The 68,274-nt window shown below is 37.4% G+C and overlaps 2 protein-coding genes and 1 non-coding gene across 4 annotated transcripts; 2 read left to right on the top strand and 1 right to left on the bottom strand.

Moving 5' to 3' along the window:
• The first annotated feature begins 33,304 nt into the window (after positions 1 to 33,304).
• LOC133286564 (uncharacterized) lies at positions 33,305 to 60,944 on the top strand. 2 transcript variants are annotated; one of them, XM_061483989.1, is made up of 9 exons: positions 33,305 to 33,468; positions 33,548 to 33,899; positions 34,742 to 35,056; positions 35,204 to 35,252; positions 39,089 to 39,368; positions 39,671 to 39,749; positions 55,211 to 55,387; positions 60,373 to 60,437; positions 60,902 to 60,944. In XM_061483989.1, exons 2-8 carry the CDS (start codon positions 33,552 to 33,554, stop codon positions 60,427 to 60,429), a joined length of 1,305 nt encoding a protein of 434 aa, XP_061339973.1. In that variant the 5' UTR covers positions 33,305 to 33,468; positions 33,548 to 33,551; the 3' UTR covers positions 60,430 to 60,437; positions 60,902 to 60,944. The 2 variants fall into 2 exon arrangements, with proteins under 2 accessions (XP_061339973.1, XP_061339972.1); XM_061483988.1 differs by having other exon boundaries at positions 33,305 to 33,899.
• A 3,866-nt stretch (positions 60,945 to 64,810) lies between these two features.
• Positions 64,811 to 66,181, top strand: LOC133286563 (uncharacterized). The gene has a single exon (XM_061483987.1). The coding sequence runs from the start codon at positions 64,811 to 64,813 to the stop codon at positions 66,179 to 66,181; it is 1,371 nt and encodes a 456-aa protein (XP_061339971.1).
• On the bottom strand, positions 65,342 to 65,448 carry LOC133286566 (small nucleolar RNA R71). Its single transcript, XR_009748149.1, has one exon. It is a non-coding gene; the product is annotated as a small nucleolar RNA R71 (small nucleolar RNA).
• Positions 66,182 to 68,274: the final 2,093 nt, after the last annotated feature.

The following is a 68,274-nucleotide window of genomic DNA, read 5'->3' as shown; positions in this document are numbered from 1 at the left end:
AACCCAGCAGCCTCTTGGATCTATCTCTATAGATCTTTATACTATGTATAAAGGCCGTTTCTCCCAAATCTTTCATAGTGAAGCTTTTTGAAAGCCAGTCTTTCGTTGTTTGTAATGTGGGGATGTTATTTCCTATAAGTAATATGTCATCTACATAAAGTACCAAGAAAACGACATTACTCCCACTAACCTTCTTGTAAACACAAGGTTCATCCTCGTTCTTGATGAAATCGTTACTCCTAACGACTTCATCAAAACTAATATTCCAACTCCTTGATGCTTGTTTTAGCCCATATATTGACCTTTGAAGTTTGTATACCATATGATGTTGGCCTTTGGCTTCAAAACCTTCAGGTTGTGTCATGTACAGTTCCTCCTTTAAGAATCCATTCAGGAAGGCAGTCTTGACATCCATTTGCTAAATTTCATAGTTGTGATATGTTGTTATGGCAAGCATGATCCTAATAGATTTGATCATGGAAACTGGTGAGAAAGTCTCATCATAGTCAACTCCTTGTCTTTTACGATATCATTTCGCAACCAACCTATCTTTGTAGGTTTGAACGTTGCCATTTGCATCAGTCTTTCTTTTAAAGACCCATTTATTACCGATAGGAACTATTCCTTGCGATTTAGGAACCAAGGTCCATACCTTGTTTTGATGCATCGAAACTATTTCAGATTCCATGGCTTCAAGCCATTTAGAGGAGTCAACATCCTTGACCGCCTCCTCATATTTATTAGGTTCATCATCCTCAACAGTTTGTTGATTCTCAATCACAAGCCCATACCTCTCAGGTGGATAGATGACCCTAGTAGACCTACGGAGTTGTGTCTTTACTTCTCCATTGGAGAATGTCGCCTGCGGAGCAGACTCGGGTTCCTCAATATGTTCTTGTGGTCCTTGAACTTCTTCAATATCAATCTTACTCCCACTGGCTCCTTGAGAGATCAAATCCTTCTCAAGGAACTCAGCTTTCTTGGACACAAACATCTTGTGTTCATCCATGGAGTAAAAGTAGTATCCCTTAGTACCTTTGGGATACCCCACAAATAGAAATTTAGTACTCTTAGCACTAAGCTTGTCTGATGCCAACGCTTTGACATATGTTGGCGATCCCCATACCCTGAGGTAACTCAGGTTGGGTCTTTTACTATTCCATATCTCATATGGTGTGGTCTAACCAGATTTAGACGGTACCCTATTTAGAAGGTTTGCCGTTGTGTTTAAGGCATATCCCCAAAACGATTTTGGAAGTAGAGTCTCACTCATCATACACCTGACCATGTCTAACAAGGTCTTGTTTCTCCTTTCGGACACACCATTTTGGTGTGGTGTGTAAGGTGCAGTAAACTGCGAGAGAATTCCATTTTCTCTCAGATAATCCTGAAACTCATGGCTCAGATATTCACCACCACGATTTGATCGCAATGTCTTAATCATCTTGCCACGATGTTTCTCTACTTCATTCCTAAACTTTTTGAATTTTTCAAAAGCTTATGATTTATATCTCATTAGGTATACGTACCCAAATCTCGATTTATCATCAGTAAAGGTAATGAAATAGGAGTATCCTCCTCTAGCCTCTATAGACATTGGGCTACAAACATCAGAGTGAATGAGTTCTAATAACTCACTAGCCCTGTGACTCTCAAACCCTTTGGGCTTGTGACGAGTCATTTTTCCAACTAAACAAGATTCACATTGTCCATAGGATTCCAAATCCATGGAATCTAGGTATCCATTTGCATGCATCCTAGACAATCTTGTTTTGTTTATGTGCCCTAGTCTACATTGCCAAAGATAAGATTGATTATCTGTCCTAGGTCGTTTCACATCTACATTGAGCACTTCAGTTCCTATTTCCAAAACATATAAGCCATTTATTAAAGAAGCAGTACCAAAAAAAATATTATTGGAAATGATAGAAAATGTACCATCCCTAATAGTGAAAGCAAAACCATCTTGTTCTAAACAAGAAATAGAAATAATGTTTCTAGAAATGCTAGGAACATAAAGACAATTATTCAAATGCAATAAAAGGCCCGTAGGAAAAATGAGGTCGGTATCTCCAACAGCATAAGCAGCAACTCTTGCTCCATTACCAACGCGGAGGTCCACCTCGTTCTTCTCCAATCTTCTAGGGCTCCTAAGCACCTGCAACACATTACAGATATGAGAACCACAACCGGTATCCAATACCCATGAAGTCGGATTAGCACTAGAATAATTTATCTCAATCATGTAAATACCTGAGGTAGAAGCATCACCATGCTTCTTGTCCTTCACACTCTTCAGGTAGTCTGCACAATTCCTCTTCCAATGGCCATTCTTGCCACAATGGAAGCACACAACATCGCTTTTGTCCTTGGGTGCACTCTTTCCTTTCTTTTTGCCTTTCTTCTTATTGGGTTTTCCTTTGGGCTTAAGGGAGTTGCCTTTTGCAGGCTCCTTATCCTTACCCTTGGCCTTTTTAGGCCCACCAATCAGAGGAGCTTGTGTCTTATCCTTCTTGATAGACACTTCAACAGTTGTTAACATACTTAACAACTCTGGCAAGCTCACAAGCATCCCATGCATGTTGTAATTCATAATGAATTCACTGAAAGAATGAGGAAGTGATGATAGAACTAAGTCATTAATTAATTCAGCATCCATTATGAAGCCTAGACCCTCTAGCTTCTCAATGAGCGCTATCATCTTCAGGACATGGCGGTTAAAAGACATGCCTTCAGTCATCTTGCATAGGAACAATTCCCTAAAGGTCTCATAACTCTCATGCTTATCCTTCTTATCATACAACTCCTTGAGATGAAGGACAATGGAGGGGGCATCCATATGCTCGTGCTGTTTCTGCAGCTTGTGTGACATGGATGCCAGCATGATGCAACAAGCCAACACATTATCATCCATGTGTTGCTTGTGGGCCTCGAATTCAAATTTCGTGAACCCATCTTCCCCTTCTTTAGGCGCAATAGGTAAAGTAGTGTCAAGGACATAAGCAGCTTTTTCGGCCCGCAAAACATTTCTGACGTTCCGATACCAGTCCATAAAATTAGGATCGGTTAATTTGTTCGTATCGAGTATTGAGCGCAGTGACAGTGGATTAGTCATACTAAAAACTGAAAAAATGTAAAGATAGATTAATTAATATATATTGTCGTGTAATAAGAGCGAACTATTAAATAATATACCCCTCCTACTATTTTATCTATGTCAACGACCCTAAACTTTGACTTAGGGTTGTTCTACTTTTAGATTTTACCTTAGCGGGATTTTAAGAGTGCGATTAATTATTTTAACCCTCGTCTGAGACCGCAAGATTAAATTAAATAATGGGTTGATTTTTATCAACAGTATCTCATACCCTCTCTTAACATTAGGTTGACAACTCCTTGTCACTTAGTGGTGCATCTCATGCAACCAACCTAGCACTATTACCCTAAGCACATGAGCTCGGCTGACCCTGCAACTCATGTTCTCAGTTAAGCACTAACCAGCACCCTAAGTGTCTAACACTTTTAATACTACTCTTACTCAAGTGGATCCCAACTGAGTTGTGGAGCATCACTATTTAGAGGAGGTTTGAGTAATATTGGTGGTGGGAGGTAATCATGCACTTAATAATTAATTCCTTTAAGGGTTCCTTTTATTTAGGGTTTACTAAGTCTCATCATACGCATATGTATTATTATCATGCTAGTCGTAACCTATGTCAAACATCTATCGGATTACACTAGTCATAATTGGACGTGCACGATAATACATACAAACGCGATTTGTCCAATTCAGGAATACTAGTCGTTTAAAAACATAAAAGCATACATTTGTGATACACTATCTCATGCATACTAGTCGTTTAAAAACATACAAGCATATAAATTTTTTTTATTTCAGACGGTCATGGTGCTCGTGCATTCGTCCATCTTGCTTCTTAAGCCATGGCTCCTTGTCGTCTAAACGACACTAGCCTAATTCTCTAATTACAAAATAATTAAAGAAACTCCAAAAACATCTTTGGAGGGACAAATGAATATACACAATTTAAAATTCAAATTTACACCTTTAATTTAAAATTAAAAAAAATTGAAATTCAAATCCGGGTACCATGACTATCCCCTTCCAATTTGCACCTGAAAAGTCAGACAACTTGCAAGCACAAAATATCAAATATTACAAAACATGTTCATCCATACGTCTTAACATTTTAACAATTAAAATATCATTACAAGAATCATGATTCAAATTTTCTTAATTTTTTTCTTAATGGCCGAATTATATAACAATTAATATAATTCAAATTTTGATGACTCTTTCTCAAAGAACACAAAATTAAACCACGCATGCTGACATCACACCTTGTATGGCCAAATCATATATGCATATATATGATAAATTTTATCACAAAAATTTCATGCTATTCTCATGGAACAATTCATAGAGAAAAATAAGAAAACAATCAAGGTACTCGACGTACCTCTCATGGCCGAATCATCCCTTTCAAAAAGGTGTTTCTTTTCAAAATATTCACAAAGAAAAAGAAACAAAACTATGAACACGGATAGATATATGAACATAGCAATCACATTAACATGTTCATAAAATAAAACTTTAACAATTTAAAGCATTGTAATTCAAAATCTATATGCTAAGATTCAAGCTTTAATTCTTTAAAGAACTTTTGACCGTAAAGAACAAGTTTTTACAAACAAAGTACGATCACCCGTCGATGGTAAAGCAACCGGGCTCTGATACCACTTGAAAGAAAATGGCCTTGAAGGTCGATGGCATGTGAGGATGAAAACTAAAAAAAATTCAAAGCGGAATCACACATGCTAATCAAGATACATGCTTTAAGACAGTATGATGTACCTTGTTCGTGATTCAAAACTCTAAGATGATCAGTGTTAGGTTTGAAGGTTCAAACCCTCTAACGTTGATCCTCACCACCCTACGTCAAGATGCAAGAACCCTTCTTGAAAAGCCACCAAACGAACACCACAAGGAAGGCACTTTAGGCGTCTCAATAAGAGAAGAAGGAGGCAAGGTTAATGTATTTAGATGAGTGAATTTTTCAGCATGAAAAACTCACAAAGTGGCGCATGGATTCTATGAGAAAAGGATAGGTAATTTTCAAAAAACTCTACAGAGAACCTCACAAAAGGAATCACACTTGGAGATGAGAGAATGATTGAATTGAATCAGATTTTTCTCCCAAAATCCGACCTATATATCGCCCAATGGTGGAGGAATAAGTGGAGTTGTTGCAATTCAAATCTAGCCAACAACCTCCTATCATATCCTCATGAGACTAAGTCTATACCTAGTCAAAAATCTGACTTAATAACCATCATATGGCCAGCCATATGGTGCGCCCTTATTTTGCCCAAAAAGAGTCCAAATACATTGAGTAGTTGCATTCAAATTTGAACCAACTCACTCACTTATTCTCTCAACCAACCAAATCTGATTGGAGCTTATTTGGTTGATCATATGACCATCATAAGACCCCAAAATCAGCGCCCCAAATAAGCCTTGGATGATGCCCAAAGATCTCTTCTTTATACTTGGGATTTGTTACAACAAGATCTTATCTTATCCTTTTGTTATGAAACAACTTTTCATAGCCAATTCAAATTGGAATTCATACATTTAAATTCAAACGTTCAAACATTCAAATTCTAAATTCAAATTCTAAATTCAAATTCTAAATTTAAATTCTAAATTTAAATATTTGATATTTAATTTAACTAATTAAATTAATTAATAATGTCTTGGACCGTCCAAGCCCATTACATGTACCATGCGTCCTTTCCCTCTTAGGTGGGCTTCCAAACTTCTTCTTGGGCTAACAAATTTTATTAGGCCCAATACCTTTTATGCTATATTCATCAAGACAATAAGGTATGATCATGTCATTAACCTAATAAGCTCTGGGGCAACAAAGCATTGCTAGTGCTCTGTGTTGTCATTAAATGGGTTGTAGGCTTGTTGGGCCCAAGTCCATTTATGTCAGTGGCTATGTTGGGACTAATGGGTCACACACTAACATATATTCACAAGATGTATATCTACTTTTCGGTAGCCCGGAACGGAAGAACTCCATAACTAAGCGTGCTTGACTTGGAGCAATTCGGGGATTTGTGACCTCCTGGGAAGTTTTCCCGGTAAGTGTGCGAGTGAGGACAAAGCATGCTGAAAAGTCTCGTGTTAGTATGTGGGGATAGTCGTTGATTCTTGAAGCGGCCAGGCGTTACAAGTGGTATCAAAGCAGGGCCTCTCTCCCAGTACGGTGTGGTTCGAGGACGAACCAGGCGGAAGCTGGTGGGCATGTAACATCTCGAGCGCTGACGAGGGGGGGAGTGATCGCCGGTGCAAAGAGGCACGGACAAGGAGCGGCTCCTGACAGGCTTCCAGCGGAGGGTTACATGCATGGATGAATCGAATCGACACCCGAAAGAGAGGGATTCCAAATACTGTGCAGATGTGAGACTGCATAGTTTGGGATAGCTTATAAGAATTAATTGGTACTACCTATACTAACAAGATGCATCTAATTTTCAGTAGCCCAGAACAGAAGAACTCCATAGTTAAGTGTGCTTGACTTGGAACAATTCTGGGATGGGTGACTGTAAGAACCCGCACCGTTAATTAAGGTATTTAATTAATTAATTATGCAAAAATAGGAAATGATTCCATAATTGACCCTAATAATTATTTATGAGGCTTAATAATCATAATAAGTGATTAAGAATGCTGAAAGTCGCTTTTCGGAAGAAAAGTGCAGATACCGGTTCTGCTAGTCGGTATAAATGCGTACCGAAAAAGTATCCCGGAAAACTAAAGTAAGTGCATGATAATTACTAGAATAATATGTAGGACTTGTAAAACGAGTTTCAAGTCCAAATAATGAGAACTGGTGCTAGAAACCGGTACTGGCTTTGAAAAGCGTGTATGTTGTACCAACCTTTAACTTGAGTTTTAAGGCTTAGAAATGGTACCTTGATGCATCTAATGACTAAAAAATGATAACTTGTTGGTTAATGTTGAACACGCCTAGAAATGCATGATTAGGTGTTTAAAATCAGTAAAAAAGGAACCTTTTAGGGATATCTTCACGAAAATGCAGAAACTGCATTCTGTCGTGAAATATCCGGATATTTGTCGAACAGATATCCGGATATTGGATATCCGGATATGTGGTTTTGGGATATCCGGATATTGGATATCCGGATATGTGAATCTGTATATCCAGATATTGCATATCCGGATATGGACAGTGAGATATCCGGATATTGCATATCCGGATATGGTCCCGTGGAATATCCGGATATTCTGGGATTTCGAAGAACAGTAGCTGTGCTGTGTGTACAGTAGGCTATTGGGGGTTTGTGGACCCTAGTTTGATGAAGTTGAACTTCTGTATTTAATGGACTAAGCCAGAATCATGGGATTAAGGGTTTGTGGCTTTGTTAGAAGCTTTAAGACTTGAAAACATAATGAAAAGGCGTTGTCTTTAATTTGTATGCATGTGGTACATGTTATTGATTTATATTTGGTCCATATCAGATTGTGATCTGCTGTGATTGGACTTTGAGCTTGTGGCATTGGATAGCTAGCTTAGAGGTAAGCTTTCGTGTCCTCGGTTTAGCCATGTTGTGGTTCCACCATGTCCCATGGGGATATGGTATATGCATGATGTGTTACATGCTTTTGATGTTTTGAAAATGTTGTTGAGCTGTTATATGTTAGTGCCTTGTTGATATGCATGGAGGTGTTCCACCTATACGGTAAGCCTGAGTATGTAGAACATACAATAGGGTGAGACTGTGGGTGAGGTGCAAGCGGTGTTCCTTGTACTACATGTAGGGAATAGACGTATTCCTACATTTCTCTGGCCAGTAGATAGTGATTACACACATGCCATAGATATCTGTTGCACTACATAGTTTTGGAACTGATAATGATATAAATGCTTTTAGAACTTATATTGCACATGTAAGTGAGCTTGGGGTGGAAGATCCTTGAGGACCCCTTGTTTTACTGAGATTTCTAGTTTAGAGATCTCACCCCACGTTTGGGGAATGCTTATTTCAGGGTCAGGTAATGTTGAGACCTCAGGCGGCAGGAGGCTGGAGCTGAGTTAGATTACTGTTATATTATGCTGCCATGATTGGATGCTGGATTTGCATGTTGTGTATATGCTTATAGCTTCAGTTATGATTTTGGAGTTTTATGTTAAGACTTGTTTTTTACTATGTTTATTTGGTGAGCATGGGGATTGTCCATGACACATAGTATTGTTATGTCTTGATTATGTCTTGAGTCTTTTGAAGTTGTAATAATGTATTAGGATATTGTTCGGATTACTTGATGTAATGTCGTGATTTAGATACACACTTTATCTATATATTGAGGTATTTCAGTAGATGTCTTATTGCAATTTACATACAGGCGTTATTTTATGAAATTGATTAAGTAATCAAGTTGGTAATTGATAATGACGTCATAATTGAAAAGAAAAAGAATATTTCGCATTTTTAATTAAGCACCGCTTAATACGATGTAATGTTAATATTCCGAGTATACACAGGGTGTTACATTTTATGGTATCAGAGCAACGGTTCAAGGGAAAAGCCTGTATGTATTGCAATGATTAGGATGTTTGGTTGTGTCTGTTTTGTGTGTTTGCTCCGTCGAGTATTATTATGATAATGCATATGTGACCACATTGCGTGGGCCTAATCAACTCATAATTTGTGTAACTTGTGCAGAGTCATGGTAAGACCCGGGAGAAACCGCGAGACTTCGGAGGATCGGCCCGATCCTGTCCTGGCTACATTGGCTGAGATGCAGGCGGTCCGACTAGCCGACCAGGAGGCCATGGGAATGGCAAACCAGGCCATGTTGGACGCCGTCAGAGAAGCGAACAGGAAGGCCACTGAGGACGTGTTGGAGGCCAACCGTCTGGCGAACATGACGATGTTTAGAGTCATGTTGGAGGAGATGAGGAATGGCCCTGATGTTGGTCATGCTCCACTGCCACCACCTCCACCCAGTCTGCAGGATGACTCTCAGAGTCAGATGGGAGATGGCAGTCATCTTACGGGGGCCATGCAGGCCGTCCCTGTTTTTGTTGAGGATCGAGATGAGATCGATCGCCGGCTGAATGCTTTCCGTATGCATAAGCCACCTGCCTTTGATGGATCCTTTGATCCTGTTGCTGCGGCGCGTTGGCTATAGGCGTTGGACAAGATATTCTGGGTCATGCAGTGCACAGATCCGCAGAAGTTGATGTTCGCTACTTACATGCTGGAGGGCGATGCCCATGAGTGGTGGACAAACCTTTCTCATGTCTACGAGATGCAGGGTCATGTGAAGACTTGGCCTATGTTCGAGGATTTCTTCTTGGGTCAGTACTTTCCATATGATGCTCAGGAGAGGCAGCAGGGAGAGTTTGACAGATTGGTTCAGGGCTCGTTGTATGTGGACGAGTACCTGGCCAAGTTCAACTAGTTGGTGAAGTTTGCACACTTCAGAATGGCGAGGCCTACTCCTACATTTCTGGCTGCTAAGTTCCGCAGGGGACTTAGTGACGATATTGCTGGTTACCTAGCTGCTTCTGCTTCTAGAGACTTTGGGACACTGGTTCAGCAGTGTCGTGATATTGAAGATTACTACAGCTCGAGTAAGGCCAAGAAGGCCAAGGTTGCTGAGGCGACGAAGGTTGTAGCTGGTAGTTCCACTTCTTGGCGAGACAAGAAGTTTGGGAACAAGGGCAAGGGTAAACAGTTGGCAGCTCGGCAAGCGCCGAGCAGTTCAAGAGGACTTCTGCTCAGGGGAGTGCAGCGAGACCTCCTGCTCCCAGGTGTTCGGAATGCGGGAAGACTCATTTTGGGCCGTGTTCTACCGGCCAGTTGATTTGCTTTCAGTGTGGCAAGGAGGTCCACTTCTCCAGAGATTGTCCGTCGGCGACGGCGAGGGCTACTGCAGTGCAGGCAGTGCCACTTCAGATGGTTCCCCTTCCACCTACTTCGGTACCGGCAGTGCCACCATCTTCTGGGAGAGTTTATACTCTGGATCGTCAGCAGTCGGATCGAGCTCCGAACCTTGTCAGAGGTACTGTTACGATTGGTACATCAGCTGTTGATGTGTTGTTTGACTCTGGGGCTACGCATTCTTTTGTTGCTACCCCGATTGCTGTGGGGCTTGAGTTGCCCAGTGATGTGCTTTCTCCATCGATGCGGGTGACTACCGCCACCGGAGAAAGATGTGATGTTACCACTGTTCATCGCGATGTGGCGTTTCAGTGGGATGGCCGTGAGTTCTCGGTAGATCTGATAGGATTGCCGATGGCCAACTTGGAAGTTATTCTGGATTGGCTGCCCAGAAATTGTGTGATGATTGACTGTTGTGCCAAGCGTGTAGTGTTGTCTCCGTGTGATTCCACAGCCAGTTCCTCGCCGTACATTTCGTTGCTGCAGGCTATGAGGGCCTTGAGAGCAGGGGCATTTGGTTATGTCATGTTGGGAGGTTTGGTGAGTGGTACACAGGAGGATATCACTGGCATTCCTGTGGTGATGGAGTTCCTCGAGGTGTTTCCTGAGGAGATTCCTGAGTTTCCGCCACATAGGGAGATAGAGTTCTCCATAGATCTGTTGCCTGGTGTGGGGCCGATTTCTTTAGCTCCATACCGGATGTCGCCACCGGAGTTGGCAGAGCTGAAGAAGCGTATTGAGGATCTTTTAGCGAAAGATTTCATTAGACCGAGTGTGTCTCCTTGGGGAGCACCGGTTATCTTTGTGAAGAAGAAGGACGGGACAATGCGATTGTGCACCGACTATAGGCAGCTGAACAAGGTGACAATCAGGAACAAGTATCCCCTTCCTCGGATTGATGATCTGTTGGATCAGCTCAGGGGTGCTTGTGTATATTCCAAGATTGATCTGCGGTCCGGATACCATCAGATTCGGGTGAAGTCGGAGGATGTCCCGAAGACCGCATTTCGCTCGAGATATGGTCATTTTGAGTACTTGGTGATTCCGTTTGGTCTCACCAATGCACCTGCTGTGTTCATGGATTACATGAACAGAATTTTCCAGCCGTACCTGGATCAGTTTGTGATCGTCTTCATTGACGACATTTTGATTTACTCCAAGACGGAGGAAGAGCATGTGGGGCATTTGAGAACTGTTCTTCAAGTGCTGAAGGAGAAGAAGCTGTATGCGAAGCCTTCCAAATGTGAGTTCTGGCTCAAGTCTGTGAAGTTTCTTGGGCATGTTATTTCTGCTGAGGGAGTTGCAGTGGATCCGAACAAGATTGAGACCGTACCGGATTGGGAGAGACCCAAGACAGTTACGGAAGTGAGGAGCTTTATGGGTTTGGCAGGTTACTATCGGAGGTTCATCAAGGGATTCTCCACCATGGTTTTGCCATTGACTCGCCTTACTCAGAAGGAAACTCCATTTGTGTGGACTCACGAGTGTGAGGTCTGTTTTCAGGAGTTAAAGGAGAGACTAACTACTGCTCCTGTGTTGGTTCTTTCTGATCCTGCGCTTGAGATTGAGCTTTACACCGACGCCTCCGGGAAGGGGCTAGGTTGTGTGTTGATGCAGTTGGGCAAAGTGATCGCCTATGCTTCGAGGCAGTTGAAACCTCATGAGGAGAACTACCCTACTCATGACTTGGAGTTGGTTGCTATTGTGTTTGCTTTCAAGATTTGGAGGCATTATCTTTTTGGTTTGAGGTTTGTGGTGTTCAGTGACGACAAGAGTTTGAAGTACCTGTTCGACCAGAAGGAGTTGAACATGAGGCAGAGGAGATGGATGGAGTTCATAAAGGACTACGACTTTGAGCTAAGGTATCATCCTGGCAAGGTCAATGTGGTAGCTGATGCTTTGAGTCGGAAATCCAGTAGTTCATCCAGTTTGTTACTTGGTAACTTTGATGTGGTTGAGAAGTTCCGCAACTTGGCAGTGACCGCTCCGTGTGAGAGTGTACTTCTCGGGTTGGAAGCATCAGATGTTATGAACGAGCTGCTAGAAAAGATTAAAGAGGCACAAGTTCAGAGAGAGTGTCTGGATTATGTGAAGAACCAAGACGGTGTATCTTGGAATGATGATGGATTGCTTTTGTTTCAGCAGAGGATTGTAGTTCCCCGAGGTCCGTTGACAGAGGAGGTTATGGCAGAAGGCCATAAGGGTCAGTTTTCTATCCACCCTGGTGCTACTAAGATGTATCAAGATTTGAAGAAGAACTTCTGGTGGCCGGGCATGAAGAAAGATGTTGCTATCTTTGTGTCCAAGTGTTTGGTTTGCTAGAAGGTGAAGATTGAACATCAGAGACCGTCTGGTGAACTTCAACCTCTTGAAGTACCACAGTGGAAGTGGGAAGGTATTTCCATGGACTTCGTGGTGGGATTGCCGAAGACTCAAGCGGGTTGTGACTCTATTTGGGTCATTGTGGACAGACTGACGAAGTCTGCCCATTTTCTTCCAGTGAAGGTGAGCTTCACTTGAGAGCAGTTGGCCAAGCTTTATGTCCGCGAGATTGTGAGGCTTCACGGGGTGCCCGAGAGTATCATTAGTGATAGGGACCCGAAGTTCACATCTCGGTTCTGGGAGGCGCTGCAGGAGGCTTTTGGTACGCAGTTGAGATTGAGTACCGCCTATCACCCTCAGACTGATGGACAGACTGAGAGGACCATCCAGACCTTGGAGGACATGTTGCGAGCTTGCACGTTGGAGCAGGGCTCGGCATGGGATAGGTACCTTCCGTTGGTTGAGTTTTCTTACAACAACAGCTTTCATGCTAGCCTGGGCATGGCGCCCTACGAAGCACTGTATGGAAGAAGGTGTCGGACTCCTACTTGTTGGTCTGAGGTTGGGGACAAGGAGCTTTTTGGCTTGGACTTTGTCCAAGATACCACCTTGCAGATCCAGATGATCCGTGAAAAGTTGAAGCAGGCGCAGAATCGCCAGAAGAGCTACTATGATGTCAAGCATCGTCCGCTGGAGTTCAGTGAGGGTGAGCACGTGTTTGTGAGACTTTCACATGTCACCAGTGTTGGTCAGACACTCGGAGTGAGGAAGCTGAGCCTGCGATATATTGGGCTATACCAGATCCTTGGTAGAGTAGGACCTGTTGCCTACCGGCTTGCCTTGCCTCCGAACCTGGCTAACATCCACGACATGTTTCACGTGTCTCAGCTTCGGAAGTACATAGCAGATCCATCGCACGTGGTGCAACCGGATGATGTGGAGGTCCGGGAGAACCTGAAGACTCCTGTCGGACCACTCAGAATTCTCGATAGTGGCGAGAAGCAGCTGAGGAGCAAGATCATTCCAATGGTCAAGATGCAGTGGACCGGAAGAACTCCTGAGGAGTGTACTTGGGAGCGTGAGGACGAGCTTCTCCGGCAGTACCCCGAGTTTCGACCAGACATGTTTCTGATTTTGAGGTCAAAATCCTAAAAAGGTGGGGTGAATGTAAGAACCCGCACCGTTAATTAAGGTATTTAATTAATTAATTATGCAAAAATAGGAAATAATTCCATAATTGACCCTGATAATTATTTATGAGGCTTAATAATCATAATAAGTGATTAAGAATGCTGAAAGTCGCTTTTCGGAAGAAAAGTGCAGATACCGGTTCTGCTAGTCGGTATAAATGCGTACCGAAAAAGTATCCCGGAAAACTAAAGTAAGTACATGATAATTACTAGAATAATATTTAGGACTTGTAAAACGAGTTTCAAGTCCAAATAATGAGAACTGGTGCTAGAAATCGGTACTGGCTTTGAAAAGCGCGTACCGAAAAGGTGCTCAGAAAATTATAAGAAAAATATGATAATTCTTAGAAAATTATGTAGTTTCATAATCCAAAGTTTGGGATTAAAATGCTAAGCGTAGCAATTAAAATTAATACTGTGTGTTTAAGTGTGTTTGGGCTATAAATACTCTCATTATGGGCACAAAACCCTAGGATCAGATTTCTATACGTGAGTTGGGGCTGACCATTTGCTGGTTACTGTTCCATTGGCTTTCCCTTCCATTTCTTGAGCCAAGTTGTGATCTTTCTTGAGTTTCTTCACATTTCCACCTTGTAAACACTTGGGAGCATCCTTGTGGGAGTGAAATGAGGGTCTTTTCTGAGTCTTAGCCACTGTTTGAGTCAGTCTTGAGGGCTGAGTTTGGAGGTTGAGTAGTGGAAGCCTTGGTCTTGCCATTTGTGAACTCCAAGTGTCTATCTTTTGTGGAGAAATGAGCCATCTTGTTGTGCATTTTCGTGCACCTTCTTAGTCAGAATTGTGAGGAGCTGTGTTGAGCTCCAAGAGCATCTTCATTCTGAGTTTTGAGCCTTGGTATGTTGTACCAACCTTTAACTTGAGTTTTAAGGCTTAGAAATGGTACCTTGATGCATCTAATGACTAAAAAATGATAACTTGTTGGGTAATGTTGAACACGCCTAGAAATGCATGATTAGGTGTTTAAAATCGGTAAAAAGGGAACCTTTTAGGGATATCTTCACGAAAATGCAGAAACTGCATTCTTTCGTGAAATATCTGAATATTTGTCGAACAGATATCCGGATATTGGATATCCGGATATATGGTTTTGGGATATCCGGATAGGTGAATCTGTATATCCGGATATTGCATATCTGAATATGGACAGTGAGATATCCGGATATTGCATATCCGGATATGGTCCCGTGGAATATCCGGATATTCTGGGATTTCGCAGAACAGTAGCTGTGCTATGTGTACAGTAGGCTATTGGGGGTTTGTGGACCCTAGTTTGATGAAGTTGAACTTCTGTATTTAATGGACTAAGCCAGAATCATGGGATTAAGGGCTTGTGGCTTTGTTAGAAGCTTTAAGACTTGAAAACGTAATGAAAAGGCTTTGTCTTTAATTTGTATGCATGTGGTACATGTTATTGATTTATATTTGGTCCATATCAGATTGTGATCTGCTGTGATTGGACTTTGAGCTTGTGGCATTGGATAGCTAGCTTAGAGGTAAGCTTTCGTGTCCTCGGTTTAGCCATGTTGTGGTTCCACCATGTCCCATGGGGATATGGTATATGCATGATGTGTTACATGCTTTTGATGTTTTGAAAATGTTGTTGAGCTGTTATATGTTAGTGCCTTGTTGATATGCATGGAGGTGTTCCACCTATACGGTAAGCCTGAGTATGTAGAACATACAATAGGGTGAGACTGTGGGTGAGGTGCAAGCGGTGTTCCTTGTACTACATGTAGGGAATAGACGTATTCCTACATTTCTCTGGCCAGTAGATAATGATTACACACATGCCATAGATATCTGTTGCACTACATAGTTTTGGAACTAATAATGATATAAATGCTTTTAGAACTTATATTGCACATGTAAGTGAGCTTGGGGTGGAAGATCCTTGAGGACCCCTTGTCTTACTGAGATTTCTAGTTTAGAGATCTCACCCCACGTTTGGAGAATGCTTATTTCAGGGTCAGGTAATGTTGAGACCTCAGGCGGCAGGAGGCCGGAGCTGAGTTAGATTGCTGTTATATTATGCTGCCATGATTGGATGCTGGATTTGCTTGCTGTGTATATGCTTATAGCTTCAGTTATGATTTTGGAGTTCTATGTTGAGACTTGTTGTTTACTATGTTTATTTGGTGAGCATGGGGATTGTCCATGACACATAGTATTGTTATGTCTTGATTATGTCTTGAGTCTTTTGAAGTTGTAATAATGTATCAGGATATTGTCCGGATTACTTGATATAATGTCGTGATTTAGATACACACTTTATCTATATATTGAGGTATTTCAGTAGATGTCTTATTGCAATTTACATACAGGCGTTATTTTATGAAATTGATTAAGTAATCAAGTTGGTAATTGATAACGACGTCATAGTTGAAAAGAAAAACAATATTCCGCATTTTTAATTAAGCACCGCTTAATACGATGTAATGTTAATATTCCGAGTATACACGGGGTGTTACAGTGACCTCTTGGGAAGTTTTCCCAGGAAGTGTACGAGTGAGGAAAAAACACACTGAAAAGTCTCGTGTTAGTATGTAGGGATAGTCATTGATTCTTGAAGCGGCCGGGCGTTACATCACTCCTCAAATATGAGGGATCTTCTTCACCACCCCTACGCTTGTGTTAGGTTATATGTTGAATTATCTCTTGTATACAAAGAGTTACACCATATCATTCACCTCCCCTTATTATTAGTCATTGCTTGAGACATGAAACCATGATCCTCCGTTTAAACTTTAGTATATAATATTACTTCATTTAAATCACTTTTACATCGTGGTACATTACCTTTAGAGGGAAACTTATGAAAACTCATGTCTCCCAAACAGATTAGGTTTATTAATGTTAAAAAAAAAATAGTTTGACAAAAGTTGTCCAAACTAGCATAGTTAGAAAGACCTCTTTATTATTTAGTTAATGATTAGTTCACTTGCATAGATTTAAAAAAAAATCACAATTCAGTTGCATAGATGAACAAATCATTAAGTGGTCAACTTAGTACCAAAGTGTTAGGGTCATCACAATTCTTGAGATATCACTTAGTATCAAAGTACCTTTTTGTAGTCACCTCCTCTGCTCTCAAAGAAATAAGCTTAGCAATCCATCTTGGGCAGTGACAGGTATGGTTCATCTAGGACAAAATGTTGGCACCATCAATGGAAATATGAAAAATTATATTTCCAAGAACAAGAATGTTACTCCCTGCCTTAAGGACCAGCGAACAAGTCCTAGTGGATTTGTAATTGTAATGCTTGGCCGCTTCAAGAATCAATGACTATCCCCCCATACTGACACGAGACTTTTCAGTGTGCTTTTTCCTCACTCGCACAATTCTCGGGAAAACTTCTCAGGAGGTCACCCATCCCAGAATTGCCCCAAGTCAAGCACGCTTAACTATGGAGTTCTTCCGTTCCGGGCTACCGAAAAGTAGATGCATCTTGTTAGTATAGGTAGTACCAATTAATTCTTATAAGCTATTCCCAACTGTACCGTCCCATACCAGCACAATCTCTGGAATCCCTATCTTTCGGGTGTTGATTCGATTCATTCATGTACCCCCGTCCCTAGAAGCCTGCCAATAACCGCTCCTTGTTTGTGCTCTTTCGTACCATGCCCTTTCGCACCGGCGATCACTCCCCGCCCTCGTCAGCGCCCGGGATGTTACATGCCCACCAGCTTCCGCCTGGTTCATCCTCGAACCACACCGTACTGGAAGAGAGGCCATGCTCTGATACCATTTGTAACGCCTGGCCGCTTCAAGAATCAATGTCTATCCCCACATACTAACACGAGACTTTTCAGTGTACTTTTTCCTCACTCGCACACTTCTCGGAAAAACTTCCCAGAAGGTCACCCATCCCTGAATTGCCCCAAGTCAAGCACGCTTAACTATGAAGTTCTTCCGTTCCGAGCTACCAAAAAGTAGTTGCATCTTGTTAGTATAGGTAGTACCAATTAATTCTTATAAGTTATTCCCAATTGTACCGTCCCATACCAGCACAGTCACTGGAATCCCTCTTTTTCGGGTGTTGATTCGATTCATTCATGTACCCCCGTCTCTAGAAGCCTCTCAGGAGCCGCTCCTTGTTTGTGCCCTTTCGCACCGGCGATCACTCCCCGCCCTCGTCAGCGCTCGAGATGTTACATGCCACAAGCTTCCGCCTGGTTCATCCTCGAACCACACCGTACTGGAAGAGAGGCCCTGCTCTGATACCACTTGTAACGCCTGGCCGCTTCAAGAATCAATGACTATCCCCACATACAAACACGAGACTTTTCAGTGTGCTTTTTCCTCACTCGCACACTTCCCGGAAAAACTTCCCAAGAGGTCACCCATCCCAGAATTGCCCCAAGTCAAGCACGCTTAACTATGGAGTTCTTCCATTCTGGGCTACCGAAAAGTAGATGCATCTTGTTAGTATAGGTAGTACCAATTAATTCTTATAAGTTATTCACAACTGTACCATCTCATACTAGCACAGTCTCTGAAATCTCTCTCTTTCGGGTGTTGACTCGATTCATTCATGTACTCCTGTCCCTAGAAGCCTGCCAGGAGTTGCTCCTTTTTTATGGCCTTTCGCACCATGCCCTTTCGTACCAGCGATCACTTTCCGCCCTCGTCAGCGCCCGAAATGTTATAATAATGGCAGGGCAACAAGTCTAGCATGTCCCTGAATAGTGCAACTAGTAATCGCAATAGAACAAGCACCACTGCATATACTAATATGATAAAGAATCTAAGGCAAAACAAATCTCATGAATTCATTATCATGATATTGCTAGTACTTTCCGCATTCAACACAAGAATTATCAATATTGTGTTAATGTTCCTCCTAAAAATATACAACTAATTCAATGCACAACCAAGGACCTATTAAAAAAAGTGCATATGCATACGAGCCATTTATAATTTTTTAATAGTAAATAGACAATTTTTTTTTAATATTCTACTTAGTTTATTTGATCATTATTTTTTTCTTGTCTTGACATGTGGTGTTAGGAGTCCCACATTGATTGTATAGGCAGCTAGTTTAGGATGTATAAGATCTTGAGTACTCTCATCCTTTGAGTTAGTTTTTGTGGTGATGATCCCATTAATCTCTATCATTTGATGTTTTCATTGAGAGTCGGACCGCGGAAAGGACTACCTCATAGGTGGGTGAAAGCCTATGTTCTTGGATACTCCCATCCTTAAAGCTAGCTTTTGAGATAGTAATTTCATGTGTCCCTATCATGTGGCTGCATCAATAGATTATTAACAAATCAAATTCAAACTAAGAAAATAATATTTATAACTGTTGGAGACATATTCATGTATTTAGAAGCAAGCAGTTAAAACTAATTTAAAGTCATGCAGTCATATAATGACATGAGTGTTTTATCTTTTTGGTAAAATTTTGAAGAACATAATAACATTATTTTACTTGAATGTGGTTAATTTTTTGTAGTTTTCAAAAAATTGCTCAACCTTGGTTGGGAGAATATATTTTACTAGTCACTGGTCTCATTTGATGAAACTAGTGTTATTAATAATGGCCTAAACCGATTGGATGGGTTGAATCGAAAATCAGACCTCTAATTGATCTGATTCAGTCAATAATCGATTATGCATTTAACTCAGTCAAGAACTGATAAATCAATCAAAAATCAAGTTCAACCGGTACTAATCTGCAACCGATTTTTCGGTTGAACTAATTTTTTAAAATTGTAACAAAATATTCCACAACAGTTATACTTTTGGCATTTGAACTAGGTACCTCAAGGAAGGGGAATAATATACTAATCAATAATTCAAATTATTTTGATTGTCATATTACTTATATTGATATATTTATTATATATTTTTATATAAATTTAATTTAAGAGATTCAATCAATAACTCATTAGTTGAATCATTAATCCATTAATCTAATATCCTAATCGAATCAACGAACGATTTAGATTTAATATCATATGAGGAAACCAATATAGATTTCATGCAGGTATTTCATAAGTGAGTAGATTTAAAAAGATAATATGAGAAGAATGCCTAGGATTAGGTTCCAGAGGAATTTTATACCAGGCTTCTTTCTTAGTAATTGTAATAAGAGGAAGAGTAACGGGGATTTTGATTCCGATCTCGTAAAGTTAAGTCCTTATTTATTTTAGGATAGATTATTTTATCTATCATTTATTTTTAACTTCAAATAATTAACTTTATATGGATCAGTAGGGCCCACCTCTGGGATTATTTAAGTTGATTTAGTATTTATTAGGATGAACTTTTGGAATCCAACTCCACCCTTTTGGAGCTAAATTGGTAATTAATTGATGAGGATTTAATTCGGATTCAACGGTGATGATCTCTTTACAGCCTTCTTCGATACGGTAATCAAGAGGGTGTTCAGAGATTTTTACTGGGATATTTCCAAAGGGTGTCAAAGCATATATTGTTTCCGAATGATTATATCTAGAACAGATTTTGAGCTAATCGAGGCAAAAGTATGATTGCAGATTTAAAAGGGACAAAGTCATCTGGAAGTGGATCCTCTTTAAAATTTAAAATGACTTTAGTGATGTGAATTTTATATATATATATCTCTCTCTTTACGTATATTAAATAAGTGAAATTTAATTATTATTAATGAAAAAAATATATATATAAAAATTTAACATAAATAAATCATAACATAAGACAATTCATTCCCTTTGTTAATGGTGTTTTTTATGGGAGAAGTGGACCTCAATATGTATACAGGTTCTTTATCTCTCCGAAAAAAAGTCTTTACTAGGAATAGAGTTATTCTCTTTTTTTTAATTAACGTAATATGTGATTTTAATTGTAGGCAAGGAAGGGCTTTAAGGAGTAACCATTGACCTAAACTTGATTAGTTGATTACTATGTGGGCCATTTCTAGGCTTTTTGACTCTTATAATTCTTTATTAATAATTAATTATCAAATTGACCTTCATTATAAACTATTTCAAAAATTTAACCCCCTCAAAAAATATAACACCAATCTGCCCATGTTTGACCGTTGACTATCAAGCCTACCCGGGTACACCCCTCCCTTCCCGGGTAATTTTTGAAATTTTTTGCATACCCGTGTAGGGAGGGATGTACTCGGGTATTTTTCTTGGCACCTGAGAAATTGCTTGAATTATTTACCCAGGTAAAGAAAGGTGTATCCGGGTAAATAGTCCTGATTGAAGAACAAGCAGAGATGGTGCCAGATAGAAGCTCTTTGGATTTTTACACTGGAATTTTTTCTGAGGGGAGGGGGGACTCAAGCAAAAGACGAACATTCTCCAAGAAAAAATAATGGGGAAAATGGTGAAATTTATTTATGACTTTCGTTTTAGCCATTATCTCTTATTGATGGTTTTAAACGTTGATATCTTGATTAATGGTGATTATAAAAAAAAAAAAAAAAAAACAATCAATGGCCCAGTTTTTAATTTCAACATTAATTGACTTGGGTCTATAATTTTGTTTGAAGAATGAGTGGTAGTGGTTAATCAAATTAGGCTGTTTAGAGATTACCAAAAAAAAAAATTAGGCTGTTTAGTTTCCAATGCATTATTGATATTGATGGATCATAAATATTTTTCACTAATTTCGAAATGTTTAATGTGCTCTTCCTTGACTCGACTTGTATACCCAAATGGCACGTTGAAAATTGAAATTCGTAGAGATACTTTTAAAGAGACCCTTTCCCGGGAACTGAAAGGAGGCATTGGGGTTCTAGCTGCATTAATTGTTAATTTCTTAATTGAAATTCGTAGCCATTAATTGACTAGACTTTGTTCAATACACAATTAATCATCTTTCAGGTTACATAAAACAAAACTTGTTTAGTTATATTTGTAAAAGCAAGAAGTCAAGGTTGCTGGTGTTGCTATAAATTGTATTCTCGAAATAGACTACTACATCATATTATCTGGACTCAAATTCAAATTTTTTTCTTTCAAAAACGACATTTACCCGGGTACACCCCTCCTTACCCGGGTAAATAATTCAAGCAATTTCTCAGGTGCCAAGAAAAATACCCAGGTACATCCCTCCCTACCCGGGTATGCAAAAAATTTCAAAACTTACCCCGGTAGGGAGGGGTGTACCCGGGTAGGCTTGGTAGTCAACTGTCAAACAGGGGCAGATTGACGTTATGTTTTTTGAGGGGTTAAATTTTTGAAATAGTTTATAATGAAGGTCAATTTGGTAATTAATTATTAATAAAAGGGTTATAAGGGTCAAAAAGCCCCATTTCTACATCCCAGTGTTTATGATTTTTCTTGAGTATTCTAAACAAGGGTTTACACAAGGTTTTAAGATTGGGAATGAAATCATAATTGAGACATCCCAAGAATCTTTGTAATTGATTTTTATTTTTTAATTCATAATGAAATTTTATAAGCAATAACAATACTTCTACTGATTAGGGTGATTGTTTCGTGATATATTTTGTGGTCATTTTTCATTCTTATTCGTTTTTCATATTGAAAAACGAATAAGAATGAGAGGTGTTAAGCTTTTTTTTTATCATCCTGGCGCCAAGCTATTTTTTCACAGGACCCTGAAAATCCTACTTTATTTTGAAATAGTTTCTTTCTACTTCTTTTTTTGGTAAACAAATAGTTTCTTGTTTTTAGTTGAGTTATCCATTCCATAGTCTTTAATTACATTTTTGAAAGTGTTTAAATACTTGAAATGTTGATCTATTGGTTTTAGAATAAATCAACACATCGTCAATGTTTACTATAGCAAAACTCCATACAAGGATTTAGTATGGTATTCATGATGTTGTAAAATTCTGAGAGTGCATTTTTCAATCTCATAAGCATTACATTCCATTCGTTATGTCCAAATGGTACAATAAATGTTGTTTTATATTTATTCTTTTTGTCTATGTTTATATTGTTAGACAAGTGACTTCACTATTCAAGAGAGGGTGGATTGAGTTTTATATTGTTGGACAAGTGACTTCAACTTTCTGTTTAGCCATCTTTTCTATGCTCTTTTGGCATCATTTGGTATCAGAGTACTAAGTTGCCTTCAACCAATGGCTGAACAAAATCATAGAGGTCATCCTGAAGTCGTGAAGATAAGGGACGTGGATTCGTTCCTAAAGGAGATAGACAACCGCGTCAGATAGACTCGCGTGACATAAAAAATGACGAGCTCAGAAGGCGGATCCGAGATTTGAAGCAACAACTTGAGCAAGCGTTGGACAAGAAAATCCAAGTTTTGGAGTGACTACTTGTGCGGGCGCAGAGAAAGAGAAATCAAGATTTGGAGCGACGACTCGTGCGGGTATGCATAAAAATCCAAATTTTGAAGTGAACTCTTGTGGAGGCACAGAGCATAGAAATCCAATATTTGGAGCGACAACTTGCGTTGACAAAGTTGGGGATTCAATCCGAAGAAGAAATGGAATTAGAGTACGCATCTGATAATGAAGAGGAGGACGTCAATCCCTTGGGGATTCTAAACCAGGGACAAAATTGGAAAGTACGACTTGGAAATCAGTCCACTTTTCAAGATATCGAGATGCAAATCAATACTTCTGACTTTGATATCCACGATCATAAATTTATGATGATTATCCAATTTATGATGATTATCCCATTTATGATGATTATCCATCTTATAATGAAGATTCAGTATATGATGATTATCTGATTGATGATAATTATCCCATTTATGATGATTATCCATTTTGTGATAAAGATTCAGTTTATGATGATAATCCAGTCTATGATAAATCTGATGGAGAATCGTATTATAGAGATCTAATAGAGGAAGATTTATCATTTGAGTTTTTGTTTAAATAAATTGATATCAATGAATATGAAGTAGATTCGAGGACGAATATTTTCCAAGCAGGGGAGAATGATGCATTTACAGTTGGCCCATAGCACATTGCCCAACCATCGATTCAAGAAGCCCGAAATCAATCAGAATTGTGGCCCAATAAGTATGGCTCATGTAACAGCCTGTTGTACACCGGTATTGTTAACATTAATTATGATATTAAGCGCAGTTACAATCACAACAGTTCATTTATAAAAATGCGAGTAAACTTTTTCCGTTTATTACGCGAGCGTTTAAAACAATAAAAGGCGTAACAAATAAAAGCTGTGACCGTAACTGTAAACTCTTTGCGGAATAATTATTTGAACTACTTTTATAACTTATTTTACATCTCTCAAGTCACCAAGGGGTTCCCATAAACCCACTTAGCTAAAATCTCACTTTTACGTTTTCTACCTATCCGAACATGGTTCGGTCTTTAATTTTTTGCGGGCAAACCGCATATAAAAAGTCTCCCATCTTTTAGTATGTTATTCTAGACTCAATTACCTTTCTAGGAAGCTATCACACGAGTCATAAAGTTCTCTTTTACTCCGGATACCGTCGTTTGAAGTTGGACAAGCAATTCTGCCAGCCAACACCAAAACATCTCCAAACTTCCTTCACTCAATCAATTATTCTGGAAAATTCACTCAACCAATTGCTCTCAAATTTTTATAAAACAAACTACACACCTCAAACTTCAATTTTATATATCATACACCTAATTTGACTAAGAAACGAAGTGAGAATAATTTTCCCAAACACGGTCCAGAACTGCCCAGTGTGCAGTAGCCCACTGAATGGTACGGGTTCACTTCCTTCTACAGGCCGACATACAACCCATAAAATTCCCAAATTTTGACACGAGATAGAAGACATCTCAATCTTCAAAAAGGTGTATGGAACGTCCCTATCGGACCTCTGTGAAGGGAGATATGCTCTCCCAAAGTTCGCCTAAATTATGCCAATTTCTAGAGAATTCGCCAGAGTTTTCTTTATTTTTCCAATAATCCCCAAGTTTGCAAAAGTGTTCTATGACCTCAAATTGTACCTAACAATCATTGGGTGGAACACATAAGGACCAACAATGCCTTGGGGCTCTTACAACCCATCACAGTTTATATTAAATTACTCAATTCATATCACATTGCTTACTTTGTTAACACTTAACATATTTCAATCATCAAGGTCCATTTGCATGCATTTTCTAAACATACACATAGTCATAATCCTAAAATAGGTCTATTGCCCTTTTATCATATTACATATGCTTCATGGTTACATCAATTCATGTACAAATTACAAGGCTTCCAATGACATATTACAATTACAAACCTTAACCTTCAAATAATACATAACACATACTCCAAAATAAACATGATAAATAAACCTCAAAATGACATAATCCAAATGTAACTAGACTTAGGCAAAAATGACATTAACAAATATGACAACATATCTCCTCCTAAATCCATATGCAATGTTCATGCCCTAAGTCTAGCCTAGGCCCAATGGCCACCAAAATGCAAGGTAAAGAATCCTATGTCTCAGTCATCCCATGGGCTTCTTGCCCACCGCTCCTGCACCACTGCTACCTCATGAAATAATGCCCCCAAGACGGAGTGAGATATACGAATATATCTCAGTAACCCAGAGGTTCTGGAGAATACTTCGCCCAATGGCTCACTTCGATGCATATAAATAACATAACATAACATATTAAAACGAGATAAAGCAAGAGATTTAGTGAAATAGGGGAGCATAGGGATACAAAATACGACGAAGGTGTAATGGTCGATGCCAAAATGACGCAACGTCCAGCCTAATGGCCTCGGCATATAAGCCTACGGGTCTCAACCAAGGCGTGTTCCTAGAACATCAAACCAAGGCACCCTTCATCCAATACCACCCGAGACTTCCTAGTGTGCTCATATCCAGATCACACACCACGACCCCAGGTCAACTGGAACTCCCTCTCGGAGACCTATCCAGTGGAAGTCTGTAACGCCCAAAGGCAACACGTCTACTGGCCAGAGACACGGTACATCCTATGTACCAACACACATACTATATGCATGAACATATTATCCTATATTACTTACATACACTTCTTACCATCACCCTCAACGGGCATGGTGGAACACACAAGGGGATCAAGCCCCAGTACCAAGAGGTTACCTGTATAATCCTCTCCACGTAGCTCCAATGCAATATATATTCCGAGCTCGTTACACAATAGAAATGCCTACACATAGGACATTCCCAATCAACTCCCATTCAACAATTTCATGCCAATTCTCAAGCATAAATGCATGATTTAAAATACTCACCACAATCCCTTTGGTCTGGGACCAAGGGCAACCCTCCGAGCTCACGGTTCAGGGTTCAAATCCACGTACAGCAACCTACATGGATCATATATGCACCATTAATATACGGTGAATCTATCAAAATCCAAAAACGTCAAATTCCTCCCCTACACCATGGTAGGTTCGGCCAAATGAGTGTTATTTTGCAAAATATTTTTCTTTATTTTCTTTCTAATTTTCTTAAGCACTCTTAGGTTACAAAAATATCATTTTAGGTGCCAATTTGCAACCTACATCATTCAAACATCATTTTGCCTAATAGTTTGCTCTAGGTCCAATTCCACAATTTCACACTATCCAATATTTTTCCATTGATTTTCCAACCTTCCAACCATCACACAACCCTACTAATTACCATTTAATAAACAACACATCATCCAAATAATTTTCACAACATTCAATCCTCATTCTTTCCATAATGGCCAAATAGTACCAAGGCCCTCACCAAGGGTGATTCACTTCAAATCAACTATTCCTCACCTCATACAATCCTATTATTACATCATACATTATCTAGCTTGGCATTCATACTGGCTAGCTGTTGAGAGATCATCTTCTGCTCAGCTAATGACGCATCATTGTTCCCCAGTTGTATAAGTCCTTTCTTTGGCTGAACAGATTGGGCTGCCATAGACGCATTCTCATTCCTTGCCATAAAATCAATCAGCTCTAAGGTTTCAGCTGTTGTCTTCTTTCCTATGGTTCCACCAGCTGCACCATTGACAATCATTCTGGAGTCTGGTGTCATCCCATTATAGAAGACTCTGACCTTCTTTGTGTTTGGCAAGTCATATTGGGGGCACTTCCGGATCAGTTCCTGGAATCTGGTCCAGGCTGCACACAAGTTCTCTCTTGGTTGTTGAGTGAAGTTGGTAATTTCATTTACCAACTTGTTGTACTTTTCTATAGAAAAGTGCTCAGCAAAGAATTTAGCTGCCAACTCCTCCCACGTTCTGATGCTGTTGGGAGCTTGTCGATCCAACCATCTGAGAGTTTTCCCGGTCACAGCAAACGGGAACAACCGGAGTCTGATTGCATCATCTGATACTCCGTGGTGCTTGGTTGTATCACATATTCTTAAAAATCTGTCTATGAAGTCGTCAGGATCTTCATAGTCTTCCCCACCAAACTGAGTTTTCTCCACCAATGTGATCAGCGACAGATGGATGTCATAGTTGTTGGCATCTATCGGTGGCCTAACAATGCTGGAATTTGGCCTTGTAAACAATGGAGCCAAGATTGACTCCATCAACTCTTCTTCCGGTGGTGGATTGGCTTCTGCCATCTCTGATTCTACCTTAGAAGGTGAAGTATAAATTTCTGCTTGCTTCCTCTGCTTGGTAAGTTGCCTTATCCTTCTTGCAGTTCTTTCTATCTCTGGATCGTAGATCAAAGTTTCAGGATCAACTGTACCACGCATAAACTAAAGCAAACAGATTAGTAGCACAAAATCCAATCAAGAAAATTAAAAGTTATAAATAAACTTGGCATAGTCAATCCCCGGCAACGGCGCCAAAAACTTGTTGCGTAAAATCGGCAAGTGTACCGATCGTACCAAGTAATAAAATGATGAGTAGAGTATCATCTCCACGAGGATTGAGGCACCCAAGTTATTATTACTATTCCTCTCTTGTTGGATTAATTAAAATAGTTTGAGAACAATTGTGGTTTGTGAAATAATGAGAACAATTAAAAATAAATGTAAATGGTTAACAAGTTCTTTTAGAATTAAAGAACAAAAGATTAAAGGTTGAGAAAATATTTGAGAAAATATTGCGGTAAAGAGAAACAAACATCTTTACAATCCCCACCTTGTAACTTGGATTACATTTACGTTCACTTATTCAATTGATCAAACGATTCATCATCTTTTATATGATTAGTTAAGCCATAATCCCTTAGTGACTTTAACCTTATTAACTCTATTAGAACCCTAATCCCTTAGAAATCTCTTTTCAAGTTAACCTTTATAATCAATGAATCTTTAACGTTTGCGGTTCATGTAGCCTATCCCTAGTGTATACATGAACAATTGTCTTACCCTTTGTCAGGAATTAGAATTCTAATATCCCTATTGAAAACCCTAACCCTCGCAATCCTAATAGATTGATCAGTTCCAAAAGAATTATGTAATGAAGAACAAGGAAAGATAAATTCAGTTTAAATAAATAAACATAAACTTCAACCAAACTACAAGGGGTTCACATCAAGGGTTGTGACCCTTACCACAATAATAGAACTAGCCAGACATATTCGTGTCTGACAAAATAATTCTAAAAGAAAATAAAATTAAGAACCTAAAGGAGAGAAAGAAGATGAAGATCTTCCGTCTTGATAGATCGAATCTTTGAAACTCCAAGAAGCTCTCAAGGATTCTCCTTCTCTTTGTTGTTTTTCTCTTCCTTGTTGTTAAAAAGTCCTTCCTTCCTCTATTTCTGATCCATTTATTAGGTTTTGGGAAAACCTATTTTTAATTGCTCTCCAATTGGGCCTCCTTTTTGAGTAATTCGCATAAGATTAAAATTGAAAAGTATCGCCCACGCACTTTGCGCCAAGTCTGGCGCACTTTGCATGAGAAAACAGGGGGAAGTATGTCAAATGGCGCACCGTGCGCCAGGTCCCGCGCACCGTGCGCCAGGTCCCGCGCATCGTGGCGGACCGTGCGCCACATCCAGCGCACCGTGCGCCAGCTGGAAAATTTGACTTCTCTCTTTTGCTTCCTTTTGTGACGTTTCCTGCTATTAAAACACATAAATTGAGTGAGAGAATGATTGAGAAGGAATAATCAATATTTCTTGCATTTATGACTTATTTTCACACATTTATGATTAATTCCTTGCTTCTTTTAAGTTAGAAAGCATCATATGCTAGATGCACATCAATACAACCCTACAACAATCCAATTACACAATCCTAAAAACAATCCAAAACACAAAGTCATGACATCATTCAAATTTTCCTAAGTTATGATCACATTTTCACCAATAATTTTTATTCCATTTATAGCTCTAACACATCATTCTAAGACATAATCATCTAATGCACAATTTTCATTTGAGCTCTCTAACAACACAAATAAACCAAAACAAGCTTAGGGTTCATGAAACTAAATCCATGAATCAAACCATTAAAATGTGAGGAAACTTACTCAAAAGGTTGGTAGAGGGCTCCTCCACATCATATTAAATCATTGGAGCTCCAAACAACTCTATGAACACAAATCTACACAAAAGGGCCGCGACTTTTGGGGAGGATTTTCTCAAAATCTAATGGTTTTCAAGGCTCAAGGATACCACCAATGGGTTTAGGAGATGATTTCCAACAAATTTCAAGTTAAACTTTCCTTGATTTGGTTAAGATTTGGTGGAGTTAGAGAGGAAAGAAAAATCAAAAGTGTATGGCCATTGGGGGGGGGGGGCTGTCCGCGGGTTTCACCAAGGGAGGGGAGAGAGAGATGATGAATAATGTCCTTTTGGCAAGTTGTCATCTTATCACTTAAGTGGGGTGGGCCCCACCGCCACCTCACGCGTTTCAAATTAATTTAAAACCCCCGCTTAATCCACTAAACGTCCGTAAATTCACAACCTATTTAGAAACTCTAATTTTTAACATTAACCATTTATAACTTGTATTCAAAACCTAGAGCTCAAAACTCAATCGGCATGTTTTACGGTGCAATCGTACAACAGTATTTTTATCCGGTAAAAACACTATTCACTGAATTTTCTGAAACTTGCCTATCCACTCAATTTTTCGTTCTGAATCCATTTCCAGGGTTATTTTTATCATTCGAGATCTTCTACTCAATTTTACCTTCCTAGGGTTGTGTGTTTGGCTATTTACCGTTTTACCATTTCTTTGTCTTTTAGCCTAATTTCCAGGATTTTCACTAATCCTTCCCTTTAATCCTCGTTTAATATATTAACATGTGATTTATAAATGTGAGGTGTTATAGCTCAATTGTTAAAAGAAGCAGCAATTTGAAATATAACAAATTGCGATCAAATCCCAGTTCAAATGAAGCAGCGAATATGATTGTTATTTGTTTGGCAAGAAAAAGAAAACAACACATTTGACATAATTTGAGATTAAAGATTAGGGACGTGTTTTGAGTGATTTAACTGTAATTATTTATTTATTTTTAGAGGTTAATTATTGTTATATTTGTTTTAAGAAGTTTTATTATTTTTAAAATTTTAGATTTCGAATTTCGAATTTTGGATCAATTTATAATTAGTCTATAAAAGGGTGCTTAAGACCTTTATTCTCGGAGTTGAATTTTGTTATTTTGTTAATAGAAATTGAGAATCAGAGAATTACTCTATTGTGAAATCTTAACTTTCTATTTAGTCATTTTTTCTATGCGTTTTCGACATCAGTATAATTGTAATATTTTCACATAACCACCTCATATTTTTTTTAACATATATATTTTCAATATTACCCTCGTATGATAATGTTACCGTATGAGTTATTCTTCCCCAAAAGATATTGGGAATCTCTTCAAACTTCTTCTCTAATTTTTTCTTCTAGATTCTTAATTTTTCCTTATACTTTATAATTCTTAATCATTCTTCAATTCATTTGTATTCTATCTCCTTTTGAAGAAACATTATTTGATTTTTTTTGTTTAGTATGGATATAAAGCTTTCTTCATTAAATTCTTGAGTATTATAAATTTCTTTAATCTTTAAAGGTTTTCGAAAGTCAAATATTAATTCTCTTTCTTTATTTTAGTAAGTATTCTATTTGTTTTAAAAAGGGGTTCCTAACACCATATCTTTAATAAATCCTTCAGTTAATATAAATGAATTTCTTAAGCATACTCCTTTTATTATAATTATTGGCTTTTGATATTCTAAAATCCAATTTTAGTTTCTGATTATTTTCTACAAATAATATTTGTATTACTTTTTCATAATATGTGATCCTACAGGATCAAAGGTTGATGTTGAATCTTAGGTTGAGACGATATCTACATAGAAAACAACCACAAGTAGCAATAGTTATGCACCATGGTGTGGCAGGGAGCCAGAGGAGATCAAGTGTATACACAGTAATAACAAATAGGCTAAGGTTTTCAGATTCATACCTGTGAGATGAAACTCGCCTTTTATAAAAATTCCTTACCTAGAGATGATTTGACTGGATCGTGCGCCCAGCTGCGAGAACCCCATTATATCTGCTCATATAACACATAGCATTGAATAAAAATTAATCCTTGTAAGTTTCTCACAATTGCATATAATTCTTCCTTTTCATATATAAATAATGAGAAAACAATTTCTTATATTGTATAAGAGTTGTTTTTTCCTATCACCGACTCTTTGATTTTCATGCACCATTTTTTTTATTTTTTTAATAAATTATGGCTCCATACAAGATGTGTCTATAATATGAGTCAATTTTCTCTTGTTGTGTGAAAAAATTGAAATTCATAAATAATTTATTTTTCATATTTTAAGGCTTAATGCAATGATACCACTATTATAAGAATCGAAAAGCGGGCTGTCCACCCCGTCCAGCCTTTGAAGGGGGCTAGAAAACTCAACCCGTCCACCTCGTTTGGGCGGGCGACCCGTCAAACCCGTGGCATGTTACATTAAAATAAAAAAATAAAAAAATTCAGCCCAAGCAAGCTGACGGACTTGGTGGGGCGAGTGTGGTGGACAGTGAGTTTGAAAAACTCAACCCACACGATCTCATTTGGCGGGTGGATCAAATCCATTTTATCACCTCTAAATGGAATCATCTGCGAGTCTAGTTTCAATCAATAAAAAGTTGTACTGTCAATTATTGAAATTTTTTAAATGAACTTATTATTGGAATTTTTCCTAAATCATTTAAAATCTAGCACTTTATAAGAATTAAATCCGGCAGCTAGCAACACTTATTACTAGGTTATAAGGACTTTGTTGTTAAAAGACATATTATTATATCGGTTTAATCAGTTGAAAATGAGTGATCCACTCTCACCGAGTCAATGGTCACTCTGAGTTTAATAACATTGATTGATAACGGATTTATCTTCGGAAAGACTTCATTAATATCGTAAGGTTTACTTTAGAACTACATCAGCGACGTCTCTACGTTCTGTGTGTTAAATAATAATAATAAAAAAAAAACCCTTTTAGAGACAAAAATATCCCAAAAATTCATCTCCATCTATATCAGATTTTAACATAAATATAGGGGTATTTTCAACCAGGCACTATTGATTAAAAAAAAAAGCTGAGTTATTTTTATTCTAAAGCATAACTTGGGAGTATTACAAAAATTTTCCTTAATTTTTTTTCTTTATTTTGCAATTTTTTTTTTTATATTTGCTACCTTTCCACATTTATTTATAGCATACTATAGTAGTGTATATTTTAATTATCATTGTTACTACTATTGTTATGTTTTCTTATTTTTATTTGCGTAATTCTTTCACTTTTTTGGTAATTAAGATTTGTATTACTTTCCTTAACATGATCCTCTTATTTGGCTTGAGCTTTTCTAATTAATTTCCGATTAAATAATTTTTATATGAGATTAATATTTTTTATTTTGTAGGAAATAATTTATCTTCTACACATATATAAAAGTATGTGGGCCCATATGTCTCTTCACATGATTTTATATGAGACCCATATATTTTTATATATTTGTAAGAGATAAAATTATATTTTAAAAAAACATTAGTCCTTTTTTACATAAGGAAAAAGACTTCTCACATTTGATATCTGTACCAGCCATTTTTTTATTTTCTATTTTTTTAAGAAGGGCCTCACCCCTTTTTTTTTTCAATAAAAAAGTTCTAACTTCTTATGCAACATGAGAAGATCATTTTCTATACATTCGTAATAGGTGCAATTGTTATTTAACAAGTGATATTTGGATAAAAAAATATTTTTCTCTTCTTCCGTACAAATATCACATTTATTTCTTAATTTTTATTGACTTGATACACAATGGTATAGCAATAATATCGTAAATATTTTTCAAAATAAAAAGTTGCAAGCCCTTTTTACATTTTTCTAATAGTACTGTAGGCATTATTTATGTAGAACACCTGTGTTGCATGGATACCAACATGGGATACGGGATACGGCATGACACGATATTCCGATACGTTAATTTTAAAAAATATTAAATTTTGACACGTTAGAACACATTTTGATATTATATAATGTTTTTAATTTATGTAATATATATTATATTTAGTATTCAATAATTTAACAAAAAAATAAAGCTAAACTTATAATACCTATTAATTTTGCAAAGAAACATAATATATCTCAAATGTTTATACTAAACTCAATAAAATCGTAATTGTAATATAACGAATCTAATAGTTGAAACTCAAGATGCAACGCAACATAACCTTTGAACTTTTTTTTGAGTCTTTGCAACGAGTATTGGAGTATCGGACACAACACGTCAGAATTTTTAAAGTGTCGGTGCTTCATAGTAGAATATTACTCTCATTTTATATTCTGATGAAGCACACCATTCAAAAGGCTAAAAATAAGAAAAGAAAAAGGGGATGAGATTTTGAAGTGAGAGAATATATGGAGAACGAGAGTAGTATTTTTGATTTTTGATTTATTTATTTATGATTTCTCTTACTTTTTGTTGCAAAGACCGTTGGGAGTCCACTAACAAATTTTTTCTTTGAAATAAGCTTCTCTACGTTTAGAAAACTTCTGAGGTTCTTTTCTCAAATATTCTAGAATTATCGTTACTGGTAAAGTTTTTCTACTTGTTACTCTATTTCTCTTCCACTTTCAGGTTTCTATTTCCTTGCGTTAGCTTTTTTTATGTAGTGAAATGGGTGCGGAGGAGAAGAAGGAACTGAGCGTCGTCGAAGTTGAGGCGAGTTGCACGACGGAGTTCAGATCCTACGGCGACGATGCGTGGTACTCGGTAACCGTTTCCGTGGAGGGAGAAACTCTGAGAGTGAAGTACCTGAACTTCTCTGAAGACGTAGATAATCTCTTCAAACCCACGGATTTCCAATCTTTGGAGGAACTTGAGGAGTTTGAGGAACGGTTCAGACCTGTCTCCAAACAGCTTCAAGACAATGAGTGTCGCCAACTCGTTAGAGACACCAGGGTCTGCGCTTGCTACCGTTTCCGAAACGACGACGTTCGCTTCTACGACGCTGAAGTTCATGAGGTCACTCTATCGCTCTTTTTGTCGTTTTGATTACCTGGTATTATTCAATTGGAGAGTCAGAAAATTTTGTAACGGGTGAAATATTGCAATGTATATTCTTATTTGAAGTTATAACTATTTGTATAAGGGAGAATGTTATATTTAGTAACATGTTATGCTTAATACTTGATTGATTATTGTCGTTGGATCAATTTGAAATCAAGAGCAATTATTATTATTTTTTTGTTTTTTATCGGTTGATTTCAAAGTAATCTAACGGTAACCAATCGGGTAGTAAAAGTAGTAAATCTAGAATAATAGTAAGTATAACCGTCCCCTTATATAATAAAAAAAATACATGGTGTTCATAATTAAAGACTCTTATAAATTTTGAAGGATTGATCACTAACCATTTGCCGAAAAATGAGAAATAATGCTCAAGAATGGGTAACCATAGTTTATTTCTTTTTGTGTTACTCTTGTCTATGTGTTATTAAAGTCTGGCTGATGATCTGTAGAGTGGTAGTGGTGGCTACCGAGTGAGCTAGGGAGAATCATTGAAATTTGAGATATTTAAAAATATTTGAGATGCTGGTTGCTTTAATTCTTTTTAATCAACCCTGTAAATTTGAATTTGAGATGTTTAGAAATATCTAAGACGTTGTGTGCCTTTTATTTAGTCTCTTTAGGGAAATGAAACAGTTAATTTTTTTTTAATACAATGGTGCCATTGAGATTTGAACATATGACCTCATGCAAACTCCTCACCACTAGACCAATTCTAGTGGCATGAAACAGTTAATTTTACATTCTTGATTGAATTGCTTCCTTCCTCCGTATTTGCACGTGCTTGTTTTTCATAGGTGCGAAAAAACAAGCATTCTTACAAAGCAGGAGAGGAGTTGTGCTTGTGCACCTTTATACTTTGCTGGTTACATGGGCCAAATATTGGAAATTTGAATGCTACAACTGTTGAGAATATTTGCGTAGTTCAGCCTGCATTGGACCAGGATCCTGCAGTGGCTTCATTCCTGAAGATGGCTAGGGAGAGAACAGAATTTGTGTCTTCTTGTTCTATTTCAATGTCAAAGGGAGTTTCTGGATTGGAAATGGTAGCACAATGCAAAGAAGGCTCACCCGCTGCTTGTAGACCAGATTATTTGGACCCAATACAGAAGGCTAGTAGTATATGCATCTTTATGTAACCAGAAGCACTTTCTATTAGCTTTCATGCTGAGAAAATTGTATAATTTTAATGATAGTACATGTTTCCTATTCTTGGATATGTTTTCAATGTCTAAAATCATGTATACCTCTCTCTGCAGGAAAAACAATGTGCCAAGCGGTCTCTTGTTAGAGTTTGTTCACCTGAAGGTTTGTTTCTATGTAATAGTAGAGGTTAATGCTACAATTGGATTCAGCTCATTGGGTTTTGCCTCAAAAATCTTTTTTGTGGTTTTCAGATATTTTTATGTTGCTCTTCATATGATTGGCCTCTTTGCAAATATGCAATAATGAGGCTATGGATAATGATTGTTCTCATCCCAACCCTCGATAGGGGGTGTTTTCTAAAAGGGAAAAACAATGCATGAACATAGTATAAACGCTATTTAAAACTAAAAGCGCGGTGGAAAACATATGTATTCACATATGTTCATACATATCCGGATCACATTCAACATAGATTGAATGGGAAAAGATCAAAAGGCCATACCTTTGGCGCTTTTAACCTTAGATGCTTGCCTTGGTAAATGCTTTATCGTTCTGATCGCGTCTTGATCTAACACGAACAGGATTTAGTCACCCCAAGTCCCTCCAATGGTGATCCACACTATCTTCTTTGATAGCAGCGAAGAACTCCTTCTCTTTGGTTCCTGAACCCTTGACAGCTTGCTAGGCGATGGCACAAGGTGGGATTTCAAAGTGTTTGGGGTTGAAGAGAAAGAGAGATCACGACGCATAAAGGGGAAGAACAAAGGAGCGAGAAGGGGACGACATTGTATTGTGTCTTCTCTCTTGCATGGGGTGTGAGTGAATGAGGAGCTAGGCTAGGGATTTACTAATCTCTCGTTGCGCCCCCTTCCTTGGCCTAAGTGAATCACTATCCACTTGGCTCTTTTGCTCAAGTGACTGTCATTTGGCCCACTTACTCTTAATGTATCTCCTTCATGAGTTGCGCCCAAGGCTGGATGGGCATGAGGGTTTCTTAACACTTGACCTACTTCCTTGGTCTGAGTGAATTACCATTCACTAGCCCATGGCCCAAGTGATTCTTTACATAGGCTCAAAGGCTTTCTTTCACACTTAGCATTCCGCTTAACACACTTGGATCATATCCAAGTCACATCTGATGATGCAAGTGCAGGTCTAGGCCACTTGCTCACATGTGCGACCAATTAGGTCTATGAGCTTGGTCCATCGAGCCTATGACTGGCTCACTGGGCCAACGGACCATTGGGCCCATGGGCCAAAATGGAAAACTCTGTTTTCGATCTTATCTCATAAGACCCAAATGTACGCTAGGAATTGCCAATGAGGTGATATTGGTATGTGATCTATTAGACCTAACTAGTCACTGAAATGGATCGTTTACGAACCTTCATAAACTCCTTTATGAAGCCTAATCCATCAAATGACCACACAGAACACTAGGAATGCTTTGTGGTCCCAAAACTAATTGAGTTTGATCGTGAGATCTACCTTTACTAATTTAATTACTGTAGTATCTATCCTTTCATCTCGTTTATCCATCTCTTAGGTCAAGAGCAATGTAGTAGTGTCAACTCTTTATTGACCAAGAGCAGCTTTGACAGGACAGAGAGTCTTCTTCCATAAACTCTAAGAAAGATCCATGAACTCCTTCATGATTTCATATTGTGCACAGATTCCCGAGTAAATACACTGTTCTCCCCTTCTTTTAGGCAAATAGAGTTGTACCTTAAAGTATGACCTTCAGACACAGTGTACGACAACAGTTAAGTTTGAGGATGATATGCACAATTAAACGAAGAGGGACATTATTGATCCAATGATACCAGTATAAGTTTCCTTGTAGAGTCTCTTGGTGGGTCATTTCGTTGTGACTCGGTCCACTACAAATCCACCTATGACATAGGTTAAGGCATCTCCATGCCTGCACTCATAAGACATATACCTTAGATCTCAATGTAAGTAACCTACTGTCCTACTAGTCTAATAGAGACAACCAACGCCATCATTGGTGACTCTAGACCAGAAACAGTTTTAGGGCATAGTCATGTAGTGAGCTTGAGTCCTCGTGATCATGATCTCATCATAGATCCTCAAGGCACACCCGTATTATCCCAATTCCCAAGGGACTTTTTCTATTACACATGTTATAAAAGAAACAGATAAAACATGCTCATAATAATAATTATTATGAATGCTTAATAGTACAATCTGTGTCATCTGACGCTCAAATTGTTTTTAGGACATATATTAATACTAACAGTTTTTTCATATGATTGGTATAACACCTTGCATTTATAAAACATATATTAATATATTAAACGTGAATTAAATGGTAGGATTAGTGAAAATTCCGAAGTTAAGGTCAAAATACAAAGAAAGGGTCAAACGGTAATTAGCCAAACACGTAATCCTAGGAAGGTAAAATTGAGTAGGAGGTCTCAAATGATAAAACTAACCCTGTAAATGAATTCAGAACGAAAAATTGAGTGGTATCAGAGCAGGGCCTCTCTTCCAGTACGGTGTGGTTCGAGGACGAACCAGGCGAAAGCTGGTGGGCATGTAACATCCCGGGCGCTAACGAGGGCGGGGAGTGATTGCTGGTGCCAAAGGGCATGGGCAAGGAGCGGCTCCTGGAAGGCTTCCAGCGACGGGGGTACATGAATGAATCGAATCAACACCCGAAAAAGAGAGATTCCAGAGACTGTGCTGGTATGGGACGGTACAGTCGGGAATAGCTTATAAGAATTAATTGGTACTACCTATACTAACAAGATGCATCTACTTTTCGATAGTCCGGAACAGAAGAACTCTATAGTTATGCGTGCTTGACTTGGGGCAATTCTGGGATGGGTGACCTCCTGAGAAGTTTTCCCGGGAAGTGTGCGAGTGAAGACAAAGCACGCTGAAAAGTCTCGTGTTAATGTGTGGGGATAGTCGTTGATCCTTGCAAGTTGTCAGGCGTTACAATTGGACATATGACTATGTTGGGGCCAGGGTAACCATGGTTGTCAAAATCACATGCCAACATTTAGAATTGTAGGATTTTATTTACTAGACCTGTAGAATCATGTCAGATTCTACCCGACTGGCAAACAAGTAGGATTGCATTCGACTACTATTTGATATTGACATGGTAAAGTCGTTGGAATTACAACTCGCAATGTGATTCACGGAATGACCTGGCCTGCAGTTTTTAGGGGGAGATGTGATACAATCATACAATTTAATGGACTGATAGTTATTGGTTTTGAAATGAAAAATGCGGTCCATCTGTTACTTAGAACTTGTGTTATGCATTTAGGTCGTTTTATGTGTATTTGACCTTCCCTCTTCCAAAGCTTGGATTCTTTTACTAAGATTTGTTTTGCTCTTTAGTTCTCATTAATCTTTGGTCTGTACCAAAGTCTTTGATCTATTTCTCGGACTGAGGAATTTCTTTATCAGTTGTATTGTTTGGAACATTGTTTCTTTCTTTTTCTTTTTTCTTTTCCTTCTTTTGTTGAGCTTTTACTTTGGTAGTGATCTATTGTTATGGATTGTAATAATTCTTTCTCTTCCTACTTGAAATGTCATAACTATGTGTGCTTTTTATTTATTTATTTATTTATTTTTTTAACTATTTCATGTGAAATCTTTATGTTAAATTTTAATATACGTTTCATGGATACAATTCTTATAGTAGTTAGTATCTTACTATCCTCAGCTGAATTTTCTGGTCAGATTTTTGGGAGACCTTTTCTGATCCTCGGTAGAAATGCGATTTTGAAGACCCTGTTGGTCACTTTCTCTATACCCTTATGCATGTTCATATAAGCAGATTGAAAATTTCTTCATCAGTCTGCATGCTTTACGCCCATATATTGTGTTTATCAGCTCTGGCGTTCATTCAGTGCAGTTATTCTTTGTATTTTTTATTATGCTGTTCCATGATATAAATCTTTTAACTTTTTCCACAGTTTTTCATTTAGTTTTGTTTTCTTCTTTCTTTTGGTTTATAGTCAGCTGTCTTGACAGAAGAATGGAAGATATTGATCTTGGAGGAATAAAAAACGTGTGCATGATATTGATTGGGAATCTTGATAAAGAGTTATGTCCATCAACAGTTACAGAATTCTTACGTAGACATACTTCTGTATCACCTAGAGTCTTCATTTTCCCAAGTCTGTCATCCGAGATATATACCAGGGGGGCCATTATCTTGGATTCTAAAAAAGATTTCCAAAAGCTATGTGACTTTTTGGATAATCCCAACCACATCATAACATCTTCAACTGGCAGGTAGGTATTCTCAATGTTTAGTTCTTAAATATTGATGTCTCTGCAATATATTTCAAGATCAGTTTACTACGTCTATTTATTGTTTGTTCAATTGTGAATGTAAACGCCTGTGTTGATCAACTTAACGTTGAAACAAGGCTTACGAAATTTTTGGGTAGTAAGTATTTTATTAATTTAAGCAACAATGCATAGAAAAGGGTTATGCATCTGCAAGCCTAGGCGAGAGAATTCTATATATGTTAATGATGTATGATTGTTTTCAATTACTATTTAGAATTAATATCTTCGCTGTCTTTTTCCAGACCCTGGGTGATAATTGAAAAACTAGCGGGGCTCAAAAAAATTAAAGCATCAATAGGAACATTGGTGCCTATATCTAAGGTATAGCTTTCACACGAATTTCTGTACTCTTTTTTTTTCCAACAAAGAATAATTTAAGGCTTGGTAGTGGAGCGTGGTCATTGGTCGAGACTATAGATAGCATTGCCGCATGGTTAGATTGAGGAACTTGGAGAATAGTTAAATGTATTGGTAAAATGCATCAATTAGTCTTTCGTTATTGTAGCATCCGTTTCACTAGAGGGACTATGCACATAATGAGAATACTGTTGGAAATTTAGAGAAAATAAAAGAATAATAGATGAAGAAATCTCTTTGTATTGAATTTTGGCTAAACAAAAATAACAACAACACACTATTTTAATCTCACAATCACTCTCTTTCTTTCTAAGTGCTACTGCACTTTCTCTTGATTTTTCTCGAGTGCTTCTGCACTTTTTCTTCAGCCTTTCTTCTCTCTTTTCAATTCCACTAACACGCATATATACACTTAACTACAACATACATATATATAGATTTCACCAACCGACTTGATAGCTTCTTGCTTTACCGACTTTCCTAATAACAATATAATATTGAAACTACAACTTTCTACAATTTTCCATCAACCGACTTTGTTTCCTTTAGGAGTATACCACCGCTTCTGAGTTTTCAAAGTATTAAACTTCTTCAACATTCTTTAATCATCATTTAGAGAATTACTCCACGTAACTTTTCAGGCTACAGATTTTTTTCTTTTACCGCCTTTGACTACTTTGATGAGGTGGCAAAGACTAATTTGATTTCTAACACTCCCCCTCAAATTTGACTTTGCATACCAATCATATGTTTGAGTTTGTTGAGCACATCGGTCTTTAATGGCTTTGTAAAAATATCTGCCAATTGTTCTTCAGTTCTGCAGTAGACTAATTCCACAACTTTGTTTTTAACTTGCTCCCGAATAAAATGATATTTCGTGTCAATATGCTTGCTTCGGCTGTGGGAGACTGGATTCTTTGCAAGTGATATAGCAGACTTGTTATCTACGTATATAGTAATTGGACCTTCTTGCTCATAATGAAATAAATTCAAAATATTCTCTAACCAAATCGCTTGACACGTACATGCTGCTGCGGCTATGTATTCAGCTTCGCATGATGATAGAGCAACTGTTTGTTGTTTCTTTGATGACCATGAAAATATTGCTGAGCCAATATGAAAAGCATATCCTGAAGTGCTTTTTCGATCATCTACATCTCCACTATAATCACTATCTGCATAGCCAATTAACCTTGAATCTTGGGAATGTGTATAGAATAATCCATGACTGATGGTTCCTTTGATATATCTTAAAATTCTCTTTGCTGCACTGAAATGATCCTGCTTTGGATTCTCCATATATCTGCTAATTAGACCAACTGCAAACATGATATCTGGTCGAGTGAAAGTCAAATACCTCAAGCTTCCGACCAGGCTTTTGAATAGTGTTGGGTTAACTGGTTCTCTATCTGAGTCAGCTTTCAACTTCGTTCCTGCTTCTATTGGTGTTGAAATAGGCTTGCAATCTTTCATTCTGAACCTACTCAGTATTTCTTCTGCATACTTCTTTTGTAACATATAAATTCCTTCTTCCGTTTGTTTTACTTCAACTCCAAGAAAATAAGACATTTCTCCAATATCTGTCATTTCAAATTCTTTAGTCATAGCTTTCTTAAATTCAACAAACATACCTGGATTAATCCCTGTGAAGATTATATCATCCACATAAAGACACACGATCATCATATCCCCATCTTCATTCTTCTTCGTGTACAAAGCATGTTCATACGGACTCTTCACAAATCCATTCTTATGAAAGTATTCATCTATCCTTGTGTTCCATGCTCTTGGAGCTTGCTTCAATCCATATAGCGCCTTTTTCAGTCGATAAACTTTATCTTCTCCTTTTTTAACATAACCTGGTGGTTGCTCAATATAGACTTCTTCTTCTAGGTAACCATTGAGGAAGGCTGATTTCACATCCATCTGGTATATCTTCCATTGCTTTTGTGCTGCAACTGCTGTAAGAAGTCTGATAGTGTCAATCCTTGCAACTGGTGCGAACACCTCATCATAATTTATTCCATATTTCTGCTTGTAGCCTTTAGCTACCAATCTTGCCTTGTATTTCTCCACTTTTCCTTCTTGATTTGTCTTTGTCTTGTACACCCACTTTACTCCGATGGGCTTATGTTTCTTAGGCGTAGTTGTAAGCTCCCACGTGTCATTTCTTTTGATTGCAGCAATTTCATCATTCATGGCTTTCTTCCACTTTTCATCTTCTACAGCTTCTTCATATGTCACTGGATCACAGTCAGCTATTAAACAAAATAATGAGTAATCAAGGGTAGTTTGTACCGGATCTGTAGCGTCATAGATATCACTTAAGCTTCTCATCTTTGCTGCTGCTCCCCCTGAATTGTTGCTACTGCTACTGCTACTGCTTCCTGAGGTTGAGGGTGTAGATGCAGGAGTTGTTGGATTAGGACTTGGTGGAGGTGTCTGATCATTTCCTGCTTCAACTGTTTGCTCTGTTGAGTTATCATCATCTTTAAAGAATAAGCCTTCTACTCTTTTTTCTTCATCATTCCATTTCCAGTAATCTGTTTCGTCAAACTCCACATCTATTGAGATGATTACCTTTTTTGTCAGGGGATTGTATAATCTGTAAGCTTTACTCCTATGCTCGTAGCCAGTAAAGATACACTTTTCTCCTTTATCATCTAACTTCTTTCTCTTCTGATCTGGAATATGAACATATGCTACACAACCAAAAATTCTTAGATAGCTTACCTCTGGCTTTCTACCACTCCATGCTTCATTTGGTGTTTTGAACTTGACATTCTTTGTTGGACATCGATTTAATAGATAGGCAGCACATTGGACAGCTTCAGCCCAGAGTGTTTTTGGTAGATGCTTTTCTTTGAGCATGCTCCTTGTCATGTCAAGAATTGTACGATTCTTTCTTTCTGCTATACCATTCTGTTGTGGTGTGTAGGCTGCTGTCAATTGATGAATTATTCCATGTTGCCTACAAAATTCTTCAAATAATTTGGAAGTGTATTCACCCCCTCTATCTGTTCTGAGTGTTTTCAGATACTGACCACTTTGCTTTTCTGTCATTGCTTTGAATTCTTTGAACTTTTCAAGAGCTTCTGATTTTTCTTTAAGAATATATACCCAAGCTTTTCTACTGAAATCATCAATAAAAGTAATATAATACCTGTTTCCTCCAAGAGATGGAATATCAAATGGACCAGCTATATCTGAGTGAACTAGCTGCAGTGGTCTTTTTGCTCTCCATGATTTGCCAACTTCAAAGCTTTGTCTATGTTGCTTTCCTCTCATGCATCCTTCACACAGCTGATCAAGTTGATTTATCATTGGTAATCCATTTACCATCTTTGCTTTTGATAGCAGCTTCAGGCCAGTGAATCCAAGATGACCAAATCTAAGATGCCATAACCTCGAACAATCTTCTATGATTGTCTTCATGCACTTTATTGCACTTGTCTGGATGTTTAGCTTGAATAGACGATTTCTTGTCATATCAACTTTTGCAATCAATTCTCCTTTATGATTTCTCATAATGAGAGAATTATTCTTCAAATGAATATCATATCCTTTTTCTAAAAGATGACCAAGACTGAGGAGATTGCTTTTCAAAGATGGTATGTAATAGACATCTGAAATGTATTTTCTATCTCCATTCTTTGTGAATATCATAATCTTACCTTTGCCTTTAACTGGAATCTTTGATAGATCGCCAAACGCAACTTCTCCTTGGACTTCCTCATTCAGCTCTGTGAATAACTCCTTTTTGCCACACATGTGATTACTAGCTCCAGTATCAAGGTACCAAACATCTTTCCCACTATCTTCCTCGCCTTTGTAAGTGAACAACATGGTCGGTTCATCATCTTTCTCTTCAGTTGTTGTATAATGACTTTTCTCCGCAACTCTAGCAGCATCTCTACACTCATAGCTGAGATGACCATATCTGTTGCAATTATAACACTGCAAGTGAGATTTATCACCTCTTTGTTGAAATCTTCCTCCTTCTCGGGTCACGAAACCACGACCTCGACCACGATTATTATATCCTCCTTGATCACGTCCATATGCTACAGCATCAGTCTGAAATCTTCTATTTGTTTGACTATATCCACCGCGTATGCCACGACCGCCTCGAGTGTTGAATCCACCTCGGGTGTTGAAACCTCCTCTATATCCACCATGATTTCCTCTGCCACGTCCATAGCTACTGCTACTGGCTTTATTTACATCAAGAGATAACTTGCTTTGCAAAGCTTGCTCCAATTTGCTAGAACCTTCATTAAGATTCATTCTTTGCTCGTGAGCTTGAAGAGAACCCATAAGCTCGTCAATAGATATAACTGACAAGTCTTTGGCTTCTTCAATGGCAGTGACTATATAATCGAACTTTCTTGATAGTGACCGTAGAATTTTCTCCATTACTCTGACGTCATCTAACATCTCTCCATTTCTTTTCATCTCTTTCGCCACCTTTTGCACTCGTGAGGAATAATCTGTAACTGGCTCTGCATTCTGCATTTTTAAGTTTTCAAACTCAGCTCTAAGTGATTGGAGTCGTACCTTTTTAGTTTTGTCAACTCCCTGGCAAGACTTCTGTAAAATCTCCCATGCTTCCTTGGATGATTTTGCATCTGATATTTTCTCAAAGGTTGATTCATCAACACCTTGAAAAATTAAGAAAAGAGCCTTTTTGTCCTTCTTTCATGAATCTTTAAGTATCTTTCTCTGAGCATCTGATAAAACTGCTTCTGCAGCTGCATTGGCGGGCTCCATGTATCCATCCTCAACAAGGTCCCATATATCTTGGGAACCTAGCAACGTCTTCATCTGAATGCTCCAATTCCCATAATTACTCTTTGACAACTTTGGAATCTGTGATTGCATCATCTCCGCCATCTTTGATCGAACGTGGCTCTGATACCACTTGTTGGAAATTTAGAGAAAATAAAAGAATAATAGATGAAGAAATCTCTTTGTATTGAATTTTGGCTAAACAAAAATAACAACAACACACTATTTTAATCTCACAATCACTCTCTTTCTTTCTAAGTGCTACTGCACTTTCTCTTGATTTTTCTCGAGTGCTTCTGCACTTTTTCTTCAGCCTTTCTTCTCTCTTTTCAATTCCACTAACACACATATATACACTTAACTACAACATACATATATATAGATTTCACCAACCGACTTGATAGCTTCTTGCTTTACCGACTTTCCTAATAACAATATAATATTGAAACTACAACTTTCTACAATTTTCCATCAACCGACTTTGTTTCCTTTAGGAGTATACCACCGCTTCTGAGTTTTCAAAGTATTAAACTTCTTCAACATTCTTTAATCATCATTTAGAGAATTACTCCACGTAACTTTTCAGGCTACAGATTTTTTTCTTTTACCGCCTTTGACTACTTTGATGAGGTGGCAAAGACTAATTTGATTTCTAACAAATACATGTTGTCCATTGATTCTCAATTGTTACAATATATGAAAAATATTTCATTTCACAGTTCTCGATTGTAAATTAGAATAATTAGGATTTGAAACCTAATATTAATATGAATACTTAAATAGAGATTAGTTCTTTGTTGCTTGTAACATGTAATAACACATCAAATCAATACCAATTGCATATTACTGATTTGATATGTGGTGTATTACAAGCTACAAAGCACTGATCCTAAGTGTTACAAGCTACAAAGCACTGATCCTAAAAGGGTAGTGATGGTCATTGGTCAAGACTAATGCATTTTCGCATGATCAGATTGAGGTTCTTGGAAAATCGTTAAATGTATTGGTAAAATGCATGAATTAGTCGTTCTTTTGTAGTAGCACCCGTTTCACTACAAGGACTGTGCACATAATGAGAATACATGTGCATTGATTCTGAATTATTAGAATACATGAAAACGATCTGGCAATATATTGATTGTATCTTAGAGTATGTAACGTCCGACCGCTTCAAGAATCAATGACTATCCCCACATACTAACACGAGACTTTCCAGTGTGCTTTTTCCTTACTCGTACACTTCTCGGGAAAACTTCACAGGAGGGTCACCCATCCCAGAATTGCTCCAAGTCAAGCGCGCTTAACTGTGGAGTTCTTTCGATTCGGGCTACCGAAAAGCAGATGTATCTTGTTAGCATAGGTAGTACCAATTAATTCTTATAAGCTATCCCAAACTGTGCAGCCTTATACCTGCACAACCTTTGGAATCCCTCTCTTTCGGGTGTCGATTCGATTCATTCATGCATGTAACCCCCCGCTGGAAGCCTGTCAGGAGCCGCTCCTTGTCCATGCCCTTTCGCACCGGCGATCACTCCTCTCCCTCGTTAGCGCTCAGAATGTTACATGCCCACCAGCTTCCGCCTGGTTCGTCCTCGAACCACACCTTACTGGAAGAGAGGCCTGCTCTGATACCACTTGTAACGCCCGACCGCTTCAAGAATCAATGACTATCCCCACATACTAACACGAGACTTTTCAGTGTGTTTTTTCCTTACTCGCACATTTCCGGGGAAAACTTCTCAGGAGGTCACCCATCCCAGAATTGCTCCAAGTCAAGCCCGCTTAACTATGGTGTTCTTCCGATCCGGGCTACCGAAAAGCAGATGCATCTTGTTAGCATAGGTAGTACCAATTAATTCTTATAAGCTATCCCAAATTGTGCAGCCTTATACCTGCACAGCCTTTGGAATCCCTCTCTTTCGGGTGTCGATTTGATTCATTCATGCATGTAACCTCCCGCTGGAAGTCTGTCAGGAGCCGCTCCTTGTCTATGCCCTTTCGCACCGGCGATCACTCCCCGCCCTCGTCAGCGCTCGGGATGTTACAGAGTAGGTCAGAGTATCTTACACAATCTCTTAAGAATAGTTCTACATTTCCTTCTATTTCATAATTTATTTCCTATTTAATTAGGATTTGGAGTCTAATATTTTTATAAATACTTAAATAAGGATTAATGCTTTGTAGCTTTTAACACATCATAACACATAAAATCAATACCAATTCCATATTATTCCTTTCATACCTAAATTCTTATAATTTCAACATGGTATAGAGCGGTTCATCCTCCATGACCTATCCCATCACTGTCATGTTTTCTAAAATCTGAAAGTCTATTATAATGATGTCATTATCTCTATTATTTTTTTCGTCTTGCCTCTCCCAACAAGCCCAAAACCCATTGCGCCCATTGCCTAGCGATAAGGGTGTAAATGGGATTGGTGGCCTGTCAGGGGTCTACTCTCCATTGGGTTTATTAACAACCTCCCATGTTTTATTCTTCTCTAAGACATTCATCTCTTCTTGCATGGCCTGAATCCAATTCTCATCTTTTAATGCTTTGTGCACTGATTTTGGGATAGAAATGGAATTTAGTGCTGACATAAAACTTTTGTGCTACATAGAAAGGTTAGTAGAAGAAACAAATTGAGAGATATGGTGTTGGGTGTAAGATCTTTTTCCTTTTCTTAAGGCAATGGGTAAGTCATCAGAGACACGGTGTAAATATCAGAAGCAATGGGTAAGTCGTCAAAGACAATAATATCATGTTCAGAAACAAAAGATTTAGGACTTACCAGTTATTCAGATGATTGAGCTTTTGCAAATTCACAAACATCGCAATGAAATGTCTCAACTGACTGATTTAGAAACAAAGAAGGAAACATTGACTTTAATAGACTAAATTGTGGGTGCCCCAAAATGCTTGTGATAGAGCCAAATCATAGACTCTGCCATAGAAGGATAACATGTCATCAATAGCTGAATTTTGGTATCATTTGTAGCATGTTCTGGAAGGAGATAATATAATCCACCATGCTGCTCAGCAACTCTAATTGTCTTCCTCAGTACTAGGGTGCGGATGAGTTTATGCCCTAAAGTACAATTTTGATGGTACTCTTAAGAGATATAAGGCTCGATTAGTCGCCGAGGGTTACACTCAGACCTATAGCATTGGTTATGAAGAAACTTTTGCCCCAGTTGCAAAGATGGATACTGTAAGAGCCTTGTTGTCCCTTACTGCCCATCATAACTGGGATTTAAATCAATTTGATGTGAAGAATGCTTTCTTTAATGATGAATTAGAATAAGTAGTTTGCATGAAAATCCCTCCTAGTTTTGACTTTATGTATGGAGAAAATAAAGTTTGTAGGTTAAAGAAGGCCTTGTATGGATTGAAGCAGTCTCCTCGTGCCTGGTTTGGGAGGTTTACTAAGGTTATGATGACCTTAGGATACAAACAGAGTCAAAGAGATTACACACTTTTCTTTAAGCACTCCCAAGATGGGAAGCTTATTGTGCTTCTTGTGTATGTTGAATCTTTGATGACATTATTATTGTTGGGGATGATATTATGGAGAGACATATTCTACACGCACGACTAGCCTCTGAATTTGAGATTAAAGACATTGGGAGATTGAAATATTTCTTAGGAATGGATATAGCTCACTCAAAGGAAGGAACTTTTATCAGTCAGAGGAAATATGTCTTTGTTCTTCTTAAAAAAGCAAAAAAACTTGGGTGTAAACCCTCTAGTACCTATTGAGTAGAATCACAAGATTGGTTATGAAGAGGAGAGTCCTCGAGTTGATAAAGGACAATATCAGCAGCTAGTTGGAAGAATGATATATTTGGCTTATACTAGACTAGACCAGCTTATGCTGTTAGTATTGTGAGTCAGTTCATGCATAATCAAAAAGAAAGACACATACAGGCAGTTGAGAGAATTCTTCAGTACCTTAAAACCACACCTGGTAAAGGACTGTTATTCTGGCATGATGTTAATCTCGCTTTAGAAGTTTATACTGCTGCCGATTATGCTGGATTAGTGACTGACCATCGAGATTTACCACTGGTTATTGTATGTTCATTTGTAGTAACTTAGTGACATGGAAGAGTATGAAAAAGGATGTGATTGCCAGGTCAAGTGCAGAGGCTGAATTTCGAGCTATGGCTCAAGGCATTTTTGAATTATTGTTGGTGAAGATTTATACTTGATGATCTTAAATTAGATATGAAAGACTTATGAAGCTACTTTGTAATAATAAGTCAACCATTTGTATAGCTCATAATCTTGTTCAACATGATCGAACTAAGCATATTGAGGTTGACCGTCATTTCATCAAAGAGAAACTGGATAACAGGTTGATCATCTCCATACATTCCTTCTGGGCATCAATTAGCTGATATTCTGACGAAGGGACTTCCCTCAGATAGATTTCAAGAGCTTACTAGCAAGCTGAAAATGATAAATATCTATTTCTCAATTTGAGGGGGAGTGTTGTAAATAATTGTAATTATTTATTTTATTTATTTTTTATTCTAGAATCTTCTTGGGGCTTAGCTCATTAAGTCATTAAGTCTCTATAAATAGAGAGCTCTTGTACATTTGTAATACATAATTTCACATAATACAATTCTACTTTTCAAGTGTTACTAACACTAAGAAAAAACTTTTGACTTTGAAATTTTCAAATTGAGCATCAATCTTAGATGTTTCTTCTAAACTTACCCACCATCTTTTCTAAACATTCATATAGTCCACGTTTAACTTCAAACTCAACTTTAAATTCATGACTATAATGTAATTGTGAATTAAGGTAACCTACAACATGCAAAGGACTATGGAGTTGTTTATCCCATCTTTCGTCAATACAGGTACATAACTAAAGAATGAAAAATAAAATAAAATTTGAAACCGTTGAAAGATAATTTCTAAATGGCTTGAAGAAAATACCTCAGCATCATTTATTATATATAGGATTTACAATCTCTAATAAAAGAAAATAAAATAAAATCTAAACAAATCTAACTAAATAATTGTAGATACACAATCCTTAAAACTATAAGATCTATTTCCTAAAATAGAAGATACTATTAAGATATTTTTCAACACTCCTCCTAAAGCTGGATCATATAGATCATATAGATCATATAGATCATATGCATTAAGCTTGTCGCAGATGAAATGAATTCGAGGACCATGTAGCGACTTTGTGAGAATATCAGCCAACTGATCACTAGAGTCGACAAATTCTGATTTCCTTAAAAAGAACTTTCTCCCTGATAAAGTGTCAATCAATCTCTATGTACTTGGTACTCACATCGAAAACTGGATTTGATGCAATTTACAAAGCAGCTTGATTATGACAGTATAGTTTCATATGGTCAACGTTGCCAAACTTCAACTTGCTAAATAGTTGTTTTACCCATATAAGTTCACATGTGAGCATTGCCATGAGCGTACTTGACTTTTGCACTGGATTGAGCCACCACATTCTGCTTCTTGCTTTTCCATGAGATAAGATTATGTCCAATAAAAATATAGTATCCTGAAGTAGATGTCCTATCAGTAGGAGAACCAACGCAGTCAACATCAAAGTATCCCACTACTTGAGTATTACATTTGTCTTAGTACATCAATCCTTGACCCAAAGCAATTTTAATATATCGTAGGATTCGTACCACAATATTCCAATGATTAACACACGGAGATTGCATGAATTGACTTACTACACTAACTGCGAAAGAAATGTCCTATCAGTAGGAGAACCAATTCAGTCAACATCAAAGTATCCCACTACTTGAGTATTACATTTGTCTTCGCACATCAATCCTTGACCCAAAGCATTTTTAATATATCGTAGAATTCGTACCACAACATTCCAATGATTAACACACGGAGATTGCATGAATTGACTTACTATACTAACTGCGAAAGAGATGTCTAGTCTAGTTAGTGTAAGGTAGTTGAGCTTATCAACTATTCTTTGATACCTGCCAGGATCAAAATACGACTCTCCTTGGTCTGGTAATAGTTTACTGTTTGGATTCATGGAAGTGTCAATAGGTTTGCAGTTTATCAAACCAATTTCTTCTAATATTTTTCTTGGTGAAACTATAATACCATTCTTTGATTGAGCTACCTCAAGACCAAGGAAGTATTAGAGCTTCGCAAGTCTTTGGTCTAAAAGTTTCTAAACAGATGCTCCTTCAACTAAGATATTCCGTCATGATCACTACCTGTAATAACTATATCATCAACATAAACTATCAAATAAATGCATCGACTAGATGGATTGGGTCTAAAGAAGACTGAATGATCAGCTTCACTCTGCGTTAGCCCAATCTTTTGCTCTATCGTACTGAACTTACCAAGCCAATTGGGGAGATTGTTTCAACTCATAAAGAGACCGTTTCAACTTACAAATAAGTCCTGACTTTCCATGAGCAATAAACCCAGGTGGTTGCTCTATGTCAATATCTTTTTCAAGGTCACTATGAAGGAGGGCATTCATAATGTCGATTTGATACAGTGGCCAATGTCCAATGGCTGCTATGGAAGAAAGAGACGGACAGAAGCCATTTTGGCTACTGAAGAGGTGTCACCTTAATCAAGACCATAAGTCCGAGTGTAACTTTTTGCAACAAGTCGATCTTTGAGGTGATCAATATGACCATTAAGGTCTATCTTGATAGTATAAACCCAACAACACCTAACAACTTTCTGTCCTTGGGGAAGACAAACCAACTCCCATGTACCACTGTGCTCAAGGGCATTCATCTCATTAATCATGGTTTGCCACCAACCAGAGTGTGAAAGGGCCTCACTTACACTGTTAGGAAGTTGAATAAAGAACAAGGAAGAAACAAAAGCATAATATGATGGAGACATTGACGTCAACAACACCTTTATCCCAAACTAATTGGGGTCTGTGGTACATGAACCCAAATGAAAGATACGAAGGGATTGAAAAAACTGTAAAGTGAAAAGAAGATAAATAAAAATATTAAATATATATATATATAAATATATAAAAGTAAAAATAGAAGGGGTGTAGGAAAAATAAAATAAAATAAATAGATAAAAAAAGAACGGGGAAGGGGAAAAGAAGAAGATGGGGGAGATAAAGAGGAAAATGATTAAAAAGGGACCATCTCGAATATAGGAATAACAACGGGTCTAACCCTCCACCATGCTTATAGCTTTTCTCCATTCCGTCCTAAGGTACACCATCCGCCAATCTATATCTCACTCTATTAAGTCTTGTTTTATTACCTTCCCCTAAGTGAGTTTCGGTCTACCTCTACCTTTTTTTTTGTGTCGAGCTCTTGGTAACAAACTTTTGTTCTTACAGGAGTATGCAGGGGCCTTCTCATTACGTCCCCAAACCATCTTAATCTATGTTCTCACATTTTTTTAGCCACCAGTACTACTCCTACCTTTCGTCGAATACCTTCATTTTTTATCTTATTCATCTTCGTATAACCACACATCGATCTTAACATCCTCATTTATGTTATTCTCATTTTATTCCCATGTTGCCTATGTGCTGGTCAACATTCAACTCCATATAACATTGCAGGCTTTAATGCTGTTTTATAGAATTTTCCTTTTAGGGAAATTTTGCGGTCACATAAAAATCCAGATGCATTACATCATTTTATTCACCCGGCTCTGCATTAAATCAGAGCAGGGTGAATACTAGCCCCTAAAAGGACTTATCAGAGCAGGACTTACCGTGATGGGGAATAAATGATGTGAATAAAATTGATCATATTATGCTTTTCTATCATTTAAATGGACTTATCAGAGCAGGACTTACCGTGATGGGGAATAAATGATGTGAATAAAATTGATCATATTATGCTTTTCTATCATTTAAATGGACTTATCAGAGCAGGACTTACCAAAATCCCGTGCATTTAAATCATTTTATTCTCCCTGCTCTGATTCTATCATTTATTCACCCCGTCTTTGGTCTCATCAATAAGCACAATATCATTTGCAAAAAGCATACACCATGACACTTTCTCTTGAATATCTTTTATTAGTTCTTCCATGATTAAGGCAAAGAGATAAGGACTTATCGTGATGGGGAAATAACTTGATGTTCCATTACAAACTTTCATACATATAGTAGCCCCATCATACATATCCTTGATTGCCTTTGCATACTTTGATAATACTTTTTTTTTCTCAAGAACCCACCATAAAATTTTTCTTGGGACCCTATCGTATGCTTTCTCAAGATCTATGAACACTATATGTAAATCCTTCTTTTTTTCTTGATATCTTTCCATTAATTGTCACTTCAAGAAAATGGCTTCCATGGTACATCTTCTTGCATACATCTTCCTGTACCTCTTCATTCCACCATCACGTTTTCTCTGTTTGAAATCCATTCCCTTTGCTTTCTTCTAACACCCTCCTTTGGAAACATATAGCCATCTTATTCCACATTTCATTTGCTTCTTCATTGAACTCCCATGGTCCTTCATGGAGCATTCTCTCCATCATCATCATATCAACATAATATGATAGAGACAAATGATGAAAAATTAACAAGTTATAAATAGGATAAGGGTTGCGAGTGGATCGAATATCTTTTCGAACGACAATAGGAAGATTATCAACAGACTCACCAGGGTCACATTGATTCGTTGTAAGTGAAACATTAGGAGCAGGACATGTTTCATGAGAGCTCATGGGTGCTCTTCTATTATAGGAATGAGAGGTCGCAGAGGTTGGATTGACTGAACTTGCTTGGATTTAATACGTGTAGATTCTAGGGGTTGGACCTACAAGGGAGGGGGACCAAAATATAGGACAGGTAAAACTTCAAAATTATGTTTGAGTCAGTAGGAGAAGTGAAGAAGGGTGTGTCTTCGAAAAATGTGACATTGTAATCTAGGAAAACCAAGGAAAACACATTTAATAGCACGAGGAGATAACTTGTCTCGACTTAGGGAAAGATCATAGACAAAACAAGTACATTCAAACACTTGAGGAGGAAGAGGGTATAAAGGACATTTGGGAACTAACAACCAAAAATGCTATTGATGGTGGATTGAGTGCTTGTTCGTCTCTTCTTAAAATATTATTAGAGTTCTCATCCTCTTCATTCCTTTTTCTTTTTCCATTATGTAAAGAATTAATTCAACCCAAAAGGTTAAGCTGATGAGAGAAGCTACATTAATGGTTTTATATATCTCTAATACGCTCCCTCACATAAGAGCCTACTGAGATTGAAGGGTGGACAATGCACAAGCCCAACTATCTGTGCTAAGAAAGAAATTCCACTAGAAAAAAAGTTGGGGGGGTTGAGGATCGAACTCAGGACACGATGCTTTGATACCATGTAAAGAACTAATTCAACCCAAAAGTTTAAGCTGATGAGTGAGGTTATATTAATGATTTTATATATCTCTAACAAACTAAACTCATCATTGTCTTCTTATGTGATTGATTTCTTCGTTAGTTTCTCTTGCAGTGAGGATATATTTACCCACATTTCTTTTTTCATTTCATGAAGAACTAATTTACAAGCTCCAACGTTCATTTTTGTTCCCACAAAATGATGTTTAATCTGTAAACCCCTCCAATTAAGTGGGTTTTGGGTTATTCTCAAAACAAGTGGATTGAATATTTCGGTGGGCTTTTTGTTTTTTGTTTTGTTTTTTGTGTGTGAATCTGCAATTTAACTTGGCAATCCTCAGCAAGCACAGCCGATTGTGATTTTGGAAGCGAGTTGGATTGACCATGGAGGAAAAACTCGTAGAATTGTGCGATTTTACGAGTTGAATCATGATTTTGACTACCATACTCACTAATGAGTCATGCCAATAATGAATTCTCCATGGCCATAAAGCACACTTCCTCAATTTCAATTTGAATATTTTGGGTCTTTGCTTGTGGTTTGGAGTTTCCAAATGTTATTCTTGTTGAAACATGGAGGAGAAGTTTTAGTTAATTGTCTATAAGGACATTTCCGCTGATGATTGTTCTAGCAAAATCTCTTCTTTCTTCGTCATGCAATATTTCAATCAGCACTTCATGCAGATGATCATTCTAACCATTTTGTTGAGTTACATTTCTAGCAATGTTCATCTCTCTAGTGTCTTTTTCCAGCAATGTTTTATGGAGTCTTGATTGTATGTTTTGGTTATTTTTCATATTTAAAAGGGTCATTTGTAACACCCTCAAAGCTTAGTAAGCTTTGGTTTGAGGGGGAATGTGAGAATATGTGAAAATATCTCATAAGATTTCGATTGTATCTTAGAATAGTTTATAGTATCTTATACAGTCCCTTGGGAATAGTTTCCTTTTTTCTTTATATTTCTTGATTTATTTTCTTATTTAAGTAAGATTTGGAGTTTAATGTTAATATAATAAGGATTAGTATTTTGTATCATCGAATCAATACCAATTTTATATTATTCGGTCTTTTTTTCTCTCTTTTTCTTTTTTCCGTACTAAAGTCCCTATAATTTCAACATAAAAATATGATTATAATCTTTGCCTCCAATTTCAGTTCAGTAGGTTCGAGGGGGAACTGCGGAAGTTGATTAGATGTAATAACAGCCCCCGGCAAGTTATCTGCATATTTCCTCGGTTACTGATAAAGATTTTGTTTTTGCAGAAAATGTTACCGAAGGGAAAGAGGGGAACAAGCAGCATTTTGAAGGTTGTTGGTTTAGGAACTCAAGAATTCAAGATAGCAAGTGATCTTAAGGAATTGTTTTTGGAATTTTCTGATCACCAAAAGCGGCTACACAAGAAGCTTGTCCTAGAGGAGAGAAGGATATGCGCAGCTAAGGTAAAAAAAAAGTAGGAATAGAGATGATTTAATTTACCATACTTGCTATGTACTCTTTTTACTGGTTTTGTATGCAATTGTGCAGAAATTGTAAATATTACTATTAGGAGTTTATGGACATGCTACTTTTAGGATATCTAAGTGCAGCGGGGCTGGTTTCTCTAAATATAAGCTGTTTAGTTATCACTCAAATTTTAACGATAAAAGGGGAAGGATATTGTGACAACCAAGTTGTGTTACTATCAAGTGACTACCAATCAATTTTACCGTTAGATTGATTATATTGATCCAACGGTTATATTTATTTCCATCTTTGTATGGTCATGATTCTCCATATTTAAAGTGAAAGCATTAAATATGAAGAATCATAACTATACAAAGGTGGAAATAAATATAAAGTATTAAATCTAAGAAATCATGACCATACAAAAATGGAAATAAATATAACCGTTGGATCAATATAATCGATCTAACGGTAAGATTGATTGGTAGTCACTTAGTAGTAACATAACTTGGTTGTCACAATATCATTCCCCCTTTAAAAAAAGGCAAACTCAGAATTGATTTATGTTTTTGTTTAACTTTCATAAAATTTAATATTTTATAGGAAATTAATGAAAATTTAACATCTGACCCTAACAAAACATTAAATTTTTATTTATCTTTTTTATTTATTTATTAAGTTGTTTCCTATTTTTGTAAGATAAAATTAAAAGTATTTAATTACTAAATCTGCTATCAAAATAACTTTATTTATTTATTTTTTTCTTTCTGTGAACTACATGTATATTTGCATATTTTAACATCAATTGCGCCCCAAAAAGAGAAAGAAAAAGATTCGAAAAATTCTCTAGTTAGGTCAAAAACATGTAGTAGTGGAGAGGAATTCTAGTGCTCGTCTCACCACTGACTCAGTGGGGACGTGTCAATCAAAATTACCCATTGCTTGTGATGTGTGTACAGAAAAGAAAAGAAAAATTAATCCAAATATCATTTTTTGAATGAAAAGACCACAAACTCCCGGAACATTAATAGTTTTTTTGTAGTGTCGACCGTAATTGTGTTAATTATGCATTTGCAAGGAGTTCCACCACTAGCAAGGAACATCTAAGTATTTGGTGTGCTTTACAATAAGTTTTCATAGATTTTTCATAAAGATCACCTGAGCGGTGGCTTTTTTGGTACTCGAGTGCTGTCTCTATTTTAAATCAAAACTTTTTCTGGAGTTCTGGCTATTAGGCAATGGAAACTGAGTAGCTTGGTGGTAGCAAACTTCTTGATGAGCACCTAGGGGGTGCAATGGTTGGGAAATTTCTATAAAATTTTACCAAACCTTTTGGCAATTAAGGTTGAAATTGAGTCCAGTTAACTCGCTAAATGCTAATTACTTTCACTAAAAACTCAATTAACTTAGCACTTGAGTTAGTGAGCTGATTTTGATCTGAGAATCTTTATTTATTAAATGAGTCAAACTATAATTTATATATATTTGTCTAATCTCATTGTCTTGTGAGATACACACTCAATTAGATCTTCTTAAATAGGTTGTGCTAGGCTATGTTTTAGTCAAAGACCAAGCCTATATGAAAATTTTGATTCTGTCTTGACTTACTAAGAAGATGTAGGTTAAATAATATGTCTGACTTGACCTATTTTAAAAAAATAAAAAACCTAATAACCTAGTCTTTCAAGCCTACTATAATTTCAATTGTAATAAATCAAATATGAATTGCTTAAGAAATCAAAACACAAGAATAAACAAGAACAACCTTCAGCATTGCACAGTATGGTGATAGGCTAGTCCCGTTAAAAACCCAATTATTCCTGGTGGTCCTCATAATCCAGTAGGCAATGCCAAAAGTTAAGTGCCAACGTTCATCATGCCTCCCGTATTTACAGTTTATGTAACGTCTCGTGTCGACCTGGTTTATTATCCCTTATTGTATCGTAATAGTACTAAATAAATAAGATGAACGCATAGCACAACGCATAAAGAATATACATTTATATAATGTGTCAATCACTAATATTAAAATAAATAAGGATCAAGCCACTAGGTTTTATCTACTAATGAGGGGTTTAGGTAGGTTGTATTAGGTTATGTGTTTAATTTCCACTTGTATCCAAAAAAATAAGGACCAACATTAATAGTAATAACAATCGGTGCTCAACCAGGAACATTGATCTAAATGCCATCTTTTGTAAAATGAAAAAATATTCTCAAATATCACGTAAACAATACATTTTCTCAAAGTGTCACGCGTCCAAACTCGCTACATTTGTTTGGCCACATGACACGTTTTTTAAGGCCACCAAACTCATTGTCAGGTGTAACGAGTTTAGTGGTCAAATCAGTCAGTCTGCAACACTGAAATAGGACATGTGGCACATTTAGGCAAACTTGCTGGGGCATGTAGGGATTTAGTTTGACACGTTAGCACAAAATTTTGATAATTTTATAATAAAATTTTGGAAAGTCATAACTTTTTGGCCTGGGTGTACAAATTATGTAAATTTTTTTTCACATAACTTTTTGATATCTATGCGCTGGCAAATCCCTAGATTTGGTCAAAAAGATTTTTCAAAAAATGCTTTCTTGTGCTCTGTTTGATATATTTTATTTCTGTGAATAATGTTATTTAATTTTTACTCTTATTTTCACTTTTTAACACTAAAAAATAATCCTTTCCGTGAATAGATTTTTAAAAGTTAAGTGGAATAAAAATATATCACTTGATTCGGACTACTAAGCCAAAATTTATTATCTTCCTAAATTTTACGGTAAAATTATCAAAATTTTATGCCACGTGTCAAATTAAATTTGCTCCCGCCTAAATGTGCCACGTGTCTTATTTCAGTATTATAAATTGACTGATTTGATCACCAGACTCGTTACACCTCACAACGAGTTTGGTGGCCTCAAAAAAAGTGTCACATGTGGATGTGTAACAATTGTTTTGAGAAAGTATGACATTTAAGTCAATGTTCCGTTCAACTACATAACTCAAAAGGAAATTTAACCATTATTAAAATATGACGACGGACAAGAGGAAACCGCGAAACGAACAGCTTATACATGCTACAAAACTAAGGACATTCTGCTCTTGGAAATTTCTAATTTGCAGATTATATAACTTTTAACTCAGAAATCACTTCCTTATCATATTCGTTCCTTCGTTTAGGAATTTATTTTATTTTAAACATAGAAAACTTTGGGTTATATGAAATTGGTGCTTTACGAGTTGTGGTTTCTTAGAAACCCGATTTTTGTCCAGATGTGACAAAGTGCATTATATCTAGATATTTGGTGTTAAGTATCCGGATATCTAAAGTCAGATAATTGAATTTTGATGGAAAGTTATTCCGTAGGATTTGACATTTAAAAGGGTAATCCAACATACTAAAATCCTCATGCTTGGTGACAATTACTGTGAGTCACGTGAGGGTTTCTTAGGTATAATGTCATAAAGTGGTTGTTACATACATTTGACCCGTTATGCCTCATCTCATCCCAGTTATACATATATACATAAATAGATTATTGTAAGAACCCGCACCGTTAATTAAGGAATTTAATTAATAAATTATGAGAAAATAGGAAATGATTTCATAATTGACCCTAATAATTATTATGAGGCTTTAACAATTATAGTAAGTGAGTAATAATGCTGAAAGTCGCTTTTCGGAAAAAAAAAGTGCATATACCGATTCTGCTAGTCGATATAAATGAGTACCGAAAAAGTATCCCGGAAAATTAATGTAAGTGAATGATAATTACTAAAATGATATATAGGACTTGTAAAACGAGTTTCAAGTCCAAATAATGAGAACTGGTGCTAGAAACCGGTACTGGCTTGGAAAAGCGCGTACCGGAAAGGTGCTCAGAAAATTATAAGAAAAATATGATAATTCTTGTAAAATTGAGTAGGTTAAGAATCCAGAGTTTGGGATTAAAATGCTAAGCGTAGCAATTAAAGTTAATAGTGGGTGATTAATGGTTAAACCGCTATAAATAGCCTTATGATTGGCACATAACCCTAGGACCTCAGTTTTTATGCGTGAGTGGCTGCTGAGTGTGGGTCTCCTTGCTGACTTGGTGTCTCCTTCACTTGCCTTCACCATTTCTTGAGCTTTGAGGCCATTTTCTTCACTTATTCTTCTCCTAAACACTTGTGGTGAGTGAGAGTGGTCTTTGGGAGTGTGTTGGTGGCATTTTTCTGAGTTGAGGGTGCTGACCTTGGTGGGTGGAGCTGCTGTTTTGGGTTGTTTGGGTGGTTGGAGTCTTGTTCTTGGCTTGTGAAGCTTCAAGAAGCTTCTTTGTGAAGAAAGGACCAACCTTTGTGTTGCATTTTCGTACACCTTATTTCCAGAACCTGTAGAGGCAGTGTGGTGAGCTCCATGAGCCATTGATCCTCTGTTTTGAGCTTTGGTGAGTTGTACCTACCTTGAGCTTGTGTTTTAATGGGTTAAAGGTGTGATCTTTGCATGCTTTAACGTAATTAAGTGTTAAAAATGGAACCTTGGAAGGATATCTTCCCGAAAAGCATTTTCTGCATTCTGTCGTGAAATATCTGGATATGTGCCCGAGGAATATCCGGATATGTGATATCCGGTTGTGAGTTTTGAGTATCCGGATATTAGATATCCGGATATGGGATTCTGGATATCCGGATATTGCATATCTGGATATGTCCAGTGAGATATCCGGATATTGCATATCCAAATATGGTCCCGAGGAATATCCGGATATTCTGGGATTTCGAAGAACAATAGCTGTGTTGTGTGTACAGTAGGCTATTGGGGGTTTGTGGACCCTAAATTGATGAAGTGGAACTTCTGTAATTAATGAACTAAGTCAGAATCGTTGTGATTAAGGACTTATGGCTTGGTATGGAGCCTTAAGACATAAAACGTAAGGAAAGACGTTGTCTTTAATTTATATGCTTGTGTCGCATTATTATTGATATAGTATTGGTCCATAACAGATTGTGAATCTGCTGTGTTTGGACTTTGAGCTGTGGACTCTTGGCCTTGGGTGTTAGCTTGCAAGGTAAGCTTTCGTGTCCTCAGTTTAGCCATATTGTGGTTCCACCATGTCCCATGGGGGTATGGTTGTATGCATGCTGTGTTACATGCTTTGAATTTTTGAAATGCTGTTGAGCTTTATGTGTAATGGCTTTTAATATGCATGTGTTGTTTCATCTTGACGGTAAGCCTGAGTATGTAGCTTCATACGATATGGTGATCCGGAGTGAATGCAAGTAGCGTCTTGCACTAGTGTGGGTATTTGGCGTATGTAAATCCTGCATTTCTCTGGCCAGTAGAATAGAATTGACACACATGACATGATTATCTGCTGCATTGCACTATTTTAGAACTGATGATGATATCTGCTTTTAAACTTATATTGCACATGTAAGTGAGCTTGGGGTGGAAGATCCTTGAGGACCCCTTGTCTTACTGAGATTTCTTGTTTAGAGATCTCACCCCACGTTTGGGGAATGCTTATTTCAGGTTCCGGTAGTTTGGTGACTGATGCCTCTAGCGGCAGGAGGCCAGAGCTTAGTTGATGATATTATGTTGTATTGCTGCCATGACTGGTTATGGATGCTGTTTATGTTTTTACGTTATTTATGCTTACGTTGTTGTTGAGACTGATGTTGGGCGTGTTGCCTTATTTGAGTGAGCATGGGGATTGTCCATGACCCTTTATGTTAGTGCTTTAGATTGGAGTTGTATAAACTGTTATATGGTCCGGTCTACGTTGTTGTAGTTCCGTGACTAGAGCCACACTTTTTTTATCTATGTTATGAGGTATATTCAGATAGCTGTTTTTTTGCAATTACGTACAGGCGTTGTTTTATTAATTGATTAATAAGCAAGTTGGTAATGATAATGACATCATAATTGAAAAGAAAAAGATATTCCGCATTTTTATTAAGCGCTGCTTAATACGATAGTATGATAACATTGCTGTATATATGCGGGGTGTTACAATTATCATGTACTATCATTTCATATGGAACTATTGCAAACTCAATCATTCAACTTGAGTGAACTAATATACTCATATCCAAATTTCTACAAAGCCTTTCATTTAACCATACCACTCTTTGTTTGGCAAATAGTTCATACTCCATTTCTATTAGCTGCACATTTTGCCATTTCACATTCCCAACATTCATGAAGACGAACATTTTAGATACACGACCAGAGAATAGTTATTTACATGCCACAATGCATGATCCTTTACAAAGGTCTTTCCAAATGAAATACAAGATCTTGAAACATCACACACAAACTGTCCTAGAAATAAGACATACATCTATACTTCCAAAATATATTTGAGCAAAATCAAGAGTTCACATATCAGCCCTTAATAACAAAAGTCAAATTTATGTCCCAAGTTCATTTGGAACCCTCTAGAGCGAGTTCTTTTCCTTTATTCATCCCTGCAAAATAACCCCATAAGAGGGGTGAGTTTATATCTCAATAAATTAGAGAATCCTAATAAACCCTTGGTTTATAAGGTTTTAAAGCATGAATTAGCTTAATTTGTGTGATTAAATGGATGGAAAAGAGGGTTAATGTCATGGTAAGTCCTAAATACAAGTTCTGAAGTTTGTGTTAAAAATTTATATTGTTCTTGTAGGAAAATGAATCTCAAGAAGCAAAAGAGAGAAGCAAAAAGATTCTGAAGAATTCGGAGGATTCAAGTGTTGAGCGCTAAAACGGCCAAAGCAAACGTTTTAGCGCGCTGCTGCAAAAGTGCTGGTGCTGAGCGCTAAAACGGCCAAAGCAAAGTTTTAGCGTGTTGATGTTCAACAAAATGCTAAAATTCCCTGGAAGTGTACGCTTTAGCGGTCATGATGAAATGTTTTAGCGCTGAGGACAGTTAAAAGCGGCTAGGCATCCTTCAAGTTGAGCGCTAAAACGTCCAACAAGGAGTATTTTAGCGTTTCAACGTTCGTGACAACAATTACAAAGGAGCGCGTTTTAGCGCTCGATCCGGCGTTTTAGCGCCTATGTCAGTTTGTGGATGTTATTTTAGTTTTGAACTTGTAAACTATAAAAGGGCAAGGGGCCTTCACACTTAGTATCTGATTTTTCATTCTCTGAATTTTAAAATTCCTTAGGTCTTAGTCTTGTATTAGTTTTAGTATACTTTATGTAATTGTGATTGAAGATTCAACAACATGACGATGGAGTTTGATCTTTCCTCTTCTCTTGTTATTTCTGTTTCTATGTCTGAGTAGAGTCCCTTGTAGTTGGATTTCAATGGAACTCAAGGATGAATTTATGTATGGTTGATTGAATATTATGATTATCTTTTATGTGATGGAATGAAAGTTTCTTTGTTAATTCTTTCCATTAAGGAAGTAATATAGAACAGGAATGTTTACATTTCTTCTGTAACTGGCAATTTCATCATCAGTGTTTGATGTGCATCTAGCATATGATGCTTTCTAACTTAAAAGAAGCAAGGAATTAATCATAAATGTGTGAAAATAAGTCATAAATACAAGGAATATTGATTATTCCTTCTCAATCATTCTATCACTCAAGTTATGTGTTTTAATAGCAGGAAACGCCACAAAATGGAGCAAAAACAGAGAAGTCAAATTTTCTAGCTGGCGCACGGTGCGCGGGAGGCGGCGCACGGTGCGCCATTTTATGAGTTTCTCCCCTGCATCCTGGCGCACGGTGCGTGGGAGGCGGCGCACGGTGTGCGGGACCTGGCGCACGGTGCGCCATTTCACAGTTTCCCTTCTGTTTTCCCAAGCACGGTGCGCCAGACCTGGCGCAAAGTGTGGGGGAGATATTTTTTAACTCCGATCTGATGCGAATTACTCAAAAAGGAGGCCCAATTAGTGAGGAATTGAAAGTAGGTTCTCCCAAAACCTAGTAAAAGGATCAGAAACAGAGGAAGGAAGAACTTTTGACAACAAGGAAGAGAAAAACAACAAAGAGAGGGATAATTCTTGGGAGCTTCTTGGAGTTTCAAAGATTCGATCGATCAAGACGGAAGATCTTCATATTCTTTCTTTTCTTTAGGTTCTTAATTTTATTTTCTTTTATGATTATTTTGTCAGACATGAACATGTCTGGCTAGTTCTATAATTGTGGTAAGGGTCACAACCCTTGATGTGAACCCCTTGTAGTTTGGTTGAAGTTTATGTTTATTTATTTAAATTGAATTTATCATGCCTTGTTCTTCATTACATAATTCTTTTGGAACTGATCAATCTATTAGGATTGCGAGGGTTAGGGTTTTCAATCGGGATATTGGAATTCTAATTCCTGACAAAGGGTAAGATAACTGTTCATGTACGCACTAGGGATAGGCTACATTAACCGTAAACGTTACAGATTCATTGATTCTAAGGGTTAACTTGAAAAGGGATTTCTAAGGGATTAGGATTCTAATAGAGTTAATAAGGTTAAAGTCACTAAGGAATTAGGGCTTAACTAATCATATAAAAGATGATGAATCATTTGATCAATTGAATAAGTAAACGTAAATGTAATCCAAGTTGCAAGGTGGGGATCGTAAAGGTGTTTGTTTCTCTTTACTGCAATATTTTCTCAACCTTTAATCTTTTGTTCTTGAATTCTAAAAGAACATTTTTAATCATTTATATTTTCTTGAATTGTTCTCATTTATTTCACAAATCACAATTGATCTCAAACTATTTTGGTTAATCCAACAAGAGAGGAATAATTATAATAACTTCGGTGCCTCAATCCTCGTGGAGACGATACTCTACTCATCATTTTATTACTTGGTACGATCGGTGCACTTGTCGATTTTGCGCAACAGTGTTCTATTATTCAGGAATGGAAATAGGACTCTGATGCAATCTTTAAAATCTCACTGATTAATGTATGTATTGAGAAGGGAATCACCAAGGGATTGGGATTTCTTGATTAATGTATCAACTAAGATAGTAAAGAATTACATCTTAGTGATAATAAGAAGATTGATTGACATCACATTGGAGATAATTCATGATTAGATCGATTCTTACATAAGTTTATGGTTGATGGATATTGATTTCCTTACTACTTGTTTTAAAATTGTAATTCATATGTTAGTTATTTTACCGATTTCAAATATAATTCAAATTATGGTGACAATTATCAATGCATTCAATGAATTCTTGTTTGATTCAACTTAATTATAAATGTTTAGTTGGTGTTTGAATACAAATGCTCGTGGGAACGATCTTTACTTATCATTTTATTACTTGTACGACTAGTACACTTGCTAAAGTCGCAATAAGTTTTTGGCGCCGTTGCCGGGGATTTGTTCTTTCAACATTGACAGACACCATTAATATTTGAGATTGATTTTTTTTTTCTCTTTTTATTTTCAGCAATTTATATTTATGTGTGAAGTTTTGTCAATTCCAATTCTGGTGTATGCGAGGTACTATTAATGCAAACTCTTTGTTGTTTGATCCAGAATTAGAAAGGACAGTTAGAAAGAACAAAAAGGCAGCAAGACAAAGGAAGTTACAAGAAATGGGTGAATCCAGTGTGACAATTCAAGAAGAAGTCATGGAAGAAAATCATAGGCCACCACCACAGAGGACACTGGGAGATTACATGACTCCCACTCTAATTCCACCGATTGGGAGTGTTGTTCGACCCAATGTGGAACCCAACAACTTTGAGTTGAAACTTGCATTAGTACAATTGGTGCAGAAAGAACAATTTGCTGGCACCAGTGCAGAAGACCCATATCTGCACATTGAGAATTTCTTACTTTTGAGCGATACTGTGAAGATCAATGGTGTGAATAGAGATGCTATCTTGTTAAGATTGTTCACTCATTCACTGAAGGATGATGCAAGAAGATGGTTACAATCATTACCTCAAGGAAGTATCACAACTTGGGATGATCTGCAGACTAAGTTTTTAGCTCGGTTCTTTTCAGCATCGAAAAAGGCGAAATTGAAGGATGAGATCACAGGGTTCAAACAAAAAGAATCAGAGTCTATCTATGAAGCTTGTGAAAGATTCAAAACACTCTTGAGGAAATATCCACAACATGGAATCAAAGTGTGGAATCAAGCAGCAATATTTCTCCAAGGGTTGACAACCAACACAAGAACATTGGTGAATGCCACAACTGGTGGTTCATTAACAACCAAGACTCCTCAGGAAGCCCTTGACATATTTGAATCTTTAGCATCTCAAGAATTTGACAATGCTTCAGTGAATGACAGAAGAACAGGAGTTATAAAACTTGATGGGTATGATGCTTTGTTAGCCAAGAATGATAAGATGATGCAAATGCAAAAACAACAACAACAGTTGGATGCTCTCACTAAGCAGCTATCCTCTCAAAATGTTGCTTCTGTGGACACTAATTCTGTGTGTGCTATTTGTGGAAAAGGCCATGTTACAGAAGATTGTGATTATGGGGGACCTGCAGAACAAGCAGGAGTGAATAGGGTATGGTATGATCAGAGGAACCAGAACAACCAGGGGCAAAATTTGTATGTTCCACCATGGAAGAATAGAAATCAACACCCAGGGTTCAGTTATAGTTCTAATCATCAGTTGAATCCTCCACTGCATCCTCCTCCACCACATTCGTCACAACAAGGTGATACCTCTGCATGGGAGAAAGCTTTTGCACAGTTATCTAAGACTACTACAAAATATATTCAGGGTTCAAATTCTTTCAGAGAAGAAACTTATGCATTCATGCAAGAGACAAAAACATCATTCAGGAACCAGGAAGCATCCATCCGAAATTTGGAGACCCAAATTGGTCAGTTGTAAAGACAAATATCTGAGAGATCACAGGGAAAGTTCCCTGGTGATACACTGGTGAATCCAAAGGAGCATTGCAAATCCATTACTACAAGAAGTGGGCTTGTGCTTCAACCGGTTAAGAAGAAAGTGGAAGAAAAGAAAGAGGAGCAAGAAGTTGTTGTTGAAGATGATGAAGTTGAAAATGATGAAAAAGAAAAAGTTAAGGAAGATAAGAAAGAAGATGAAGTAGTTGTTGAAAATAATTCTTCACCCAAGAAGTTGATGAAGTGGGAGAAGAAGAAAATGACTGACAAGCAAGACAAGCCAATTAATCTATCTCCACATGCAAAAGTTCCTTATCCTCAGAGGTTGAAGCAAGAAATTCAGAAACAACATTATGCAAGGTTTCTGGATATTTTCAAGAAACTACAGATCAACATTCCATTTGCTGAAGCCTTGGAAAACATGCCCCACTATGCAAAACTTATTAAGGATCTTTTGTCTAAAAAGATGAAGTTGAAAGATGGTGAGACTGTGGCTTTAACGGAGGAATGTAGCGCCCTTATTCAAAAGAAGCTTCCTCCAAAGTTAAAATACCCAGGTAGTTTCAGCATTCCTATTACTATTGGAAATGTGGAAGTAGAAAAAGCACTTTGTGACTTGGGGACAAGTATAAATTTGATGCCATTATCCATCTGTAGAGCTTTGGGGATTAACAAGTTGAAAACCACTAATGTTATTCTACATCTAGCAGATAGATCAATTAAGAGACCAGAAGGGGTAGTAGAAGATGTTTTGGATAAGGTGGATAAATTCATTTTCCCTGTAGATTTTGTAATTCTAGATATGGAAGAAGAGGATACTAAAAGTCCTCTACTCCTAGGGAGACCATTCTTAGCCACTGCAAGATCTCTAATTGATGTTGACCAAGGAAAGTTGATGTTAAGGGTGAATGAAGAAACAGTCACCATTGATGTGTTTGAAGCTATTAAACATTCTGTTGATGTGGAGGATTGTTTCAAAGTAGATATCATACAGGAGGCTATGGAAGAAGTGATAGAAGAAGAAAACTCTTTACTTGAGGAAGACAAACTTAAGGAGGAAACAAGTGTAGAATACTATAAGGAAGAACCGAAAATAGAAGAGTTAGAAAAGAAAGTAGATGACATTCCTAAGGGAGCACCCAAGGTGGAACTTAAAGAACTTCCTTCAAATCTCAAGTATGTGTTTCTTGGGGATGACCAAACCTACCCAGTCATCATCAGTGCTTTGTTGTCTAAAGGAGAGGAAGTAAAGTTGGTTGAAGTGCTTAAAAAGAACAAGATAGCCATGGGATGGTCATTTTCAGACCTCAAGGGTATTAACCCCTCTTCCTGCACTCATAAAATATTGATGGAAGAGGAGGTTAAATCAGTGAGGCAACCACAAAGAAGACTCAATCCTACTATGAAGGAGGTAGTGAGGAAGGAAGTTGTGAAATTGTTTGATGCTGGAATGATCTACCCTATTTCAGATAGTGCTTGGGTGAGTCCAGTGCAGACAGTGCCCAAGAAAGGAGGAATGACTGTTGTGAGGAATGAGAATAATGAATTAATTCCCACAAGAACAGCCACTGGCTGGACCGGAATGACCATTTACCTATTCCATTCCTAGATCAAATGCTAGAGAGATTGGCAGGACATGTTTTCTACTGCTTTTTAGACGGATACTCAGGCTACAATCAGATAGCTGTGGCTCCCGAAGATCAGGAGAAAACTGTATTCACTTGCCCCTATGGAATCTTTGCATACTGGAGCATGCCTTTCGGCTTATGCAATGCACCTGCGACTTTTCAAGGTGCATGCTTTCCATATTCTCTGACATGGTAGAAAAATGCATTGAAATTTTTATGGATGATTTTTCTGTATTTGGTCCTACTTTTGATGCATGTCTAGAAATTTTGGATTGTGTTTTAAAAAGATGCCAAGATAGTAATCCTGTATTGAATTGGGAAAAGTGTCACTTCATGGTGACAGAAGGCATTGTTTTAGGACACAAGGTGTCAAGAAGAGGAATTGAAGTGGATAAAGCCAAAATCTCTGTTATTGAGAAACTTTCCCCTCCCATTAATGTCAAAGGTG

Source organism: Gastrolobium bilobum, unplaced genomic scaffold (assembly GCF_033153095.1).
Source record: "Gastrolobium bilobum isolate Gb01-03AN ecotype WA unplaced genomic scaffold, APGP_CSIRO_Gbil_v1 utg10037, whole genome shotgun sequence".
NCBI classification, from domain to species: Eukaryota; Viridiplantae; Streptophyta; class Magnoliopsida; order Fabales; family Fabaceae; genus Gastrolobium; species Gastrolobium bilobum.
Note: the sequence above shows the minus strand (reverse complement) of the source record. Positions and strands in the feature narration are given on the sequence as shown.

Excerpts from the sequence above, each read along its gene's own strand:
- LOC133286564 (XM_061483989.1), top strand. The coding sequence starts at position 33,552 with ATGGGTGCGGAGGAGAAGAAGGAACTGAGCGTCGTCGAAGTTGAGGCG. Across the intron at positions 35,253-39,088 it reads TAGAGTTTGTTCACCTGAAG|TCAGCTGTCTTGACAGAAGA; the intron begins GTTTGTTTCTAT and ends TTTGGTTTATAG. Across the intron at positions 39,369-39,670 it reads ATAACATCTTCAACTGGCAG|ACCCTGGGTGATAATTGAAA; the intron begins GTAGGTATTCTC and ends GTCTTTTTCCAG.
- LOC133286563 (XM_061483987.1), top strand. The coding sequence starts at position 64,811 with ATGCGAGGTACTATTAATGCAAACTCTTTGTTGTTTGATCCAGAATTA.